This window comes from Bufo gargarizans, chromosome 6 (assembly GCF_014858855.1).
Source record: "Bufo gargarizans isolate SCDJY-AF-19 chromosome 6, ASM1485885v1, whole genome shotgun sequence".
In the NCBI taxonomy this organism is placed as follows: domain Eukaryota; kingdom Metazoa; phylum Chordata; class Amphibia; order Anura; family Bufonidae; genus Bufo; species Bufo gargarizans.
In genome coordinates, this window is record NC_058085.1 from 235,445,454 (window position 1) to 235,517,542 (window position 72,089).

Below are 72,089 nucleotides of genomic sequence, written 5' to 3' on the forward strand. Positions count from 1 at the left end.
GACCGGCTCCACAAAATTCGGCCCCTCATAGACCACCTTAACACCAAATTTGCAGATTTGTATACCCCTGAGCAAAACATCTGCATAGACGAGTCCCTTATACATTTTACCGGGCGCCTTGGCTTCAAACAATACATCCCAAGCAAGCACACTCGGTATGGGGTCAAATTGTATAAGCTCTGTGAAAGGGCCACAGGCTATGCGCACAAATTTTGTGTCTATGAGGGTAAAGATCAGACCCTGGAGCCAGTCGGTTGCCCTGACTACCTGGGGAGCAGTGGGAAGACAGTCTGGGACTTGGTGTCACCCTTATTTGGCAAGGGGTACCATCTTTATGTGGACAATTTCTACACAAGTGTGTCCCTCTTCAGGCATTTGTTTATAGAACAGATTGTCTCCCATGGCACCGCGCGACCTAGTCGCCGGGGCTTCCCCCAACGGCTCGTTACCACATGTCTTGCAAGGGGGGAGAGGGCTGCCGTGTGTAACGAAGAACTGCTCGCGGTGAAATGGAGAGGCAAGCGTGACGTTTACATGCTCTCCTCCATTCACGCAGACACGACAATACAAATTGAACGAGCAACCAGTTTTATTGAAAAGCCGCTCTCGGTCCACGACTATAATTTGCTCATGGGAGGGGTGGACGTCAATGACCAGATGTTGGCTCCTTATTTAGTGTCCCGCCGCATCAGACGCTGGTATAAGAAGGTGTCTGTATATTTAATTCAATTGGCACTGTACAATAGTTTTGTTCTCTACAGTAAGGCTGGGAGAACAGGATCTTTCCTCAAATTTCCGGAAGAGATCATCGAGAACCTCCTGTATCCAGGAGGTTCCGAGGCCCCATCCACCAGTGTAGTGAGCCGTCTACACGAGCGACATTTCCCCAATGTCGTTGCTGGTACCTCAACCCAAGCGCCACCCCGAAAAAGATGTCGTGTCTATAGCAGGAGTGGAATAAGGCGTGACACCCGCTATTTCTGTCCTGACTGCCCTGACCACCCTGCCCTATGCTTAGGGGAGTGTTTCCACACACAGGTACACTATTAGCATAGGGATTGCGTCACACAGGACAGGCACACAGGGCTCTTAGGGCCCTTTCACATAGAGCTGCTGCAAACCTCTCCTTTCACCTGGGACAAAGTGTATAATGTACTTCGCCACATCCCTCGGGGCGATTTGCGCTTTGCACAGTGTCCCATGGGGAAGGAGAGGTTTGTCCTATAAAGGTAAAAAAAAGCAAAAAAAATTAAAATAAAAAATCACCGGTAAGCAAAAAATGAATGTTCTGTTCCAAAAGTTCAATAAAGTTTATAAAAGTTAATGTTCTGTTTAAATGTTTTATAAAGTTAATGTTAATAAATTTATTGCGTTGCGGCCTGTTTTTGTTTTTTTGTTTTACCTTCTAGGTGGACCAACCGATGAACCAGCTGCAGCACTGATGTGCATTCTGACAGAAGCATTGCGCTGCTGTCAGATTACACAAAAGTCGGTGTATGCGGCGCTACAAGACGAGATTTCTCCTCTGCAGTAAAAAAAGATATGTTTGCCGAGGCTTATGAGCTGAGGGGCGGTGTTCATATGCTTTGGCAAACACTTTGTATATATAAAAAAAAAAAATATCAAGAAAAAAAATCCCGGCAATGATTTATTCATCCACATCGATTGATGTGAATGAAGAAATCAGGTTTGCCAGGGCATACGAGTTGAGTGGGTTTGGATGTTGGGCGGAGCGCCTATGTCCTGGCAGACGCCTTTCCCCTCCTTTTTTTGGGGGGGCAGAGATTTTTTCATCCAATATAAGGAGAATAGCAGAAACTCCTAATGCTGGCCATACATGTAATGATTGCGGAGACCCTCAAATGCCAGGGCAGTACAAACACCCCACAAATGACCCCATTTTGGAAAGAAGAAACCCCAATGTATTCGCTGATGGGCATATTGAGTCCATGAAAGATTGAAATTTTTGTCCCAAGTTAGCGGAAAGGTAGACTTTGTGAGAAAAAACAAAAAAATATAAATTTCCGCTAAGGCTACTTTCACACTTGCGCTTGATCGGATCGGATCCGTTTTGAACGGATCCGATCATATTAATGCAGACGGAGGCTCCGTTCAGTACGGATCCGTCTGCATTAATAACTTAGAAATGTTTCTAAGTCTGAAAGTAGCCTGAGCGGATCCGTTCAGACTTTCAATGTAAAGTCAATGGGGGACTGATCCGCTTGAAGATTGAGCCATATGGTGTCATCTTCAAGCGGATTCGTTCCCATTGACTTACATTGTAAGTCTGAACGGATCCGCTCGCCTCCGCTGAACGCCGCCAGACTGATGCAGTCTGAGCGGATCCGCTCCATTCAGACTGCATCAGGGCTGGACGGAGGCGTTCGGGTCCGCTCGTGAGCTCCTTCAAACGGAGCTCACGAGCGGACCGACAAACGCAAGTGTGAAAGTAGCCTTGATTGTGCCAAAAAATAAAAATCTTCTACGAACTCGCCATGCCCCTCATGGAATACCTTGGGGTGTCTTCTTTCCAAAATGGGGTCACATGTGGGGTATTTATACTGCCCTGGCTTTTCAAGGCCCCTAAAGCGTGAGAAGAAATGCCCTCCTAAAAGGAATTTGGGCCCATTTGCGCACCTAGGCTGCAAAAAAGTGTCACACATGTGGTATCGCCGTACTCAGGAGAAGTTGGGCAATGTGTTTAGGGGTGTCTTTGTACATATACCCATGCTGGGTGAGAGAAATATCTCTCTAAAATCAGAACCTTGTATTAAAAAAATGGGAAAAGTTGACATTTAGAGAGATATTTCTCTCACCCAGCATGGGTATATGTAAAAATACACCCCAAAACACATTGCCCTACTTCTTCTGAGTACGGCGATACCACATGTGTGACACTTTTTTGCAGCCTAGGTGGGCAAAGGGGCCCAAATTCCTTTTAGGAGGGCATTTCTTCTCACGCTTTAGGGGCCTTGAAAAGCCAGGGCAGTATAAATACCAATAAATATACACTCAACCAATAAATATACCAATAAATATAAACCAATAAATATACACTCATTGCTTTATTTTTAATCAAAGACATGTAGAACAATAAATTTAGAGAAACATTTATATAGAAATGTAGTTTTATTTGAAATATTTTACAACTGAAAGTGAAAAATTTAATTTTTGGGAAAAAAATAAATAAAATAAAAAAATCTGTAAAAATTTTGATTAATAACAAAAAATTTTAAAATGTCAGCAGCAATGAAATACCACGAAATGAAAGCTCTATTAGTGAGAAGAAAAGGAGGTAAAATTCATTTGGGTGGTAAGTTGTATGACCGAGCAATAAACCGTGAAAGTAATGTAGTGCAGAAGTGTAAAAAGTGGTCTGGTCATTAAGGGGGTTTAAGCTAGGGGAGCTGAGGTGGTTAAATAGTTTAGGAAAAGATATTGGGTATGAAGAAATACTCAAAGTACACATACTATAGTTCACCTACCTTGGAACATTGTAAAAGAGGGGGTGGAGGGGTGGGTGCTATTTAAACTCTCTCTGTGTGTTCCTGCCCCTACAGAGGTCAAGGGTCATCTCTCATTGTTGCCATCATGGTGGATTTAAGGAAACTGAATTACCGTTAAGACTAATTACGTTTTTTTCCCATCTCCCACCCAGAAAGAGTTAATACAATTTAGTTTCAAAGTATTTTATTAACAATACCATCACGTATATCATATAGCATACATAAAATGGCACTGAAATAATATGCACCATAGATCAAATAAGTTGAGTAAGTACCATTACATCCATACAGAATATGATAAAGTACAGATTATGGGAAAAACAAAAAATAAAAATAAAAGTAGATAAAATAAAATAACACAACATTAACATGCGGAGATCATACCTGGGGGTCAAAATAGACCAATTTAGTGCCGAAACATATAGAAAAATACACACTACCTTGCAGACAGGTACTATCAAGACATGTGCCCTGCGGTTTGTAATCAATAATGGGCCAGGTTGTGCTGCAGTGTCAATGAATATGAGGAGGACATCCAGGGCTCCCACAACTTCTCAAAGGCTTCATATGTATCTTGGCGAATGGCGTTTAGTCTCTCATAAAGCAATATCTTATTAATTCTATCAACTACTGCTTGAAAGCTAAGATCCGCTGACCGCCATTTATATGCATCCTGGCTGCCAATAACATATGCTGAGACAGTTTAAATTTGGAGTCCAGCACAGAGGAGATCAGGTCGCGTATCTTACTCCAAAAACTCTGCACCACTGGGCATGACCACCAAATGTGGTAGACCGTGCCATCCACTCCGCACCGCCTGAAACACAAAGGAGAGACCTCTGGGTAGATGCGGTGGAGTCTATAGGGAACTAAGTATGTCCTATGAAGAACCTTGATTGAGGTTTCCGCTAGAGTAATTTGCCAAGAGGTCTTAGTCAGGGTCTGTGAACATTGATGCCATTTTGTAATAGTAAGATCTTCCTGGATGTCCCCTTCCCACTCCAACATATATGGAAACTTAAGCCCCTCAGGTAAAGTGTTTAGTAAACCATAAATCCTAGACAGTATCCCCTGTTTATATAGCGAGCAATTGACAAATCTTTCAAAGGGAGTAAATTCCAATTTCGTGTCATTGATCTTCAGGGATTGAAGACATGAGAAGATTTGTAAGGCATTAAATGACTCACTTTCAGGTAGATCGTATTTGTTTTTAAAGTCGGTTATGGACATAAGTTTTCCCCTAACCAAGAACCTATAAAGGGAGGTAAAGTTATTCAAAGTCCACCACCGGAATGTCTCCGCCCGGAGTCCTGGAAGAAACAGTGGGTTACCAAATAAGTGGAAAAGCGGTGCAATTTTGGACTGAAAGCCTGCTTTGAATCTAACAGACCGCCATAAGATCAGTGAATGGTGCGACAATGGTGAGGCTGTACGTATAGTCGGAGGCAAGGGAGTGGTGTTCCAGAGCAAGGATCTCCAGGTCCAGGGAGCACAAAGTGTCTGTTCCAGCGATACCCACAGGGGGAAGACCTCCGGCTTTAAATGGGTCAAGAATAATTGAGCTAAGCCTGCCGATTTGTAATACTTAATGAAATCCGGAACAGAGAGACCTCCCTGAGATTTATGTCTACACGTCGTGGACCTGGAGATCCTGGCCCGCTTGCCAGCCCATATAAATTTCATGGTGTCTGCCTGTAAATTTCGGAGATCTTTAATGGGAACCTGAATCGGAAGGGTTCGAAATAAATAAAGGATGCGAGGTAGGACCACCATCCTGACAATATGTATTCTCCCTATCCATGAAACTGGTAGTGAGCTCCAAGTCTTGTAATCCTCTCTAAGTGGGATATAGTTGAGTTTGTAGGCTGAGGACAACTTCGCTGGTATTGAGGTTCCTAAATACTGAATATGAGTAGTTAGTTGGGGGAAGGGAAAATTTTGGGAAAATGAGGTTTGAAGGGATGGGGGAGAGTTACACAATAGAAGTTCAGACTTCTTCTGATTAATTTTGAGCCCAGAAGATAAGGAAAAGGTATTTAACAGTCGTAGGAGGTTTGGGAGTGGGATGAGAGGGTTAGTCAGGGTAAGCAGGAGGTCGTCAGCAAACAAACTCAATTTGTAGTCAGTGTTACCAATCTTAAGACCTGATAAGTTGGGGTCGTTCCTAATGGAGATAGCGAGGGGTTCCATGGCCAGGGCGAATAAGGCGGGAGAAAGGGGGCAACCTTGTCTAGTGCCTCTAAGAATTTGGATTGGGGAGGGGTGGGTCGTCGGGAGTTTAAGGTATGCAACAGGTGCTGAATATATGGCCTGTACCGCTTGCAAGAAAGGGCCTTTGATGCCCATATTGAGTAGCGAGGGGGGTCTTCTTAGTGTTGGCTACTTGAATGACATTAAGTACCTTTCTAATGTTATCTGGAGCTTCTCTGTCTGGAATGAATCCTACCTGGTCTTTATGTATGAGACCAGGGAGAAGAGTATTGAGGCGTCTTGCTAAAATCGATGTGAATAGTTTAGTGTCCAAGTTTAACAGGGATATCGGTCTGTAATTAGTAGGAGATAAGGGATCTTTTTTAGGTTTGGGCAATACGATGATGTTGGCATAGAGGAAATCAGGATGGGGGTATGGCCTGACAATAAATGGTTGCAGTATTGTACAATGTGTGGGGATAAGACTGGGGAATATTTTTTATAGTACAGAGCTGACAGTCCATCCGGACCCGGGGCCTTCCCCAATTTCAAGGATTTAATTGCGTAGGTTACCGCCTCGGAACTAACAGCTCTACTCAGATCATGTAGTGCTTCGGGGGTCACCTGGGGGAGTGGTATCGACGACAAGAAGTCATCTCTAGCTGGGACATGTCCATCATCTGAACCTTTATATAGCTGTTGGTAAAAAGCGTGAAACGTATCGTATATGGTTTTGGGGTTAGAGGTTATATGACCTGAGCGTGACCGGATTTGGAAAACCTGGTTGATCTTCTGTTTAGCCTTCAGTTGGCGAGCTAACATTTTAACGGGTTTGTTAGCGTATCTGTAAAAGTATGAAGCAGTCCATCGTAGGGCTTTTTCCGTGTCATTGGACAATATCAGGTTTATTTGCATTTTGGTGTCTTTGACTGCTTTAAGTAAGTATAGAGAGGGTGACCTCTGGTGCGCCTGTACTAGTCTGCTTAGCTTCGATTTGAGCGCCAGGAGGGCCGCCTGTCTCCCCCTCTTTAATTGAGAGGCTTCTTTAATTAGTTTACCCCGCATGTAAGCCTTATGGGCAAGCCATGTAATCATAGGGTCTACATCCGGGTGTATATTCTCCGTAAAAAAGCTTCTCATGTCCTCCTGAAGTCTATCACGAACAGCTGGTCTCGTCAACAGTGACTCGTTAAGTCTCCAAGAAAATAAGCGGCTCGTAGGTATTTTCGGAGTCAACTCAATCATCACCAGGAGGACACGATATGCCTGCTATATGCTAGAAAGGGAAGCATAGTGACAGATAGCAAAATAAGGTCAATACGGGAGTATATACCGTGGGCCGGGGAGTAATAAGTGTATCCCCTCTGTCCGCCGTTGTGCTCCCTCCATTAATCCGCTATTGAAAGAGACTCCAGAACTTTCCTGATAGTGACCTTGCACGAGGCCGTTCGTGATATGGTGGGAGGAGCAGAACGGTCCAACACAGGATCCATTGTGAAGTTAAAATCCCCGCACCAAATTATTTTGTCATAAGTAAGGGGCTCAAGCTTATGTCGCATATGGGAGAAAAACGCAATTGAATCAACATTAGGGGCATACATATTAACTAGGCACCACACCTCACCGCAAAAATCACCCAGTAGTATGACATAACACCCATCCTGGTCTACTATGGAGCGAGTAACCTGAAATGGGAAATTATTCCTGAGCAAGATCATGGTCCCTCTGCATTTGGATTGATAAGTGGACGAGTAAAATCTGGTGTATTGAGGATGGAAGTATTTAGGGTGGGAAGTTGCGGTGAAGTGGGTCTCCTGAAGGCATAAAACATCAGGTTTGTTTCTATAATAGGATGAAAATGCCGTTTTACGTTTTCTCGGGGAATTAAAACCCCGAACATTGTGTGTTAGTACCCTGCACATATCGAATTACACAACACAGAATGGTTAGCGTAAGTCACAGTGTGCATTATCGTAAATCTCACATGGCACAAAGTAAGATCTCCAATAAAAAATAAAAAAAGGTAACAGTTGAATGAACTAATGCACCATAAAGTGCGACATAACACAGTCTAGATGAGTGAATTGTGGTCATCAGGAGGAGAAAGAACAGTCCCGATTCCACAATAAACAATTGTCCCATAAGGACGGGCAACAAGTACGTCCAATCCACCGCGTCCCTTCATATAAACATGTGGGTCATGAAGGGGAGTAATAATGCACCAAGCATAGGCAGGAATAGAAGGAGAGGTCGTGAGTTACCCGAATTCAGTGAGTCTCTGTCAATCCGGCGCTACAGCGCCCAGCTAAGATGGGGCTATCAGGTCATCGGTGATCTGGCTCCTGCGGACGACCTTTGTCCATTCCCTCGCCGGACGTTGGGGCCTAGGGCGCGCAGAGGGGCCCTCCGGACGGTCTAATTCGATGCCGGCCTTCTGCAGGACCTCAATCCCTTCAGCCGGCGTGCGAATGGTATGGCTGCGTGTATTCAGCTGAAAGGAGAGGGCGAAAGGGAATCCCCATCTGTACTTCACCTGCGCTTGTTGAAGGGCCTGTGTCACAGGTCTTATCTCCCTTTGTTTCCTCAGTGTGGACGGAGCCAAGTCTGCGTAGAGATGTACCGAGAAGGGAAGTCCAGGTAAGTTGGACAGGTTCCGTGCAGCATTTAGGATTCTATCCCTCATTTCAGGGTGGTGCATACGAAGGATCACGTCTCTCGGCATGTCTGGTATTCTTGGTTTCCCCAAGGACCTGTGGACTCTGTCCATCTTAAGTTGGTCAGATTCAATGTCCAGCAGTAATTCCGCGATCAGGGATCCCATTGTTGCAGGCAAATCCTGAAAAAGTTCCGGTAGTCCTCAGACCCTGAGGTTACCTCTCCTGGACCTGTTTTCTAGGTCCTCGATTTTAAGTTTGAGTTCCTGCAGCTGAGCCGAATGCGAATCAATATCCGCTCTGTCCGCCCCAATGGCGTCTGCTAATTCATCGGCTCTAGACTCTATGTCCGACACCCGGTTGCCCAGGTCTTGTATTTGCCGAGTAAATTCAGCCACCGCTTGTGACAACCCGGTTCGGAATAGTGCTGCGATGTTGTTATAGAGGTCAGTCGGATCTGGCTGTACCTCTTCTGGAGCTGGTCGCTGTCCACTACCAGTGGAGGAAGCAGGGCTTGCCGGGAGCGCGGCCTGGTCCGCCATGATGGATTGGCGCGTAGACCTAAAAATCTCCGGTATTGTCTGGGATGGAGTGGGTGTAGTCGGCAATTTAGTCTTCCCTTTCCTCCGGGATGTTTTCTGCGTCCCCTGCATGAGAGCACTTTTGTAGTGGAGCCGCGATGACGGCGATTATGATGGGATTAAGACGGTGGTCGGTGCGGAGCTCACACAGGCATGTCCTCCCAGCGAGCCGCGCGCATGCGCCCTCCCTGAGTTAATACAATTTAATCAAAGTTATGTTTACTCCAAAAAGACACAATTAAACTGCAACTTTACACTGTCATGTAAAAAACAAGCCCTCATAAAGCTACACAGTTGAAAAAATAAAAAAGTTATAGTTCTTGGAAGGCGACAATGAAAAAAGGAAGAAAAATAAATTGTCTGTACTTGAACATAAGATATTGCTAGAAGCGAAAAGATGCATCTTGACATTGTGGTTGTCAGCAGGCATCCCCAGCTCTGAAATGCTGCTGGGTCGAATCAAGCATATATTTCAGCTAGAATGGCGTGATGCCATCACCAGAAAAGAAATACTGGGGAAAAAAATTATACAAAACATGGAGGGTATTTATCCTGCATTATGTTCCAAAATCAGAATATTCCACACTGATGGATCCCTTTAAACTCACAGCATGGTACCTACAAGAAGATTTCAAGGGCCAGTTGGGTGACCTAAAAGTTTGAATATGATGTCATACAAGGGAATATGAGTTGACTGGGATATCCCAGAGAAAGGGATAGTTCTGATATGGTGAGTGTCCGAGACGTTCAGAGAGGAGAAAAGAGGGAGGGGAATGGGGGGGAGTGAGTATGGAGGGGAGGGGGGCTGGGTAAGAAGGGGAGTAAAATGAAAAATTGTATGTTTGGCTATGAAAAGAATGAATCCAATGCAAATTGTGATTTGAACAAGTATATGATTTATTGGGTACATCGTCTACAATGCTAATGTATTATTGTATTGTCTTTTGTCATGGCAATAATAAAAATTTGGTTACAATTTTTTTTTAAAAAGGAAGAAAATTTGGTCATTAAGGCCCAAAACAGGCTGGTCACTAAGGGGTTAAAGGAGTTCTCTAGGATTTTCATATTGATGGCCTATCCTCACGAGAGGTCATCAATATTAGATCGGTGGGGGTCCGACTCCCAGCACCCCTGACGATCAGCTGTTTGAGCAAGCCATGGCATGACTTGGAAAGACACACCCCTGTCTATATAAGGTCTCACAGCTCACAATGCCAGTGCATGTCAGAGTAAAAACCATGTCATAAGAAGGAAAGAACTGCCTTTAGAGCTCAGAAACAAGATTGTGTGGAGGCACAGATCTGAAGAAGGGTACAAAAAAATTATTCTGAACTGAAAGCTCCAATAAACACAGTGGCCTCCATAACTGTTGAATGGAAGAAGTTTGGAACAACCAAAACTCTTCCTAGAGCTGGACACACCTCGAAACTAAGTAATGGAGGGGTCATAGTGTGTGTTTTTCAGTGTCTGGGACAGGAATAATGCTACATTCAGCTTTCTCTCAACCCCAACCAAAGTACATAGATATAATTGAAAATCTGATCCAGAGTGCTCTGGACCTCAAACTAGAATGATCTGCCAACAATGACCCTGAGCACACAGCCAATACAACACAGGAGTGGATTAGGGATAACTCTGTGAATGTCCTTGAGTGGTCCAGCCAGAGCCCTGACTTAATCCCAATCGAACATCTTTTGGGAGACCTGAAAATGGCTGTCCACTGACAATCCTCCTCCAACCTGAAAGAGCATAAAATCCTCAAGTCCAGGTATCCAAAACTACAGGCATCAAGCTGCAGAGCTGATCAGACGCAGCTTAGGAGAGCTCTGGAGAAAGAGTGACTATAAATCGCCATAACTCGGCAAAAACTGATTTAATCATTCCGAAAATCTCAGATCCTGACTCAGAACACTGCCTGGAACACCAGGATAAGGGCTCTTTCACACCTGCGTTCTTTTCTTCCGGCATAGAGAAGTTTTATCCTAATGCATTCTGAATGGAGCGAAATCCGTTCAGGATGCATCAGGATGTCTTCAGTTCCGGAACGGAACGTTTTTTGGCCGGAGAAAATACCGCAAGGCCGGATCCGGAATTAATGCCCATTGAAAGGCATTGATCCGGATCCGGCCTTAAGCTAAACGTCGTTTCGGCGCATTGCCGGATCCGACGTTTAGCTTTTTCTAAATGGTTACCATGGCTGCCGGGAAGCTAAAGTCCTGGCAGCCATGGTAAAGTGTAGAAGGGAGCGGGGGAGCAGCATACTTACCATCCGTGCAGCTCCCGGGGCGCTCCAGAGTGACGTCAGGGCGCCCCACGCGCATGGATGACGTGATCACATGGCACGTCATCCATGCGCATGGGGCGCTCTGACGTCACTTTGGAGCTCCCCGGGAGCTGCGCGGACTGTAAGTATACCGCTCCCCCACTCCTACTATGGCAACCAGGACATTAATAGCGTCCTGGGTGCCATAGTAACACTGAAAGCATTTTGAAGACGGATCCGTCTTCAAATGCTTTCAGTACACTTGCGTTTTTCCAGATCCGGTGTGTAATTCCGGCAAGTGGAGTACAGGCCGGATCCGGACAACGCAAGTGTGAAAGAGGCCTTACTTTATTTTTTAAAACTGAGACGGCGAGAAGTTGCGGCCTACGACGCCCTGGTAAGCACCGGACTTTATTAGAGCGCCCATCCGGGTCGCAGGAGCCGTGCCCCGCGGCTTGTGTGCCGTCTATTGCCGATTCCAACAGAGATCATCAGTACCCACTTGGATCATCTGAGGGAGCGAAGACTAAAGTCTGAAAAACTTGTGAATCAAAAGTGACTCCGACTTCGGGTTCAGCTGCACTAAAGACCGGCGAAAATAGATCCGGCCATGAATCGCAGCTGGCCTGAAAGAAATCGACCTGCAATATTCCACTCCCGATACCGCTCCTATGACCTAATGGAGAGTGGTAAGTGCCCTGGGCTGTTACCTCTGAAATCGGCAGCTAAATAAAAGGTCTCAGTGGGACTATTGTTTGCTCATTAAATGCCACCAGCATTGGGCAGACGGGACCTGGCAGCCACATTAACAAATAGATCAATCCGCCGGCCCAGAAATAGGAATTCAAAACTTACTGCATTGTTTGTACTCATAGCGAGGACTCAGCTGAGATATATCTAATCAAAGTGCATCAGAATAAACTGATAGTGTTGTCACTTTGATGTACATCAATTACTGTAGGTCTTTGCTGGGAGGCGCTATTGATAGAAGGACTGCCGGTCAGTGAAATAATTTAAAGGCGCAGCAGAACAACATTGACAGGGCACATAACCCTTTCTAAATGCTCAAAGAATAATATTTAAAAGAGGCGGTGGGTGCAGGGGCCAAGCCCGGTACCCAGTCCACTGAATAGCTATAAAACAGCCAGCAGTGAACCCTTACCGGTGCAGTGTTCTGCATCAGCATATTTTTATTTTTTTTAAAATTTAAAGGGGAAGTATCCTATTTTCTGAGACTAAATTTACAAGTCACTCTACAACCTATACTACTCAGAAATATCCCAGAAACCTTGCAGACCCTAATTTTCGAGATTAACTACTGACAACACAGGTCTAAGCAATCCCTCAAATTATTATAACAGATCTATTCAACATGTTTTAAGAGATCCATATGTGGGGGATCTCTCCCAGAGAACCGCTTACTTAAGAAACCTCCTATTAAAACGGTTAACACACGAAGTTGCTGCCAAAGTGTCAGAGATACATCTAGCAACGCATCCCCAGCCACTAATAGCCCATCCCAGTTATAGCATACTATTCCTCAGGAACAATGGGCAAGCCCAGAAACCTACTGGAAGGGGGCAAAGCCAATAGAACTCCAAAAAGATCTTTGAGCACTCCTAGAGCACAGAAACTCTGTCCGGATGCACCGGAATTTGTTCAAGGGAGGTCTTCTAAGACATCAAAGATATATCAACATGAAGCAAACTATGATTCTGAATCAGAAGAAGACTCTAATCAAGAGCAGGACGATCTTAAAAAACACATCAAAAGCCTTCCCACTATGGAAAATATGAAAGGCTTGTTCAAAGAGATGTTCACTTCCATAAAGAGTGACCTTTCAGAGATCGAACCTGAAACCGTTAAATGACAGAATTGATTCTGTTGAGGACTCTAATGCGAAGCTGTCTACACATGCAGTATACATGGAGGATGAAAATTCTGACACAACAGAATGAGATACATAGCCTGAAGATGCACCTTGACGATTTGGAAAATCGTTCAAGGAGGAACAACTTACGCATTAAAGGCATGCCAGAATCTGTGGAAGATAAAGACATTTCTTTTGATCTCACCCAAATATTCCTTGAGCTATTAGGGAAAGAGAAAGGATATAATCTCGGCCTAGAGAGGGCGCACAGAGTCTACCGCCCCAAATCCGCACCAGCTGATGCTCCAAGGGACATACTTTGCTATGTGCTCAGCTTTTCAATAAAAGAAGAAATACTCAAAAAAGCAAGGTATGCAAAAAAGATAGAGTACGAAGGTGGTGTGATTACTATATTTCAAGACCTATCAAGGCTCACGTTGGAAAAACGCAGACAGTTGATTCCTCTTACAAGACCCCTGAGAGATAAATATATAAAATACAGGTGGCTTTACCCCTTTGGTCTTCTGGTCAACAACAACGGAAGACAATTGACCATTCGCACTCCAGAAGACTTAGCCTTCTCTCTGGAAAAACTGGATCTTTCTCATCTCAATATCCCTGAATGGTTACCGGAGGAAGAAACGCCACCACCGCCAAACCTCTCGTCAATTGCCAAGCTGGACCAGATCACAACACCGCAATCAAGGAGAAGAGAGGAAGAGGACTTTCAACGCCCAAGAGCTCCCAGAAAGCAGGTCAGAGGATACACTCCTTCTTCACGCCAACACTCACCGGGTTGAAGTCATCTTTACATATCCTTTTTTTTTTCATATATGTATGGGTATACAGTTTTCTCACCGGGTTGAAGTCATCTTTACATATCCTTTTTTTTTCATATATGTATGGGTATACAGTTTTCTGAGAAATTAGATATAGCCGTACATTAATACATGTATGGTAGGGCTATGTTATGTTGCTCTGGATACTTGTTCACACTGAGCATCCAAACCTCTAACATGTATTCTATTGATAATGGCTTAAGGTTTTATATCCAACTTGAAAATGTTAACCGTAGTCAATTTCTAGTTAATTAATATGTTATTAACTACAATTACCTTACTTGTCTCTGGGAGCTCCCCCCAGTATTTATTATATTGTAGTATATAAACAAGTTTGTGTCATCCTTAGTGATTATCTGACCATTAATTAGGGCTGATCTCTTTTTTTTTTTTTCCTTCTTCTTTTTTGATGCTTTGAAAAGAAAGATTTTATAGTTACATTTCTCCACCCCCAATAGGTGGCGGTTCCACACTATTGTGTGGTAAAAACTCAGTCTTTCTTTTAAAGAAGGACTGACACTGCTGTTGTTATACTACTGGTACTATTCCTCTGAAATTTGGAGGAGTACCGCCTTTTTGTTATCGTGTAATCATACACAGGTATCTAACCTCTCCTAAGACTTTAGCTTACTACCCTACCTTACATTCCCTCCCCTAGCAGACCAGATTGGTCTTCTTTGTTTTGTCTCGTGAACAATGATGTCTGAAATGAAATGCGCTACATTTAACGCAAATGGTTTAAACATCCCAGCTAAAAGGAGTCAAGTACTTCACTTCTTTAAGAAAAAGCACATTGACGTGCTGTTTCTTCAAGAAACCCATTTAAAAAAAATCATACACCCCCATTACAAAGTGTAAACATTACAGAACTTGGTTTAATGCGAACACCCCACTCAAAAAGAAGAAACGTGTCTCAATTGCGTTAAGTAAAAATATTGACTTTAAAAAGCTTGATTATCTACCAGATCCAGAGGGTAGATATATTTTCTTGAAGGGACATATTGGAAACAATCTTTACACATTTGCTAATCTTTATGCCCCGAACCTAAAACAGGTGCTGTTTCTGAAGAATGTCCTTGAGTTATTAAGTTCATTCTCTGAAGGCCAATTAATCATAGGAGGAGATTTTAATATTGCTCCAGATCCTAAGTTAGATTCTACTTCAGAAACATCTACTAGTAGACGTTTGGAGGGTATTACACCCCGACTCCAAAGATTTTTCATTTTACTCTCACACTTTCAAAACCCATATGACAATAGACTTTTTCTTACTAGGCCAAAGAGATATTAGCTCGGGCCTTAAAATTGAATATGATGTACGATTACTTTCTGATCATGCTCCGGTTATTCTTCACCTTAAAACAGACCAGTCAGAGCACAAAATCAGTAACTAGGTTCTAAATGAGAGCTTATTGAACAATAATAAGAATGTGAAATTTATTACCTCTGAACTAGATTTCTTCTTCAGGGATAATAAAATAGAAGACACTCCCAGTTCTCTAATCTGGGAAACTCATAAGGCAGTGGTTAGAGGCCTTCTAATTCAGATTGGTGCTAAAGAAAAGAGAGAAAGAAGTAAAGAAGTAATTAGACAGAATTAGGAATTTAGAAAAATTCACCAGACTCCAAATTAGAAACAGAACTTAGGGACCTAAGAGTTAAGGTGAGGAATATACTGGACCATTCTTATCAAAAGTATATTTATATGTCTAAATATAGACAATATCTATTTGCGAACAAGTGCAGAAAGGAATTGGCCCGTTGTGTGCAAAAAGAACGGGTTAAAAATAATATAACTAAAATAAAAAACAATGCAAATAAAATGGTGCAGGATCCGAAAGTAATCGCTGACATATTTAAGGAATTTTATGGGAAACTATACAATATACACGCTACAGACTCGAATAATTCAATACGATCCACTCGAAACAAAATTAAAGAATATCTAGAGGAGGTCCAGATACCAAAATTGTCATTGTTACAAAGAGAGAATGTAAATACCCCCTTTTCATCTGATGAAGTCTCTAAAGCCATAAATAACCTCAAAATTGGCAAAAGTCCAGGCCCGGATGGGTTAACAGCCAGCTATTACAAAAAGTTTAAAGATACTCTGATTCCACATTTAGTAGAGTACTTTAATTTGATAGGTAGAATGGATAGCCTAAGGGAGGAATCTCTTCTCGCGCACATTGCAGTGCTGCCTAAAGAGGGGAAAGACGTAACAGATTGCTCCAATTATAGACCCATTTCGTTACTAAATGTGGACCTGAAGTTAAATGCAGCTCTCTTGGCGAACAGAATTAGTCCCTTAGTAGGCTCTTTAGTCGGGGGTGACCAGGTCGGCTTTGTCCCAGGCCGCGAGGCCAAAGATAACACAATCAGTCATACATCTAATGAAATATGCCAAAATGAAGAGGGTGCCAACAGTACTGGTCGCCTCTGACGCGGAAAAAGCCTTTGACCGCTTGAATTGGTTTTACTTAAGAGAGGTATTGCGGAAATTGCAGTTCACAGAAGAATTCAATAATACAATTATGGCCTTATATACAGTTACAAGCCCCAAAGTAAAAGGCACACTCTCAGAGGCATTTTGCATCAAAAATGGAACTAGACAGGGTTGCCCTCTTTCTCCGTTGCTATTCATTCTATCTCTCGAACCCTTTTTTGCTAAAATTAGGGCTAATAAAAACATCAGTGGGTTGTTTACAGGCACAGAGGTTCATAAAATAGCGGCATATGCGGATGATGCTCTGTTTATAATCACAAAGCCAGAATCCTCACTTCCACACAAGTTAGAGGAATTTGACAAATTCATTGCTGTCTCTGACTTCAAAATTAACCTCACCAAATCCAAAATATACAATATTAATGTGAACAATAGGTCTTGGAAGAAGGTTGTATCTATTAGATTCTTGAAACCCGCGAAAAATTGTTTCAAATATTTAGGGGTAAATGTGTTGCAATTCATCAGAGTATATAAATCCAACTTCCCTAGTATTTTAAAAACAATTGAAGGACAACTTAAGGAGTGGGAGGACTTATGGGTCTCCTGGTTTAGGAGAATCAACCTTGTCAAAATGTATATTGTGCCTAAAATCCTATATTGATTCAAACAATACCTATAAATATTCCCAAAGCCTTTTTTAATAAATACAGGAAGATAATTTTGAAATTCATATGGAAGGGCAAACAGAGCAGGCTCTCATATGATCTCCTAACCCGCCCCAAGGATCGTGGAGGTGTTAACCTTCCTGACATAGAAAAATACTACAAGGCATCATACCTGACCAGGGCCTTTGAATGGTTTATTCAGCCGATCAGGAAGAAATGGGTCATTGCTGAAAAAGATCTAGCTGACTTAACAGCCCTTCTATGGAAATCCACCTCCTGTCAAAATAGACTTAAAATAATTAAAAACCCACTAACTAAAGATACAATAAGAAAATGGCATGCTTTGAACGCATCTCTACATTTCCTCACAGAGATAATTAGAGAATCCCCAATTATATGCATAATTCCTGAGGATTGGCAATTTTGGATAGATAAGCTTAAAAATGACCCATCAGGAGATGACATCCCCTTAAAAGCTTTTTGGCACAAAGGTAGGCCCATCAACAGGAATGACCTTAGTAATCTAATTGCTACTAGTGATGAGCGGGAGGTGCCATATTCGATTTCGCGATATTTCGCGAATATTCAATTGAATATTCGTGTTATATTCGTCGCAATCGAATATTCGTAATTATTCCAATGATCGCGAATAATATGCGATTTAATTAATCGCATATTGCGATTTTTCCTTTGATAGTATAAGGCAACGTTCCTATGACTAATTGACTATGGCTAGGCTAATATGTGTATTTTACGAAATTTCGGAATATTGCTCTAACTTCGTCTTTTAGAATATTACGAATATTCTAAAAGACGAAGTTAGAGCAATATTACGAAATTTCGTAAAATACACATATAGATTGTAATTTAGCTAATATAGTGCTATAATCCTTTTTTTTTTCCTCAATTTTTTTTGCCTCTTCTGAACTTAAGTTTTGTAAAATATGTACACTATTAAAAAAATTACTATAGCAGTATATTAGCTAAATTACAATCTATATGGGTATTTTACAAAATTTCGCAATATTGCTCTAACTTCGTCTTTTAGAATATTCGTAATATTGCGCTAACTTCGTCTTTTAGAATATTCGTAATATTCTAAAAGACGAAGTTAGAGCAATATTAAGAATATACGTAAAAAGTTGAAATCGCGATGCGATTAATAAAACTCGAAGTAATCGCCTGGCGATTTCAACTTAACACTGCTATATTCCATATTAGGCTAGAATTAACGAATATAGAATATAGCAGTGTTAAGTTGAAATCGCAATACGATTATTATAACTTGAATTAATCGGATTGCGATTTCAACTTAACACTGCTATATTCCATATTCATTAATTCTAGCCTAATATGGAATATAGCAGTGCTAAGTTGAAATCGCCATGCGATTACTTCGAGTTATATTAATCGCATCGCGATTTCAACTTTTTACGTATATTCTTAATATTGCTCTAACTTCGTCTTTTAGAATATTACGAATATTCTAAAAGACGAAGTTAGCGCAATATTACGAATATTCTAAAAGACGAAGTTAGAGCAATATTACGAAATTTCGTAAAATACCCATATAGATTGTAATTTAGCTAATATGGAATATTAGCAGTGTTAAGTTGAAATCGCAATTCGATTATTATAACTTGAATTAATCAAATTGCGATTTCAACGTAATTCTCAAATCCGACAGTACATTCTAGTATATGGAGACGTTCCCATGGTGATGGGGATGCTCCATGAGCACGGAAGTCGGCAGAAGCGGCAACGGGCACTAACTGGAGCAGCCGGGAATCCAAAGGACAGGTAAGAACAACTTTAGGGAAGTGGGAAAGAAAAAAATATAACAATTTAAAAAAAAACAACGAATATTCGATTTCGCGAATATATAGAACGATATTCTAAATATTCGCGAAATCTCGAAATTGCGATATTCGAGAAACAAATTCGCAATTCGAATATTCGCGCTCAACACTGATTGCTACACTGCACATACCCGACATAGAATATGACAAACTGGCCAATTTGCTTAAAAACTTTGAAACCCCCATCATACCAACTTGCGAGAAGGCCGTGTCCCCTTGTCATTTGTGGGGATTTTAAATGGAACAGCTGATGATTTTGAAAGAAGGCTTAGATGACTTCTTAGAACTAAATAATATTAAATGGGTTGTCCGGGTTCGACCCATTTCATGCTCCAATGCTCTCCTTTGCCCTGTGCTGAATCGTGCAGGCCTGTAAAACTGCTAGGGTAGTGCTAAAGTCCACCCATCTCCTCCTATCAGTGTAAAAAACATAAACAAACGGCCCTTGCCCTGCGCGATCCAGTGCTGGGCAATGAAGAGCATCAGAGAGGTGAAAATGGGGATAAGTCTGGGTCCAGCTCTGAACCCGGACAACCCCTTTAATGCTGATAAAAATTGTTCGAATTTTAGTTCGCACCCCCTTCCATCCCCTGGTTGGGTTGAAATGGATGAACTTATGTCTTTTTTAAACCATACTAGCTATGTAATTATATAATAGCCACAACCCAAATGTAGTTCTTTAAAATGCTCAAGTTTTAGGCTGGGTAATATTGAAACTCTCCCAGTTCTTCTGCCAATCTCTGTCTGTGAGGGGGGCAGGAGTGACTGGGGGCAGATGAGTATGCAGATGGTTCATACCAAGATTCAGGAGGTGGGGCATGGGAGTAGGGACCTGGTGCTTGAGATGGTTGATGAGTTGTGGAAGAGGGAGCTACAAATCTAGCCATGACATCCATCATTGCTGTCCAACATTCCATTTTTCTAGGAGTTGGCATCTCTTTCATCAAAGGGAGGAGACTCTTGAGAAAAAGCATGTCACTATCCTCATCGTCCCGCAATTGCCTCATAATTATCTCCTGCTGAGACACCATCTCTTTTAAGTGGCGAGATCTTTCTTCATTCATCTCAGTGAGGCGATGCAACACAGATTCCATAAACTCAACCTCCTCCCTTCTCCTCTTCCTATTGCGTTTGGAGCCTCGCTCGGTCATCCTTCCTGTGTCATGTCTGGGTGATATCACAGGGAGCAGCTGTGAGGGGCCAGCCTGGGATAGCTCTGCCTCCTCAGAAGAAGATTCATAAGGCTCTGGTCCATGATGTGTTGACTCAGAGTCTGAGTCTCTGATATTTTTGGACATCCTAGATCCCCACTTTGTCTGCATCCATTTTTCTGAAACTAAGAATATTGTTATTATAAAATGTAATTTTAATAAAGAATACAAATACAGATTTGAAACTAGGGTAAAGCTCTAGGGAGCCAATACAGAACAAGAATTGAATGTATATGTTAGGCTACTTTCAGACTCGCGTTTTGTGTGGAACCGTCTTGTATATGCACAGACGGATCCGCACGAATAATGCAAACGCTTGTATCCGTTAATAACGGATCCGTTTGCATTATTCATTCAAAAAAAAGTCTAAGTCAAAACGAATCCGTTTTGACTTACATTGAAAGTCAATGGGGGACGGATCCCTTTTTTAATTGCACCATATTGTGTCAGTGAAAAACGGATCCTTCCCCATTGACATTTACATTTACATTGTAAGTCTAGACGGATCCGTTAGGCTCGGCATAGTCAGACAGTCACCAAAACGCTGCAAGCTACGTTTTAGTGACAGTCTAAAAAAATGTAACGGACACCAAATGCAGCCAAATTAATTCATTGTGAGAGCCCTAAAGCGGATCTCACAGGCGGACCCAGAAACGCCAGGGTGAAAGTAACATAAGATGTTTAAAGCTTTCCTTGAAAATTAGGCCTCTTGCACACAACCGTATGTCTTTTTCAGTATTTTGCAGTCCGCAAAAAAACGGATCCACAAAAATACAGATGACATCTGTGTGCATTCCGTTTTTTATTGAACATTACTGTCCTTATCAGACAATATCCATATGCGGACAATAATAGGACATGTTCTATCTTTGAACAGAAATATGGAAACGGAAGGCATACGGAGTACCTTCATTTTTTTTTTTGCAGATCCATTGAAATGAATGATTCCGTATACGGAATGCAAAAAACAGAATGTAAATGGCAAAAAAAAATGTGCAAGAGGCCTTAAGTGGTGCCTCACCAATCCCTATTTTTTTTTTTTTTTTTATCTGGGCTACGGGGTATGGATCTGCAACATTCTCTTGGCATTACAACATTTCTGTTGATATAGAAATATTTGTAGTTGAAATCCGCTCGCATCAAACTTTGTGTAAGGAAAGGCAAATCCCTCAACCACAGTCAGACAAAGGTGTTACCATCTTGAGTTCTTCTGAGCAACTGCCCCTCCTCCACAGTCTGCTCACCTTTTATTTAGTCACAGTAACAATAGAAAGGGGCTGGCCCTTCACCTGACCACTTACTTACATCTGCGAGACATTGCTATGGCTATTGTCAGTATACGGTACGAGTATACCGACAAGGCAGATATGCATGTCTTAAAAGCAGATATGTATCCAGAAAGGGATAGCAAAGAAGCCCAGTGCATTGCACTTAGTGCTCACAAACTAGCAAACGCCCCCTACACACTGAGAACACGTCTCCAAGCCTGTGAGAAGGTTTTCATACTGACGGTTTTACCACTGGTCCCGATTCAACCCAAGTACCCTCTGCTAGAGCGTTCTTCGGTTAAATCCGACACAGGGAGACAGATAACAATCTATAAAAACACACACACATCCTAAGATAAAATGTCCGCATAATAAAATTTCCACAACAATGTATTCCATAGGATCATTGATTTGAAAAAGATTCCCAGGAAATCATTCATAAATTACTAATATCCAAGGTATTTAAACATAGTCTAGGCAAATGTATACCTTGTTACTGCCTAGGCTGACAAAAACCTAGTTCCTGGGATTCACTCCTGCATACAACCTCTCTACTTTCTTGCATCAAGAGATGATGGCATGGAAAAGGGTCTCCTTAGCCTCCTTGTTATATGACCGAAATACACTTGGTGAACCTGGTCTCAAAATTTTGTTCACCAAAAATGTCATCTTTGGACACACTGTAAAATAGCACAGCACATCTAGACATGGCAGAGAGGCAGGCTTTCTCCCCAGGGCATGAATCTGACTGGACAGTGAGCACTATGGGCAGGAAGTTTCAGCATGTGTAGTGCTGGCAGACTTCAGTACTGTGGACCTGGCTGAACTGCAAGTGAGAATGCTGTGGGAACAGGGCTACCAGACATAAAATGGAAAAGGTATGAAGGCTAAAAGACTAAGCCCAGAGGACCATATATACTACAAGCCCAATGCCTTTATTTCACATTAATTTCCCCACTAAAATATTAAAATGTTAGAACATAACCTAATAACATGTCATATTATCAGCATAAATATATAGATAAATACAATGCGGCGCTCACGCATACATCTGTATAATAGGAGTACTCCAAATGAATGAGACCTCTTAGTTCGCTATATGGGCGTCTATTTGCAAAAAATCGTTCGATTATATCACTCGGATATTTCGTATGGTTAAATGCTGTTTTACCAGTTGTTGGAACCTGGATGGTTCAAAAGATGTCCTCTCCGTGGTCGATGGTATGAAAACCTTTACACTCAAACACTGCTTACTGATGATGGTTTAACCGCCTTCAACACCTGTTGATTTACTACCTCCTCTTGCGGAGTAGTCACTCGACTCATTCACCGTGGCGTCTCACGTGATCAGCCCGGAAGATGGTTGTTAGTTGGTGATGTCATCCACTTGGGTTAGTCGGGATGGCGGAAATTGATAAAGCAGAGTTCGGTCAATGTAAGATTTGGTTTTGCTTGACTGGATTATTGCACTATGTTGAACCAGTCACCATAGGTTGATCCGCTGTGATGTTGTTTTACCGCTAGCACCACTTTAGAGCTGGTATCAAACTCTCCCTTTTCGGAATAGATTCGATGTGGTAATCGGAAGAGTCGTTTTTTGCTAAATAGAAAATAACGCACCAATAGTTGGGTCAAGTTCACACTAGACGCGTTTCGGAAACACTGTTCCTTCTTCAGTAGACAAATTTGAAATGCTGGTCATGTCTTTATATACCCTTATTGGGCTTTGTGACGAAACCAACCTCGCCACGGTGTTTTGGAGGGGGCTGGTTGCTAGCCTCTTACCTCAGGATTATGGCCCATACTAACTTTAAAGAAAACAGGCCGGCCGCACAGCTTAAATCTGTCTTTGGAATTGTGTTTTATGTTATTATGCGTTCGGTTAAATTGTATGTTATGTGAGGGCACCCAGATAGCTAATATTATTGTATTCGTGTATTCCGAGTGCCATTCACCTAATGATATGCACTCAGACTTGAGCTATCTGGGGATATGTTAAATGTCTGTGTTTGCTGTGGGGGTGTGCCATTGTGTGTTTGGGTGGTGATTCCTGTCCTGTTGTCTCCACGTGTGTATTGGTGTTTTCCCTTTGTCCTGAGACATAATTGGATTGCTCCTCGGGTGTCGCCAGGCAGAGAGGAGGAAACCATGATGCATTGTGGGGATGTGTTGTGTCTGTGTATCCTGAATTTCTGCATATCTGTCCTGTGTCGCAGTCTCCATTCTGGTCCCCTAAGGGCGTGGCCACCAGATGGGGACCTGCATAAATACGGGCGGGTAGCCCTCAATAAAGTGTTCCTGTTTTATCCTTCATCATGCTGAGACTGGTGTTTGGATAACTGATCAAACTGGGGGATTGCTATACGCTGACGATTTGCTATAACTCCCCTGGCATAACTACTAGCTCTTGTAAGAGCTGTTCCTGCTCTCTGGCTGTAGGAGAGGTTCACCCACTGGAGCCTGGAGCCTTGTCGTAGGTCCAGCGTGGGTGGAGGACGGTGAGACCCCAACCAAGCTGCGGCGGTTCGTGGGGTCTGTAGGGCGTACGGTGTCAAGTGGAGTGCTTGGAGTCCTCGGAAAGCACTAGGAGCATCTATCGACGGAGGTACCCGGTCGGGGTGCTAGGAGATCCGTTACATTGGTGGCAAGCAGTGGGATGGCGTCCTAGTGTGAGGAGAAGCAGCTCGGAGACACCGTTCGTGGAGTATATCGAGGGCAACGCTAGTATCCGTACAGCGCCCCTGGCTACAGCAGGATGGAATCGGCTAGTCTTCGAACAGCGTTCCACTACGAGGAGGATGATGACCCGGACTGGAGGGATGCAGTCCGGAAAGGCGTCTGGCACGAGGCCCTGGAAGATGTACAGCGTCGGCGGGGCGAGTGTCTCCCCAGTGAGGAGCAGCAGTTGCGGATGCGAGTGGCCCTGCGAATGCCCCTTCTGGGAGAGGAGCCCCTGAATGAGTGGGTGACAGAACTGGAGAGCCTGGTATGGAAGGAGCTTTGGCTAGATGACGCCTACCAGGCACTCTGGTGGTATGTGATTCGGCACTCTCCCTGGATGGCTGAGCACGACAGACCCGAGGGTGAGGATTATGATGGCCCTGGCCTGTTGTTTGAGGCCTTCGCAGAACCGGAGTTCGGAGATGCTGGAGGGTCCCGGTTCTGGGATATCTATGACTACAGAGAGGCTATGCATGATTGGGCTACAGCGAGAGAGGTGAGACAAGACCTGGCATCTCTAGTCACAAAGGAGTGGGAGCTGGAGCAGGACTACCAATACTTCTTCAGCTCAATTCGGTCCCAATATACACTGCCAGAGAGCTGGGTGGCAGTCCCAGACCTACAACCCTACAGCTGGGAAGACCCGACTGAAGTATCCCCTGCTTCAGTACCAGCTACAGAGGTAGGGGTCCTCATAGACTGGTCCTGTGAGGAACCACAACAGGCAGGTGGAGAAGGGACCGAGGGCTCTCCACCGGGATGCTGGGATGCTGGCCCAGACCCTCAGCGGCAGCCGGAGTTGCCAGGTGTGGACGCAGGTGATCCTGACTCGCAAATGTTGAGGGACCTCACAGACTGGTCCTGGGAGGACCCACAGATGGCAGCTGGAGATGGGACCAAGGTCTCTCTACTGGCCCTACAGGGATGCTGGGCCGCCTGCCCAGATCTCCAGCGGCAGTGCATATCACAGGGAGAGGAGACAACCGGTCTCTCTCCCCAGCGGCAACCTGAGTTCCAGGGGGAGGAGATGCGGGGTCCCTCTGCCTTACAGCAACCAGAGTCCTGGGGAGGAGAGGCAACCGGCCTCACCTTCCACCAGCAGCCGGAGATACTGGGAAAAGGGGAACACAAGCCCCTCTGCATGGGCGCAGATGAGACCGAGGGCTCGGTGCCAGTCCTACAGGGATGCTGGACAGTCGGTCCAGATCCCCATCCATCTCCGCAGGGATACCAGGAGGAGGAGGTAAGCGAGCCCTCCCCTTCCCAGCTACTTCCCAACAGAGTTCTGGGGGCAGGGGATGAGCCTGCGCTACCCACTGATTTCTCCCCAGCGGAAGAGCTGGCCTCTGGGCAGAGCGCAGTCGGCCTCTGCCCTCCCCTATCCTCTTCTTCAGAGCCGGACTCCCCACAAGCGACCCCAGCGGAAGAGCTGGCATCTGGGCAGAGCGCAGTCGGCCTCTGCCCACCAAGTACCTACAGCTCCAAGCTGGAGAACCACAAGGCAGCAAGGAGTCGCAGATGCCCACTCAACAGCTGGGGACATACGGAACAGAGCCAGGCCCCAAAATTCAACAGGTCCAGTATGGGGTTGTGGTTGGACTGCCAGACTAACTCAGGTACTGACCGTGAGGTCAGGTATCTGGTTAGTCTTCCCTGGAAGGGGGAGATGTGTGACGAAACCAACCTAGCCACGGTGTTTTGGAGGGGGCTGGTTGCTAGCCTCTTGCCTCAGGATTATGGCCCATACTAACTTTAAAGAAAACAGGCCGGCCGCACAGCTTAAATCTGTCTTTGGAATTGTGTTTTATGTTATTATGCGTTCGGTTAAATTGTATGTTATGTGAGGGCACCCAGATAGCTAATATTATTGTATTTGTGTATTCTGAGTGCCATTCACCTAATGATATGCACTCAGACTTGAGCTATCTGGGGATATGTTAAATGTCTGTGTTTTCTGTGGGGGTGTGCCATTGTGTGTTTGGGTGGTGATTCCTGTCCTGTTGTCTCCACGTGTGTATTGGTGTTTTCCCTTTGTCCTGAGACATAATTGGATTGCTCCTCGGGTGTCGCCAGGCAGAGAGGAGGAAACCATGATGCATTGTGGGGATGTGTTGTGTCTGTGTATCCTGAATTTCTGCATATCTGTCCTGTGTCGCAGTCTCCATTCTGGTCCCCTAAGGGCGTGGCCACCAGATGGGGACCTGCATAAATACAGGCGGGTAGCCCTCAATAAAGTGTTCCTGTTTTATCCTTCATCATGCTGAGACTGGTGTTTGGATAACTGATCAAACTGGGGGATTGCTATACGCTGACGATTTGCTATACTCCCCTGGCATAACTACTAGCTCTTGTAAGAGCTGTTCCTGCTCTCTGGCTGTAGGAGAGGTTCACCCACTGGAGCCTGGAGCCTTGTCGTAGGTCCAGCGTGGGTGGAGGACGGTGAGACCCCAACCAAGCTGCGGTGGTTCGTGGTGTCTGTAGGGCGTACGGTGTCAAGTGGAGTGCTTGGAGTCCTCGGATAGCACTAGGAGCATCTATCGACGGAGGTACCCGGTCGGGGGGCTAGGAGATCCGTTACAGGCTTGATATAATGTCTGGTCTGGATTCTGGATCGTGCATCCGCAAATAATTTGCAGATTGCACTCACCCACCTAATCTGTTTCCCTAAACATAAAAATACTTCACATATATAATGATGATAGTTCATAGATCATGAGTTTAGAAAGTGACAATATAAAAAATAACAATATAAAAATACAAAATGTATAAATATAAAATACAAAATCACAGAAATAGTGATACGGATATTGTGATTGCAGAGCACATTAATAATATTAGGAAACACATCCTCTATCAAAGCATTTTAGATACATCGAGCAGGTGATCCCAGTCAAATGAGATTTCTAGCCATACAATCAGTCAAGCAAGACTGGAGAGGGGGTGACTTTGTAGCCAAAATGTCCAGACAAGAATCAAAAAAGATTTTTGAGTTTGGATCTCTGATGCCTCTAGGACTAAATTCGGAGAAGGAAATCTTCGGCTTTCTGTAGGGGAGGTGGGTTGGGTTACATGGTTACATGGGTAGTCAATGCCAGGCTGTTTAGCAGCGCATTGACTTCCCCTGCATCCTTCTCCCCTCCGCTAAAGTCCGACAGCCTTTGAACTTGTGATCTAATCACAATATCCGTATCACTATTTCTGTAATTTTGTATTTTATATTTATACATTTTGTATTTTTATAGTTATTTTTTATGTTGTCACTTTTTAAACTCATGATCTATGAACTATCATCATTATATATGTGAAGTATTTTTATGTTTAGGGAAACAGATTAGGTGGGTGAGTGCAATCTGCAAATTATTTGCGGCTGCACGGTCCGGAATCCAGACCAGACATTATATCAAGCCCAATAAGGGTATATAAAGACATGACCAGCAGGTCAGTATTCAGCATTTCACATTTGTCTACTGAGGAAGGAACAGTGGTTCCGAAACGCGTCTAGTGTGAACTTGACCCAACTATTGGTGACGTTATCTTCCGATTACCGCATCGAATCTATTCCGAAAAGGGAGAGTTTGATACCAGCTCTAAAGTGGTGCTAGCGGTAAAACAACATCACAGCGGATCAACCTATGGTGACTGGTTCAACAGCATTTAACCATACGAAACATCCGAGTGATATAATCGAATGATTATTTGCAAATAGACGCCCATATAGCGAACTAAGAGGTCTCATTCATTTGGAGTACTCCTATTATATAGATGTATGCGTGAGCTCCGCATTGTATTTATCTATATATTTATGCTGATAATATGACATGTTATTAGGTTATGTCCTAACATTTTAATATTTTAGTGGGGAAATAAATTACATGTATACAAAAATACTGTGAGCCAGCCTGACTGATTCATTAACAATGTATTCGTTGTTCAGCTGGTAACTGAAAGGCTGGGCTCCAGTAGTTTGCTGGTGGAGCTTCTCTAAATATTTATTTTCTATTTCACATTCTGCAGAAAGTACAGGTACTTTAAGGAATAATGAAGGCCACTGGTGAGATGGTGCATACCCACTGTAGAATGGTACTGTTAGAAGGCATTGTTTTTGTATATACAGTTTAATCATCAGTAACAGTACTCCTAGATTTACAACTCTGTGAATACATGTGAAATTGAAGCCTCCTGTATTTATGTGTGTAAGAACATAAGACACAGTCACAACTATGAGAGCACAGAGGAAATATAACGGGGACTGATGGCCAAACATATGCATGAAAGGCATAGAACAAGAATAACTGAACATCTCCCGTATTTAGTACATACTTGTCAACTTTCATAAGTTATCCTTAATCATGCCATGCATGACCACACCCACTTACAACTAACCACACCCTGTTTCATTGTACAGCACTGTGACCCTACAATGCACTTTTGGGCACCAGGGCTGAGTCTGATGATGCTGAATCCCAGCACCACATACAGTTCGGCTACCGCAAAGTACCGCAAAGTGTATGAGATTACACTAATCCCATGTGCACTTTGCAGATTGTTTCTGTGCAGAAATTGACCTGCTGTGTGGATTTCCAATCCTGCAGCATGTCAATTATGTTTACAGTTTTAGATGTGAATTTCACCCTTTTCCAATGAAGGGCGAGATTTACAGCAAAGCTGCATTAAAATCTGCACCAAAACCGGTGTTAGACATTGCGGGAACTCGTGCGGATCTGACATGCATTCACCCGCACTTGCGTGCACGTGCCCTTAAAGTTCAAGGGGGGCTTTCCATAGAAAGCAAGATTTGCTAACTCTTCTGTCGTGGAATTTGAGAGGTCTCTCCTTTTTTGGTATATGGTCCCTACTCACCTGGACTGACATCTGTAGGAATCTCTTCTTCCTTGATCTTCACGCATATCACTTCCTCCTCAAATTTAACATTTCTAGGAACATCACCCTGAATAGAGTGTAAAAAAATATCCATTAAAGGGTGGTCTCACTTAAGCAAATTGGTATTCAATACCAGGCATTTACTAATGTATTGTGATTGTCCACTGTTGCCTCCTTTGCTGGCTGGATTCATTTTTTTATTTATCACATTATACACTGCTCATATCCAGGGGTTACGACCACCCTGCAATCCATGAGTGCATGCACACTGTAGGAAAAAGTACTGGCGAGCACTGGCCACCACCGCTGGATTTCAGGGTGGTTGTGACCATGGAAATGAGCAGTGCATAATGTGATCACAATACATTAGTAAGAGCCTTGTATTAACTTTCTCTACATGATAAATGACATGTGCTGAAGTGAGACAATCCCTTTAACATTACTCGATAAAAACAAAACAAAAACAAAGTCTACAGATGTCACATCGATATGGTTCCATCTACCTGAAGATCTTGTGTTGGGTCATTGTGAAGTTCCGGCGTACACTGAATGTGGTCCATTTGTGGGGCTCTGGATGAAAAGTAAGAAAATACACATATATTGCTTGTAGGTTCCTTGATTGTTAGGGCTCATGCACACAAGAGCAATGCCTGTGCTGCAGACTACAAATTGCAGTTCGCAATGTACAGGCACTGGCCATGTGCGAATGTGGACCCATTGACTTGAATGGGTCCGCGATCCGCATAATACGACAAAAGATAGGACATATCTTTTGTTGTGCGGAGGCATGGACCTGAAATCCCATGGAAGCGCTTCGTATTATCTCTGTGAGCTTCCAATCTGTGCCTCCGCTCCGCCAAAGATAGGTGAGGTCTTAGAAACACTCAAAAATAACACTGCTATAAACTGCTTGTGTGATTTCAGCCTCATTGCAGCAGGCACTATCATCCAGCTTTCCCAGTGGCCTGCTTCTGCATGGCTAGATAGATTTTTAGTTATGGAAGGCATAATGGCTTCCAGAAACTGATATAACTAAGAAATGGCTGAATCCGTTCCCTGACGGAAGAGGACAGCCGAGTGTAGTCCTCTCTAGCCTGCATGGGAATCACAGGATGGAAATGGGAGGCTGCTATTACCTGGACATCAGGGAGTGATAACCTCTACAGAGGCATCTAGAGCGGAGCAGGTCTGATGACGTCAGAGTCACGTGAGGCAGCCCACATGACGGTGTACGGTGTCCTTCCCACCCAATACAAGCCTGGGCTGTAATGTAAACCTCAGCACATGGTGGGGAGGGAACATGTCTGCCTCCTCCCAGCAGGTCAGATCCTCACTGAGGGATACAAGTGTCACCACCACATCCACCTTCTTCTCCATATGGACCTGGTCCTCCTAGATCAAGATTATTATTTTTTATTTTTACGTATTTTATGTTATTTTAAGTCATTTCCCTATCCTGTTTGCAGAGCACTTGCCATGCTCTTAACCACGTGTTGACGCCATTTGCAGCCCTCTAGCCCTTTCCATGACATTTTTACAGCCATTTTAGTGCTCAAAAGTTCAGGTCCCCATTGACTTCGATGGGGTTTGGGTTCGGTGTCAAGTTCGGGGTTCCGAACTTAAACTTTTTTCCGAAGTTCGGCCGAACCCGGACATCCAGGTGTCCGCTCAACTCTATCTATGGGCATTCTCTTCCCCTGTCAAAGTCTATGGGCATTCCATTCTGTCATTCCTTTTAGTATGCCCCTGTTTTATTGTATGGAAAGCTCTGAGTGAACCAGAAGTTCCAGCATCTGAGCTCGGTGTGCACATGTATGGCAAATCCAGGGGCACAGCACTAAATAAAGGCCCTTCATTCTCTGGATGGGTGAGAGTTTCTCTGGGCACTGTCCTACTATGGATACACACTTCCCTGCAGAGCATTGCATTCTCAAGGCAGTGGAAAGTCCATACAAAGCACTGAATCCAAGTGCAACCAGTCCCCAGTCCATTGTACAACTCTGCAGCCGATACAGAGCATTGCATGTCATATACCACACAGTCCCCAGTCCATACAGAGCATTGCATCGCCAGGACAGGACATTCAGAGCACCAGTGCATGCAGAGCATTGCATCCCAGTGCAACGAGGCTCTCCAGTCTATGCAACCCAGAGCTGCCAGTCCCTGCATAGCACTGGTCTACTAGACTCTGATCCTACAGAGCACGGCACCCTAGAGCCCAAAATCACTGCAGCGCATTGCATCCACACAGGTGCAGATCGTTGCATCCTAGTTCTCCTACACTCTCCAGGTTCTGCAGAGCATTGCATATCTGCACCTGAAATCAGTCATTACAGAGCATTGCATCCCCACAAGCACAGCTCACCCCCAGTCCATGCAGATCATCGCATCCGAGTCCTCCTAGACTCTCCGGTTCTTGCAGAGAATTGCATCCCCACAAGGACAGGGCTGCCACAATCCTCAGTTGCTGCAGAGCATTTCAGCGGAGGCTCACTTCTCAGTATACAGTGTGGACGTCTCCTGCTCAGAACGCCCTTCTAGCAAACGTCAGAACTCCTCCCACAGGCAGTGCTGGTTACGCGGCATGACGTCATCACAGGTCCTTTAGCTTGCTAAGAAACCACATCTACCCAGCCATAACACAGAGGTATTGAGCACCGTGCCTCTGTACGGCCAGGCCAGGCACTGCTTCACTTATAAGGGAGGTGAGGAATTAGTACCACGGGCGGATTGGAAAAAAATCTAAAAGAGAAGATGGCGCATAGGGAAGGGATGCTGGGCAAAGTGCGAAGAAGAGGCAGGTGGTTATAGCGGGAAGAGGCTGGTACATGGTAGAGGTGTAGTGCACCCTGCAACGTGCTGAGGACAGGCTGGTGGCTGTATGCTAGGATGCCAGTGGAGGGAGCCCTGGGCACAGTGCTGAGAAGAGGTGGTTACCTGATAGGACTGCTAGGCACACAATACTGAGAAGAGGTGGGTACTGATAGTACTGCTAGGCACACAGTGCTGAGAAGATGTCGGTGGTTACCTGAAAGGACTGCTAGGCACACAGTACTGAGAAGAGGTGGGTACTGATAGGACTTCTAGGCACACAGTACTGCGAAGAGGTGGGTACTGATAGGACTGCTAGGCACACAGTACTGAGAAGAGGTGGGTACTGATAGGACTTCTAGGCACACAGTACTGCGAAGAGGTGGGTACTGATAGAACTGCTAGACACACAGTGCTGAGAAGAGGTGGCTACTGATAGAACTGCTAGACACACAGTACTGAGAGGAGGTGAGTGGTTACCTGATAGGACTGCTAGGCACACAATACTGAGAAGAGGTGGGTACTGATAGGACTGCTAGGCACACAGTGCTGAGAAGATGTGGGTGGTTACCTGAAAGGACTGCTAGGCACACAGTACTGAGAAGAGGTGGGTACTGACAGGACTGCTAGGCACACAGTGCTGAGAAGATGTGGGTGGTTACCTGAAAGGACTGCTAGGCACACAGTACTGAGAAAAGGTGGGTACTGATAGGACTGCTAGACACACAGTACTGCAAGAGGTGGGTACTGATAGGACTGCTAGACACACAGTGCTGAGAAGAGGTGGGTGGTTACCTGATAGGGCTGCTAGGCACACAGTACTGAGAAGAGATGAGTACTCATAGGACTGCTAGACACACAGGTGGGTGGTTACCTGAAAGGACTGCTAGGCACACAGAACTGAGAAGAGGTGGGTACTGATAGGACTGCTAGGCACACAGTGCTGAGAAGAGGTGGGTACTTATAGGACTGCTAGGCACACAGTGCTGAGAAGAGATGGGTACTTATAGGACTGCTAGGCACACAGTGCTGAGAAGAGATGGGTACTTATAGGACTGCTAGGCACACAGTGCTGAGAAGAGGTGGGTACTGATAGGACTGCTAGACACACAGTGCGGAGAAGAGGTGGGTGGTTACCTGAAAGGACTACTAGGCAATCTGCGCTGAGAAGAGGTGGGTGGTTACCTGATAGGACTGCTAGGCACACAGTACTGAGAAGAGGTGGGTGGTTACCTGAAAGGACTGCTAGGCACACAGTGCGGAGAAGAGGTGGGTGGTTACCTGAAAGGACTACTAGGCACAGTGCTGAGAAGAGGTGGGTGGTTACCTGATAGGACTGCTAGGCACACAGTACAGAGAAGAGGTGGGTGGTTACCTGATAGGACTACTAGGCACACAGTGCTGAGAAGAGGTGGGTACTGATAGGACTGATAGGCACACAGTGCTGAGAAGAGGTGGATGGTTACCTAAAAGACTACTAGGCACAAAGTGCTGAGAAGAGGTGGGTGGTTACCTGATTGGACTGCTAGGCACACAGTACTGAGAAGAGGTGGGTACTCATAGGACTGCTAGACACACAGGTGGGTTGTTACCTGAAAGGACTGCTAGGCACACAGAACTGAGAAGAGGTGGGTACTGATAGGACTGCTAGGCACACAGTGCTTAGAAGAGGTGGGTACTGATAGGACTGCTAGGCACATAGTGCTGAGAAGAGGTGGGTACTTATAGGACTGCTAGGCACACAGTACTGAGAGGAGGATGAGTGGTTACCTGATAGGACTGCTAGACACACAGTGCTGAGAAGAGGTGGCTACTGATAGAACTGCTAGACACACAGTGCTGAGAAGAGGTGGGTACTCATAGGACTGCTAGACACACAATACTGAGAAGAGGTGGGTACTGATAGAACTGCTAGACACACAGTACTGATAAGAGGTGGGTACTGATAGAACTGCTAGACACACAATACTGAGAAGAGGTGGGTACTGATAGGACTGCTAGGCACACAATACTGAGAAGAGGTGGGTACTGATAGGACTGCTAGGCACACAGAACTGAGAAGAGGTGGGTACTGATAGGACTGCTAGGCACATAGTGCTGAGAAGAGGTGGGTACTGATAGGACTGCTAGGCACACAGTGCTGAGAAGAGGTGGGTACTTATAGGACTGCTAGGCACACAGTGCTGAGAAGAGGTGGGTACTGATAGAACTGCTAGACACACAGTACTGATAAGAGGTGGGTACTGATAGAACTGCTAGACACACAGTACTGATAAGAGGTGGGTACTGATAGAACTGCTAGACACACAATACTGAGAAGAGGTGGGTACTGATAGGACTGCTAGGCACACAATACTGAGAAGAGGTGGGTACTGATAGGACTGCTAGGCACACAATACTGAGAAGAGGTGGGTACTGATAGGACTGCTAGGCACACAGTGCTGAGAAGATGTGGGTGGTTACCTGAAAGGACTGCTAGGCACACAGTACTGAGAAGAGGTGGGTACTGATAGGACTTCTAGGCACACAGTACTGCGAAGAGGTGGGTACTGATAGGACTGCTAGACACACAGTGCTGAGAAGAGGTGGGTGGTTACCTGAAAGGACTGCTAGGTACGCAGTACTGCGAAGAGGTGGGTACTGATAGGACTGCTAGACACACAGTACTGCGAAGAGGTGGGTACTGATAGGACTGCTAGACACACAGTGCTGAGAAGAGGTGGGTGGTTACCTGATAGGACTGCTAGGCACACAGTACTGAGAAGAGATGGGTACTCATAGGACTGCTAGACACACAGGTGGGTGGTTACCTGAAAGGACTGCTAGGCACACAGACTGAGAAGAGGTGGGTACGGATAGGACTACTAGGCACACAGTGCTGAGAAAAGGTGGGTGGTTACCTGATAGGACTGCTAGGCACACAGTGCTGAGAAGAGGTGGGTGGTTACCTGACAGGACTACTAGGCAAACTGCGCTGAGAAGAGGTGGGTGGTTACCTGATAGGACTGCTAGGCACACAGTACTGAGAAGAGGTGGGTGGTTACCTGAAACGACTGCTAGGCACACAGTGCGGAGAAGAGGTGGGTGGTTACCTGAAAGGACTACTAGGCACACAGTGCTGAGAAAAGGTGGGTACTGATAGGACCGCTGGGCACACAGTGCTGAGAAGAGGTGGGTACTGATAGGACTACTAGGCACACAGTGCTGAGAAAAGGTGGGTGGTTACCTGATAGGACTACTAGGCACAAAGTGCTGAGAAGAGGTGGGTGGTTACCTGATTGGACTGCTAGGCACACAGTACTGAGAAGAGGCGGGTGCATGCGGAAGGATTTCTGGGGTAAAGAAGGAGATTTTACAGGGAAGGAGGTTCATATTACTGGGCAGATCCCGAGGAAGGATGAGAGTGGGTTCACACACAGCTTTTTGATAGTGTCTTTCTGGGTTCTTCTAAAAAAAAAAAAAAAAATGCACATGCTGGAGTTCTTGGCATTTGTTCATGAATTGCCTTCTCTATAGGGGGAAAATGCTAATGGTAAGACACTGGGGGTCATTTATGAACATTTGAACATTTTACGCCAGGATTTGGTGTAAAAACAGTTGCAAGACTAACTTTTACGCCTGGAGTGCAGTCAGGTGTTGGGGTAGTGTTCACTCCAGGTGCATGGACTGTAAGAGGTGGTCTAATTTATGACGAGACGCACCTCCTCCAGGAGCACGGAGAGGAAACAAAGACCTGCCTAAAACTTCAATCTTTGTAAATGACCCCCACTGTTTCCAAAAAGTGCCACAAACAACAGAGCAAGAAAACACGTGGTTATTCTGGTGTTTTTGTTTTAGGATAGAAGTACTTTACCTGCTTGGCAAGTGGTTATGAGGAAGTAATACCCAGTTGGTATGAGTGTGCTGTCAGATGTCACTGCCAGGGTTGGAGTGGCCTACCAGAGGATCCTCTGGTAGGCCCAAGCTCTAACATAATAATGAGCCCCTTATATTGCAGGGACCCTAAGATCTAGCAGAAGATAATTTGGAACTGACATTGGAATCAATAACCACTAAATCCTATTAAACCCTATAGCTCATAAGTCCTGAAGTTGGGCCTCAGAATGATCTCTGGTGAGCCCAAGGAACACAAGTCATACAACTGAGTCATGGGACTGTGCGGCTTAATGATGAAATAAGTGTTATTTGCTGGATGTTTACAGCCACATGGTTGGCCTAAAACCATAAGTACACATTCCATTATTAAGTCACATAGACCTGCAGGCTGCAGCTTGGCCATGTGGCAGCCACATCTGATAGCACCCTCAGTGTAAGTATTGGTCACAGCGCTGAAGGAAGGTGTAGTCGGCAGAGGTAGTAATGAGCACAGAGGAAGGAGGTGGGCACAGGCAACAGTAATAATTCTTTTTAGCAATATATACATACTTTTCTTGTACTAGATATTATACGTTTGCTCAACACAACCCTGGCTTACACCTATAAATAATACACAGTGCACAATTTAGGAGACCATTGTCAGGAAGGAAACATTCCTTCCCGACAAGAGTCTGCTTGTCAGTGGAGGAGACCGCTGTATTTACATGCAGCGTTCTCCTCCACAGTATAGGAAGGAGTGACTGCTAATACCAACGCTCGTCCCCATACTGAATCATTGTTTGCTGGAAGCAGAGGCTGATTAGACAGCACAACCTGCTGCCAGCAAATGGTGATTTAGGTGACCGCATCAAATATGTGATTGCCCGATTAAAGAGTTTTTCGCTTGTTCATCAAGTAATCAGTGGCACCTTTACACCGACAGATCATCTAATGAGTGTTCCTACTCTCGACCAGTGTAAACGGGCCTCAACTCCATACTTCTCTTATCAAGATCTTCCTAGATGGTAATCTCCCATTGAACCTGTGTCATTCTTCAGGATGGAAAAAGACAGGAGTCACATGACTGAGAGCATATTGAATGTTATTCTGGAGATCATCTACCTACTGACTGGAGAGGTGAGAGATCCTGGGAGTCATGTCCCATTCCACCTTCCATATTCAGCAGTATGTATATTATTTTATATATCTATCATTCTGCATCTCATTACTAAGGTTTATGTTCCTGTAAAGAATTCTAATAATGAGAATATGGCCAGCAGTCCTGTATCAGGAGGCAGGATCCAGACCACTGTCATGGAGCCTACACCTTCATCTCTGTTGCATGACAGAAGCTATGAGCAGAAGATCCTGGACCTCACCAATATGATCATTGAACTGCTGACTAGAGAGGTGAGCACTGCTGTGAATGCTGGGACATTATAAAGTAACATCATGAGAAGTATTTGTATGACCATTGCATCAATGTATATGTCAGGTTCCTATAAGGCATCAGGATGTCACTGTTCATTTCTCCATGAAGGAGTGGGAATTTATAGAAGGTCACAAGGATCTGTACAAGGATATCCTGATGGAGATGGATCACCAGCCTCTCAACTCACCTGGTAAGAGGAAACTGGGAATTCTCACTAAATGTAAATGGGTAAGAGGTTTGTGTGTCGCCTAGAAACCTTAATCGTATTATCACACACAACCAATATATTCTCCTACAGATGGGTCCACTAAGAAAAATGCACTAGAGAGATGTCCTGTTTATTATCCAAAGAAGTCTATAGAGGAACATTCCAATATTCTACAGGATCATCCAGAAGATGAAGCTGAAGGTTCTCATTACAACAGCGTCATTGAGGTGAGAGGCAACATGAGTAATATAATAGTTTATATTGAAGAATACGTTTTGTAGAATTGAAGACCACAATCCACTTTTTTAACCAGAAAGATACAACTTTGAGAAATGGTTTAGTGTGGGCCTTGTGGATCAGCAGTGATCTCCTCTGGTAACAAAAACCTGACACAGCTATGCATCTGCATCCAAAAAACAAGCTGTGAGCTAGCCTACAGTTTGAGGTAGAGTGGGTTACACATTCAGTTGTCAACAAGGCCTTGTGTATAGGGGCAGCAAAAGGGGCAATGTCTATTTGAGTTTGAATAGATTTTTAAGTTACTAAAAAAAAAAAGGGAGCCCCAACAACACTGACCCATTCCTGGAGTCACTACCACTGGTCATTTGTGTTCTGTTTATATATGTCACAATCTGTTCCAGGCTGATGGTATAAACATAATCAGTGTGAAGATCAAAGAGGAAGATACCCTGACAGATTTCAGTCCAGGTAAATGACAATGACCAAGCTAGAAATGATTCCTATTTGCTCTTGAAAAAATGTCTTGTATCATATACCCTGCTCTCAAAAATGTAAGTGGGATCGAATCCAATGTGGCGCCTTCACAGTAGTTGGAGAAGGCCTGGCAAGTACACATCTGTAAATTCTGCCATATTGAAACTGGCAAAAGTGCATAGGGAGAAGCTGGGGGAATGGTCAGGAGTGACTATGAAATTATTTAGGGCAGTCTGGAAATCATCTGTGTAGGACTTTGGTTATTCTTAAAAAATGTCCAAGAGTCTTCCAAGTCAACTATTTATACCTGTGCTACAGATAGTAGGCTAACACAATATTTCAGTACTAGGTGGTCATTGAGTGTCTACTACTCCTGAAGTTAGACTAGTGAATGAAAATGGTCCCAAAATTATTCTACTCACTAATGAACTATTACAGTGCCATACCCAAAACTCTTTGAGGTATGTGTTATATATGCTTATTTATGTCTGTAACGTCCTTTAGAATGTATGATAATCTAACACTTACATTAAATTCAGATTGCAAACTGGACCACCATGAAGTGATCAAAGATTTTCAAGAAGAAAATTCCATTACTTTTCATGTTCCACAAAGCACAGATGTGAAATCAACTTACCAGGAGTCCGATCACTCTTTAATAGATATTGTCTCAGATTCTTCGGTTTATGGAGACAGTGAAGTATATGCATCTTCTGCTGGAGATATTGCTCAAAGTCAAAGTTCAGATCTGAGAAGTTACTCAGACCTAAAGCCATGTTCTGAATATGGCAAATGTTTCAAAGACAAGTTCAGTCTAGAAACCCACCAGAGAAGCCACTTAGTAAAAAAGCCTTTTATGTGCTCCCAGTGTGGCAAAGGTTTTGCACGTAAAGTGACACTTTCTGAGCATCAGAAAATTCACACAGATGAGTCATTTTCATGCAGCATTTGTGGCAGACGCTTCATACACAAATCAAAGTTCATTGAGCATCAAAGGATTCACACTGGAGAGAAGCCTTTTTCGTGTATCTATTGTGGTAAAGGATTTGCTCAGAAGACAAACCTTATCCAACATCAGAGACTTCACACTGGGGAGAAGCCATTTGCATGTCCCGAATGTGGCAAATGTTTTACCCAGAAATCTGCATTAGTTGGTCACCAAAGAATTCACACTGGGGAGAAGCCATTCTCATGCTCTCACTGTGGGAAGTGCTTTGCTCACCGATCCAACTTTGTTGAGCATCAGAGGAGTCATTCCGGGAAGAAGCCATTTTCATGTTCTGAGTGTGGAAAATGTTTTACGCAAAAATCTAGTTTAGATAAACACCAAAGAACTCATTCTAGATCTAGTCTCTTCAGAAGGGAAGAACATCATTCCATCTCACAGGCACTGAGTTGATCCCTGAACCTTTTTTATTATTTTGTTAATAAAAGGGGATATGTTAAAGGCATTGTCTCATGTCAGCAAATGGCATTTATCATGTAGAGAAAGTTAATACAAGGCACTTACTAATGTATTGTGATTGTCCATATTGGCTTCTTTGCTGGCTTCATTCTTTTTTCCGTCACATTATACACTTCTCGTTTCCATGAATATGACCACCCTGCATTTCAGCAGGGATGGTCGTGCTTGCACATTGTTGGAAAAAGAGCTGGCCTTCTCTGAAGGCCAGAAGTGTGATTTGTTAAGCAGCAGCCAAAGGTTTAACTCTAAGGAAGGCAATAGATTCTTTAGGTCAGTGATCAGCAGCAGCTGCTGTGGAACTACAACTCCCAGCATGCACATGTACTTGGCTGTTCTTGTAACTCCCATAGAAGTGAAAAGATGATTCTGGGAATTGTAGTTTCAGAACAGCTGGAGTGCCGAGGGTTGCTGATCGCTGCTTTGGAGCATACAAAGAACAAACATATTCGTTTTGTCTTTCATTCTCAAAGTACAATTCCCAAAAAATTTGAAAACTATGGAGAAACAACAGAAAGACCTAAACACTATTTTTGGAGTCTGTTCTGTAAGTAAGATAATGAAGCGGAAAAAGCAATAAGTATGTAAAGGTATTGACTGGTCAAGAATTTAAAAATAAAAATATATGTCAGAATGGCATAACAAAATAAAAAAAGGGATACACCCTTTACCAATCCCCCATTTCTCAGGTTCAGCCAATCACTGTCCTCAGAGGTGACCCATGTCAGCCAGTGATTGGCTGAGTGGGCATTTTATGGATTTCAAAAGAAACTAGGAAGCAGCGACCAACAGTGACTTGGTAAGCATCTGAATGGGAGCTGGTTGAGGTGACTATCCCTTCTTTTACTTTGCCATTCTGACCCTTTTAAAGGAAAAAAAAAATCAGCTGGACAATCCATTCAATAGGCAATTATCACTTTAACACCCTCACTAAAGGATGAGGAGATGGGAATCGGCCTATAATTCGAACTCAGCAAAAAACAGACAGGTAACAAATGTGATGCTATGTCTTCTCCACATGACAGCCCCTAAGCTCTCCTCACTACTACGAACCATAGGTGAGGCCTATTTAAAGGGAGTCTGTCACCACATTTGAGCATATTAGACTGATCAAATAGCGTTATATGTGCCACCAAGAACTTAAAAACGGTACCTTTGTTGTATCTAATGGAGTTTTCTTTCAGCTAAAAATGAACTTTTAAGATTCTGTAAATGCGCCCTCTCAAGTGCCCAGGGTGGTGTCTCAATCATCCGAGCCCCAAGCATCACCTCCTCATCGGCTCATAACCCCGCCCTCCGTGTGCCTCTGCCCGCCCATTTACTCTCCTCCTCTTTCCTTTTCCACTGCGGCTGCGCGGTCAAATTCGTAGCGGGCGCAGTGGAAAAGGAGAGAGGAGGAGAGTAAACGGGCAGGCAGAGGCACACGGAGGGCGGGGTTATGAGCCGTTGAGGAGCTGCTGCCTGGGGCTCGGACGATTGAGACGCCGCCCTGGGCACTTGAGAGGGCGCATTTACAGAATCTTAAAAGTTCATATTTGGCTGAAAGAAAACTCCATTAGATACAACAAAGGTACAGTTTTTAAGTTCTCGGTGGCACATATAACGCTATTTGATCAGTCTAATATGCTCAAATGTGGTGACAGTCTCCCTTTAAAGTTGGGTTTGTTTGAAAACAACCTGCAGAACTGTAGGGAAATTCAGGGGAATATTTCCATTGCCTCACGTGTGTAATTTGTTATAACTTCTGACTGGCAGAACTCATGATTGGTTACTATTGTATATCAGCAAAGCAAAGATGTTTGGTAGGACCACCTGTTGTGAAGATTATTCGTACTTCCTTGGTCAGCCGGTGGCTTTGCATATCTAATATTTCAGTTTTAGTTTCATAGTGTTATAAAGGCAGACTCCACACTCAAAAGAGATTCCAGCTTTTGAAGACCCTTCGAGCACCACATTCATCAGCTTCACCTTTTAGTATTTTCGGTAACATCATGGCTTTTTATAGACTTGGCATCTTTTGTTTCAAAACCACAAAGCTGGTGGGTGGCATCACTAGGTAAGAAACAACTTGAGATCAGAAAAAATCTGAGCACCACAATAATCCAACAATCTGCTGTTTTGAAGCAAGAAATAATTTAAATTTGCTGACCCCAAATTCTCTTTTCCTGTAGTCTGAAGGCAGCACATGAAGGTTTAAAGGCTATGTACACCTTTGGGGGATTTTTTTAAATTCGTGTATTAAAAATGTAGAGCCCTTTTGTCTGTACAGGACTTATCTCTTATATGTGACCTTATAAACACTTAGAAGTTAATTAGCAATACAAGTAACCAGCAATAATAGTGACGATGCCCCCATAAAACCCCACAATGAGAGCAGTGATATTCAGCAATAAATTTAATAAAGGGAGGAATATTGTGCTGCCTACGGACTACAAGAAAATAAGATTTCAGTTGAGGAAATTAAAATCTTCCTGGCTGTTCTGAGGCAGCACACATATTTTAAATGGAAGATTCACTTATTGGACATTTTTCCTGTTGGATTTGTTTCATAAGCACAGAAAGGGATAAACACGATTACGTGGAGAAACAGATACTGCTTTTTTCTGCAGTTGTTTGCCGTTGGCCAATTCCTGTTCTGCCGTGACGTCCAGCCTATAATGCTTCACAAAAGTAGACTGCTAGGACCACATTGCAACTCTACAGATTTGATCCAGCAAAATGTAATCTGCTTAACCCAAGACATGGAAGTAGACCTTGTGGAATATGCCTTTAGTCGATCAGCAGAGTAGGAGTGCACAACCGGGGGCCACATGCAGCCTGTGATACCATTCTGTGCGGCCCCCAAGCATCTGGTGACAGACATGTATGTATATGTCTTGTGGCTGCTCACATGTATCTTTCATGAATTCTTCCATTAGATGGGAGCCCGTAAAGTGTAACTATACATTTATGGTATATACTGTATGTTCAATATGCCATAAATACAGAATTTTAGTCTGTAATACCCCTTGTCGTTGGTTCAGTCTGACAATGTGGCCCCTAACCTGAAAATGTTGTGCACCCCTGCTCTAGAGTATAGCAATTGGGTACTGAGTGATTTGATCCATCTTCCCTGAGTTGCTTTACTTGCTTTCTTCCCTTTGCTTATCCCTTGAAACTGTAAGAATAGAGACTCTTCCTGTCTGAAGGATTACACTTTTTCAAGACTTTGATGATTCAGAAGAGGCTACTTTCACATCTGCAGCCAGGTGTACTGGCAAACAATGCTGGAATCAACAGGACAAAAACCACTGTGATTCTCTGCAAATTTGCCGGGTAGTGCCCACATTTCTGGCAGACCCCATTATAATCAATGAGGTGCGGCGGGGAAGAGGCAGTATTGCTGCATTGTGCAGGATAACTGAGCCTTGAACCAGGCAAGAAAAATTAGCTTCTGAAAGACCTGCAGAGGGCTCCACTGAAGCACAGTAGTTACACACAGAGAAGAGTCGTCAGGTAAAGGCTGGTGACATTTTAAACAAATCCGATGACAAGATTTCCTTGAACTCTTTTTCACTCAGATGAACATGGAGACATCTGCAAAATACATACCTGTATTTTTCGGCCTATAAGATGCACCCAGGATTTCGGAAAGAAAAATAACAAAATATTTTTCATCAGACCCCAAAATCATCCCCAACCTCCATCAGCCTCAGATCAGACATTAAAAAAAATAAACTTACCTTGTTTTCTCTAAATGGCACTGCCACACTGCAGATCCATTCACCATTCCCTGGTCTTCTTCCAGCCCGTGCACTACATCCTGACACTGTATGCAGTCAGGACGCAGAGCCCGGAAGAACACTAGGGAGGGTGAGTACAGCAACGCAGCGCTTCTGTCACTGCTCCCTGCGCCTCCTGCATTCATAATGGAAGCAAGCAATCATTAGCATTTGGACTATATTACGCACTGGCATTTTCCCCTCACTGAGGGGGGGGGGGGGGTGCGTCTTATATTAGTAATTTTGCCAAATACTGTAAGTACAAAAGGGCAAGAAGAATAAAGTAATACATCTTACTGACAGAAAGGTATTACTGCCTAGCTGTGCGTACCAAACTTACTGTGCTCCGAATTTAAATAGGAACGGGAGGCACAAAGTTCCCCTTCCCTACGTAATGACATAGGAGCCCCGACATGGGGTGAAACTAAAGTGCGTGCATATGACAAAAGCACACAGCTGACCCCTGGCCTATCCTGTGCAACAGACAGAACAGGCGGAGCATGCACAGCAAACATGCCAGCGCAGGTGCACACCAGCTGAACCCATCTAACCACACTGCAGGATAAAAGTAGAAGGCAAGGATCGGCATCCCTCAAATACCATAAAAAAATAAAAACTGCTCCAATACGTACTGTATGGTTAGGTTATACATTGGAGGGTCAGAGACCACGTTCTGTTTTCACATGAGTTAATAATAGATGGTGTCTTAGCAGAGTTCTTGAAAGGATGTTTTCAAGAGTGCTGACTTTACAAATGTAGGTGTAATCAAAAATTAAAAGGGTATTCCCATATCGGCCTCTCATGGTCAAGACTGGACTACCGGTCATATGAGGCTCTCAGGGTTACAGAGGCAGCTCTGCTATTTATATAACTTCCATTCACTTCTATAAGAGTTATGGAAGCCGAGTAGCCTAGCCTAGTCATCTATTTCTGTGACCCTGGCCATCTCTGGCTGATGCATACAAAGGATATTCCGATCTCAGTCTGTGAATAAGGGGATAGGATGAAAACTTGGCACAACCCCATAAAGTAGGGAAATGTAGGTATGATGCAGTTTACTCAATGTCACACGGGTCCAGGAAGCTAAGATATGGAGGTTGTTGTGTAGGAATCTGAAAATTATTCAGAGAAAAAGATTATTCTGGATCACCAGATCTCCACTTTGAGGGCCCAATGAAAAGTATTCTCGTGTCTGTGTGAACCACAGACTTTGTCTTTGGATGCATGAATTTTACAAATTATAAAAAGAAATCAAAGCACCAAACTTTCCAGTCCAGACACATTTATTAGGCATTCTTTAAAAAAATTGACGCCATATCAATACCATAATTTGACTATGTTATACAGAATACAGACCAAGACCCACAAAAGATAATCCTTGTCCTCCATTTTTACATCTTGTGCACCCAGGGAAATCAAGACCAATATTTTATAAACCTGTCTTAATTTGAAGTGCGCTCGAGTAAAATATGCCTCTTCATAAATTTAGCACGTCTCTAAGATGTCAGTGTGCCAGTAATGCAAATCTCTGTAATCAAAGAGGGTTTAGCTTCGAGACAGCAACCTTCCTCACTTACCTGGTTTGAGAAGCTGCTAACTCAACCAGATACTCCTGTTAAGCTTCTTTCTAATATAAACCACAATCTACAAACTGTAGAACTTCTTGCATCTCTTTACTCTATTAGAGAGTGGGAGAGAGACTTTAGGCTTGAAATTGTCAACCAAAGATCTAAAGACCATTTTATTGGTACCTAAAATTAAATCCAGATGTATCACAATCCAAGAAAATGCCTATAAGATTCTCACCAAATGGTATCTGACTCTGTCTAGACAGGGAAGAATGTATAGCTGTATATCTGATATGTGTTATAGATGCCATGCCCATGTGGGTAATTTTCTTCATATTTGATGGTCATGCTCCAGATTTGCCGTTTTTTGGACAAAAAAGTTTGAAAATAACACCGCTATTTTTAAGATGACTGTTACTCAACTCCCATACCACCCAGAAATTGCCCTTTTATCAATTATACCTGAGGGGTTCCCTGAAAAAACTAAAGATTTAGTCAGAATACTAGTAGCTGCTACCTGTTTGCTCATAGCCTCCGGCTGGAAGTCTGAGATTGCTCCCACTACCCCACAATGGCAAAATAAAGTGGATGCCTTAGCCAGACTTGAGGAACTTTCCCATTGGGAACTCAGATCACATCACAAACATACTAAATTATGGTCCCCTTGGCTAGACAGGTCAATGAGGCAAACATGATAAGCCAGTGATGGTAGAGCAACCCCCAGTCTTATTTTGTTATCCTACTTTTACCAACCTCTTTTTACAATGGAGGATGATGGATCCCCCAGACTTCTTATTGTAGTCCCACTTGGGCCCATCAGGACTGGCGTCAAACTAAAACTTTGTATAACTCTTCCCCGGGACCTCCTCATATTCCCCCTCCCCATACCTTTTTTCTTTTCTTTGATACCTTGCTATGTTTATGTCCATTTCAGTTGGGTTTGTTTTTCTTGTATATGATTCAGCTGCATTTTCTGTTTAGGCACCATTTTCGACCTTTTCCCCAGAAAGTCGCATTTATGTTCAATTTGGAAGATGCCAATTACTTCCTAGTCATACTTGCCTTATAGCTAATCTGTAGTATTCAGGTGGATATATCTTGTTTTTTCTAACTGGATTATTGCCTGGACAAAAGCTATCTTTTGCTACACATACTATTGTACTTAAAAGGGTTCTCCCGGAATTAAGAAAATGAAAATACTTAAATATTACTTTAAATTAAATATATTCTCAAATACTTTTCATTATTTATAATGGCTTGTTTTGTCTGAGGAGCAATCATTAGGAGAAACAAAATGGCCACTGTCCCATTAGTTCACACAAAACCTGTCCTAATCACACAGGAGGACAAGTTACTGAGGTAAAGAGCTGCCCCATCCTCCTACTCTCTACTTTTCAGGGATTATTATAATGAATACAGATGATAAGAACTTTAGCTGAATCTCTGCGGAATTTAGTTCATGAGGAGACATGAAGTACAGAGAGGACGGACAGGACAGACTGTGGTAATGGAGACTGCATACAAGTGCTGCTGCTCATTACCCACACCTCACCCTCCTCTCATGTCTTCTCATCTTCTCCATTCCCACAGAGATTCACCTGTATTCAGGATCATAACCCCTGACGAGCAGAGAGGATGGGGCAGCTCTATAGCTCAGTGTTGTGAAGTAACTTGTACTCCTGTGTGATTAGGACAGGTTTTGTGTGCACTAATAGGATGGCGGACATTTTATTTCTCCTAATGATTGCTCCCTAGACAAAACGAGCTATCATAACTAATAAAAGGTATCTGTGAATATATTTATTATAAAATAATATTTAAGTATTTACATTTTCTTAAATCCTGAAGATCCCCTTTAAGGATTGTGTTGTAATTATGTTCTTTGTGGCTCTCTGAACTTTTGTTCTAGTTGTTCGTTAACATAACTTTGAAAATTAATAAAAGACAAAAAAAAGAAAGAAATGCAAATCTATGCCTGCTGTGAGATGGTATTTATGATAAATTTGTTGAGCCCTCCTCCTCTATGCCTTGCCCGCCTTTTTGGGTACTTTTAAAAAGTACCCCAAAAAAATCACAAGACACAAATGTTTGCAGAAAATGGTGCGGGCACAAAAAATTCAAGAGGTAGAGGGAGGTCCAGAGGTAAGTATAGCAACATGTTTAATTTTACTCCATTTGGGGACTTGTCTGAGATTATGTCGGACAACCCCTTTAACTTTGCAATGAATAATGTCAAACAATTTAACAATCCTAAAGAGTTAACACAATCACCAGTAGATGTTCTTTAGGAATGTTTTGAGGTATGTTCACAAGTGTGCTTCGGGTTTCTGCTGTGGGTTCTGGCATGGGTCTGCAAGCTGTAAATAACAATGACAGAAAAGGGAGCTCACTGAAATATAACATGGCCTGCTATACCACCTAGCCTCTCAATGTAATTAGTAATAAATGGCTGGTTTTCATTGAAAATATATCCACAATTTATTTATTACCTAAAAATACATATACAATACCTTATTTAATATATGCATATAATACTAATAAAAAAATACATCAAATATAAACAATAAAATAAAAAATAAAAATGTTCAAAATTATGCAGTCTCTGTAAGTATCTCATGAGGAGCTCTCGCACTAATTAAAAATCTAAATGTTCCACAGCAGCATAAAAGAAGTTGATACAGTGTCTTAGGCTACTTTCATACTTGCGGCAGTGTGATCCGGCGGGCAGTTCCATCGTCGGAACTGCCCGCCGGATCCGTAGATCTGCATGTGACTGAAAGCATTTGTGAGACACATCCGTCTGACAAATGCATTGCAAGAACGGATCCGTCTCTCCGCTTGTCATGCGGACAGACGGATCCGTCTTGTATCTTTTTTCACATTATTACCGGAAGGACGGATCCGGCATTCCGGTATTTTGAATGCCGGATCTGGCACTAATACATTCCTATGGGGAAAAATGCCAGATCCAGCATTCCGGCAAGTTTTCAGTTTTTTTTCGCCGGAGATAAAACCGTAGCATGCTACGGTTTTCTCTTTTGCCTGATCAGTCAAAATGACTGAACTGAAGACATCCTGATGCATCCTGAACGGATTACTCTCCATTCAGAATGCATGGGGATATGCCTGATCAGTTCTTTTCCGGTATAGAGCCCCTGTGACGGAACTCTATGCCGGAAAAGAAAACCACTAGTGTGAAAGTACCCTTAATAATGAATGTCTTCTTATTACGGTGTTCCTGGATGGTTTCAAATTGCCACTTCTTAAACTATTATATTGGATATATATTCAATATAGTATGCAGCGGTTTGGTCGGCTGTATTGTTGTTATACAAAGTATTAGAGCAGTGCGTCCTTATGTGACTAGCTACTCCATACAAGGTGCATATTAGTCAAGGAGTGATTGCGCCACCACTGCCGACTCGTTCAACCAATCTTATCGTTGATACAGGAGATAGATTAGTAGAGTATGTTATTACCTGCTTACTAGATCCGTCACTGCCCGCACTGTTAGGTGGTACGTACGTGGCTCTGTTGAGCTCGGGTCTCTTGTGGATCACGTTGGTTTTCTTGCACATGTGCTAGTGCCGGCACTTTCTTACAACGTACGCTGTAGCTGCGGCTCGGATCTTTGATTGTGAAATCCTTGCTTCAAAGAATCACACTCTGTATGAACTGCTGTCCTTTCAATCACCAGACGCGTTTCGAAATCGCTTGGGTTTCTTCCTCAGTGGTTACAAATATAATGAGAATGAGGGACATAAAGATTGTTACCTACATAGGAGTCATGTGACTTATAAAATCCGGACCAGACTACCAGTATCTAAACACTGGACTATATTTCGTCTTAGTATTCATTTTCCATTCAGACACTGCGGTTATGTGCATACACCTTTTTAAATAACACCTTTTACATGAACCACATTTCCAATCTCCATCATTCCCTCCATATATCTTATGTAGTACTTCAGAATAAGCACTCCATAAGAGATTAACTAAATACACGTAAATCCATAGATATATCACATATAGTATATTACCATCTTACTTTAAATTGTACCTAGATATTTGTTCCGACCTTATGCTATGTTATTACCACCTTATTGTTCCCCAATATACAGATACAGACATAAAATACAAAATGTAGAAAAATGCAAAAAAATATAAAAAATTGAATAATGAATAAATACATAAAAAAAGAAAAAGAGATGAAAAAAAAGGGTGAGGGTCACTCCTTGGCGTCGTGGGGTCGGTGGGAGAATGCAGGGCACGTCGCTGCGCTGGTAAACAGCCTAGCAACGACATGTTTGCAAACCTGCCACTGACCCTAATCTAAGAAACCAAAGATCTCCATTTCCGAATTGAGTCCCCAAGGTGCCAGCGATCCAAATTCGAATATCATTCTCGATTCATGTCTAGACATTTTAAGCCCGCTGGATTTCTGGCATGATATAAGTTGATGTGCTGTGAGAGGGTGTGTTTCTCATATCCTTTTTTTATGTTATTAATATGTTCCGCGATTCTGGTCTTTAGTAATCTTCCCGTACGTCCTACATATTGTTTAGCGCACGGGCACTCCATAATATAGATCACTGCCTCACTATTACACGTTAGTGTCTCTTTGATTTCCCACTTAAACATGTTGACCTTGGATACAATAATGGTAGTCTTTCTATCAAATTTGGTCCACACCTATAGAACCCTTTCAGGTTCTCCTAGGATGTGGTTATGGATCTTTCTTTTTGTCTCCTAACGGTAAGGGCTATTTGTAGATCCAGATTTGGTGCTCTGGTAAATACAATCGTGGTCTACTTGGTAGAGTAGTCGTCAACACCTTATCCTTTTTTAATAGATGCCAGTGTTTATTTATGATGTTAGATATCTTTTTATGCTCCACATTAAATGGTAATATTAATTTAGAGGACTGTTCATCTTCCTTCTTTAGTTTTTTAGTCTCTTGGAAGAATGTTTGTCTTTTTAGTTTTCTGACTTTATTCAACGAATCCTCCACAAGGGATAGGGGATATTTGTTTCTTCAGAAATTGAGCTTTCATAGATTCTGCTTCCCTTTCGAACTGTTCTTCCTGTGTGCAGTTCCTCTTAAGGCATCGGAACTGGCTAAAAGGTACATTTAATAACCACCGTGGTAGGTGACAGCTGGTGTTTAATATGATGCTGGTTTTAACAACCTGTTTTTGATATATATTACATATAAACTTTGACCCTTTGATTTCTATATTTAAATCCAAAAACTATATTGATTGTTTGCTTATGTTTGATGTAAATCTAAGATTATATTGGTTACTATTTAAATATTCTATGAACTCAATTAGCTTCTCATAAGTGCCCCTGCCAGATTAGATTCACGTCATCAATATAGCGATGCCATAGGACCAGATCCGCTCCCAGCTTAGGTTGAGGTTTGCTCCCATTCAGCCATAAATAATTTAGCATAGCTGGGGGCGAAACTGTAGGTAGTAGTTGCAAAAAAACAACAACAACGTATTTACTGCAGCACTCACCTCCAGTTTTTTAAAGGAGTCACGGACTGTACTGGTCTAGACGCAGCCAGGTGAGCAATCCAGGAATAGCAAAAAAACTTACAGCTCCTTTTCCTTAAAAACCAATGCTTTATTCTTTCACGTATTCAATTAAAATCCATGTGTACAAACGGAGAAACTGTAGCACAATGTAGTAGTTGGACTTAAAATAAAAATCGTTATGCGTGAGGACATATTTGAGACTATCCAAAATAAACTGTACTCGTTCTGACCTGAGGTCATTTTTTGTAGTTAATATCTTTGATACTGCCTGTATGCCCTGGATATGATTAATACTGGTATATAACGAACTCACGTCCAGTGTTGCTAGAATCCAGTCGGGTTTACATGTGAGGTTTTCAAATCAATTCACTACCTTTGTGGTGTCTTTAGGGTACAATGGGATGTCCCTAACATATGGTTGTAAATGATTGTCTAAATAGCATGACAGATTGCATGTTAGGGAGCCGATGTTTGATACTATCGGCCTACCCGCTGGATTCGTTAGATCTTTATTCACCTTGGGAATGCAATAGAAAATTGGTAACCTCTTAGGGGTGCCCAATATAAAATCATATTCCGTTTTGTTAAGAATACCTGTTTCCTTGGCTATTTTACACGTCTTTCAATTCCTCCTCATATTTTATTAATGGATCTGCATCCAGAGTTGCATACATGCTGGTATCAGACAACTTAAACATTCATCTTCATAATTTTTTGTATTTAAAATCACGATTGCTCCACCCTTATCGGCGGGGCAAATGGTGATTTGATGATTCTTCTGAAGTCCTTTTAGTGCTTGTATTGCCTAATTCCTTTCCTAACTCCTGTCTTGGATACATTTTAGATTTTACTTTCAAATCCACATGCTCATATGTAGATGTTACTGTATCGTGTTTTACAATAGGATTTTTAGGGAAAAAAATTCAACGCTTTTGTTTGAATCTACCCCTTCGTATTCTCTCTAGTCAAGCTGACTAGGTGATCAGTGTCTGTCCTGAGCAGAAATGGTAGGAAGCTTCCTTTTTCCAGCATTGAAAATAATGGGAGGCAGATTTGAAGCATTTTTCCACTGATCCTAAAGCAGTTTCCTTTTTGGAATCTACGTTAAAAATAAAAAAAGTATGAGCGACGCCTACACTACTATAAATGCCTATACCTGCAGCAACAGAACAAGTTTCCCCATCATCCTTTGTTGTGTTATGCTCCCAAGGGGTAGAATGCCATCCTCCACATGTTGGAAGAGAGGCCAATGGTACCTACATGCAGAATCTCTTTTTTACTCCGGGTTTCCATAACAACCCAGCCATTTATCTTCACTGCTGTAGGAGAGCTTTAAAGGAAATCTGTCATCAGGATAATTGCTATTGAAGTAAAGCCATGGCCCAATAGCACTTAGTACCTTATTTCCAGATGTGCCTTTGTTCCAGCAATAGATTTTTAGTTTTTATCCTCTGAAAATCCAGTTTATTTGGTATGCAAATGAGCCAGTAAGGTGCCCAGAGGGGCGTCACTCTTGCAGGAATGAGCCTAGACATCCCCCTGCCACAATGTGTCCACCCTCAAAAGACTTAAAACCCAGCCCCCAGGTCTCGCTAAGCCACGTCCTGATCTGGTTAGGACACCCCCCCACCACTCCTGAGCGGAATAAAGGTAAAAATCAACTTCTATCAGCTGCAGGGGTGGAGGTCCAATTTTAAGGGACGGGGCACTATGGGGGGGTCACTTTTTTGGGAGCGGGGTGCTGTAGATGTCACTGTTGGGGTCCATTCACACATCTGTGTTTTTCGGATCCGCACATCACAGACACTATAATAGAACATGCCTTTTCTGTTCTGTAATTGTGGACAAGAATAGGACATGTTCTTTTTTTTCAGCAACAGAATTGCGGATCCTGAAAAAACGGATGTGGATCCCGAAAATGCGGATTCGCATCCGTTCCAGCCCCATTGAAAGTGAATGGGTCTGCAAATTGTGGAACGAATGCGGACCCAAAATACGGACGTGTGAATGGACCCTTATAGTGGATAGTGTTGATATCTTTTAACGACACACACAAACATTAAATGAAATAGATTAAATATACTCGAGCGAAGCCGGGTCCTTCAGCTAGCATATATTTATATATTCTGACACAAATATTTTATTAGTCTGCTTCTATTAGGCTGCATTACAGCACTTCTATGTATAATTTTAGCCCTTCTAGAACCCTACTCTATTGCAAAGCATGTTAACCCTTCAAACTAAGTCCTTATGTCTGGACTAGAGATGAGCGAATGTCATATTTTGAAATTCGTTCACGCTTCGTTTAGGCTACTTTCACACTAGCGTTTTTACTGGATCCGGTTGTATCTGTAACAGTGATGCCCAACCTGCGGCCTGCGAAGCTGTCATGCAGCCCATGCAGTGCCCGAAGGCGGAGCTTGCGCACAATTGCAGAAGAGACGCGTCTGCACCGCCATTCCTAATTATACTGTGTGGCAATACTATTATTAGTTTTGCGGCATCTGAAGACCCCATGTCTTCACACCCGCTCATACAGACCCCCTCTGGACTCTCAGCCAGGCATCAGAGCACGTCAAAGGAGAAGGTGAGAAAGAATCAGATGGGAGCAGGAGGTCTACCGAGGATGTGACTGGCGAGGTGTGGTAGTGGTGGAAGTGATTGGACCCACCTGAGCCTATGTCTGGTGGCCGTGGGCTGCTCCTCAGAATGCGCTTAGCAATATTAATGAGGGAGAGAGAACTCATAATATTTCACCACAAGGCATTTCTAGAGAGTTTCCTGCAATTCACTCCTTAGTCTTGCAATGTCCAGACATGTGTCACCTTCACAGTAGTAATGCCCGGAGATGTGCTTCCTTCACAGTAAGGCTCCTTTCACACGAACGATCCGGATTAGGTCCGGATGCGATCAGGAAAACTCGCACCATTTCGCAAGCAAATGCAGTCAGTTTTGTCTGCGCTTGCGTTCAGTTATTTCCGCGCGAGTGCAATGTGCGTTGATGCGTTTTTCACGCACGTGATAAAAAACGGAATGTTTACAAACAACATCTCTTAGCAACCATCAGTGAAAAACGCATCGCATCTGCACTTGCTTGCGAATGCAATGCGTTTTTCACGCAGCCCAATTCACTTCTATGGGGCCAGCGTTGCGTGAAAAACTCAGAATATAGAACATGCTGCGATTTTCACGCAATGCAGCAAGTGATGCGTGAAAAACAACGCTCATACACACAGACCCATTGAAGTACATGTTCGCATCACGCATTGCACCTGCGCGGAAATCACGCTCGTGTGAAAGGGGCCTATTGCTCACATGCTCCCTTCACAGTGGTAATGCCTAGATGTGCCCCCTTCACAGTGGTAATGCCCAGATGTGCCCCCTTCACAGTGGTCATGCCCAGATGTGCCCCCCTTCACAGTGGTAATGCTCACATGCCCCCTTCACAGTGATAACGCCTAGATGTGCCCTCTTCACAGGGGTAATGCCCAGATGTGCTCCCTTCACAGTAGTAATGCTCACATGTGCCCCTTTCACGGTACAAATGCCCAGATGCGCCCCTTTACAGAAAGAAAATGCCCAGATATTTGCCCCTTCACACATAGTAATGCTCACACGTGCCCCCTCACAGTGTTTGCATTACTTTCTGGCAAAGCTACCTGGTTCTGGCCTGCAATATTTATACCATGTCTAGTGCGGCCATCAGACGGATCCGTTTTCAATTGTGGCATCCCAGGATGGAAAGCAAACTACAACATGTTGCGGTTTAATGTCCGGTATGGGAACGCAACTAAATGGAACGGAATGCATTTTGGAGCATTCCGTTCTGTTCAATTCAGTTTTGTCCCCATTGACAATGAATAGGGACAAAACTGAAACTTTTTTTCCGGTATTGAGCCCATATGACGGATCCCAATACTGGAAAACTAAAACGCTAGTGTGAAAGTAGTCTTATTGGTAAAAGGTGAATTGCGTTATGGATTCCGTTACCACGAACCATAATGCAATTCTATGATAGAATGCATAACGGAATGTCTTTAGAGGCATTCCGCTATTCATTCCATCATAATAGAAGTCTATGGGCTGCAAAACGGATCCTGTCCTGTTTCCCTTATGCAGGGGAGTCCTCTCGTCACTAGTCTGGACATTAACCTATTCAGCACCAGAGCTTCCCCTTTACTGCACATAACCCCCTTTATAATGGTCATGTCTGGAGTGCCCCAGACCTGATGTACTGCGCATTGCCCTTTCTTATGTTATATTACTGATATGTGTTTCGGAAAGATGATCTTTGTCCAATGCAGGGGCGTAACTAGAAGTGACTGGGCCCCACAGCAAATATTTGTAAGAGCCCCCCAGCGCGCTTCGCACCTCCCTCCTCCTGTGTAAACCCCACTCCTTTGGCACAGTTTAGTGGTATACTGTATATTGTGTGGCACAGTGTAGCGGTATACTGTATATTGTGTGGCACAGTGTATGCTATATGTGTATAATATAAACATATTTCATATGAAAACTTACAGTTACTTGGCTTGACCCTTGGGGATCTCGGACACCACTTCAGCACTTTGGCTGGGGGACTTGGTGGAGCCGATGTTGTGCTTTATCCTAATGAGAAAGATTTCATAATAAGGATTTGGAGAAGGGGCAGAAGGATAGCAGAGCAGGGAGAGGCTGGTGCTGCTACTAGGGGGTCATACCATGGGGGAGTAATAAAGCCCACCATAATGCCCCCCTCCAGTAGAAATAATTCTCCTTATAATGTGAAAGTGCAAAAATATCCCTTTGTAATGCCCCCAGTTGAGATAATGTCCCCATAGTGCCCCCATAATGTCCCAGTATAAAATACGCCTATATAGTGCCCCCAGTAAATTCCCCCATATTGCTCCTCTCCCCCCTTCCTGCTAGTGCCCCCCATAATGTACCAGTATAAAATGCCCCATATATAGTGCCCCAGTAGATGCCCCTCAGTGTCCGGCCTCTGATAGGCTGCCGGCCTAGTGTCCCCCATAATGCCCCCCAATAATGTGCCAGTAAGTGTCCCCATAGATGCCCCCCCCATCATGTGCCAGTATCAAGTGCCTCTCTCCTCCCCCCATGTGCCAGTATCAAGTGCCAACCCCCCCACATGCCAGTATCAAGTGCCTCTCTCTCCCCCCATGTACCAGTATCATAGTGCCAAACCCACCCATGTCCCAGTATCAAGAGCCATTCCCCCCCCCCCACATGCCAGTATCAAGTGCCTCTCTCTCCCCCCATGTGCCCGTATCATAGTGCCAAACCCACCCATGTCCCAGTATCAAGTGCCAACCCCCCCCCACATGCCAGTATCAAGTGCCTCTCTCTCCCCCCCCCATGTGCCAGTATCATAGTGCCAAACCCACCCATGTCCCATTATCAAGTGCCAACCCCCCCCCACATGCCAGTATCAAGTGCCTCTCTCTCCCCCCATGTGCCAGTATCATAGTGCCAAACCCACCCATGTCCCAGTATCAAGTGCCAACCCCCCCCCCACATGCCAGTATCAAGTGCCTCTCTCTCCCCCCATGTGCCCGTATCATAGTGCTAACCCCCCCACATGCCAGTATCAAGTGCCTCTCTCTCCCCCCCCCATGTGCCAGTATCATAGTGCCAAACCCACCCATGTCCCATTATCAAGTGCCAACCCCCCCACATGCCAGTATCAAGTGCCTCTCTCCCCCCCATGTGCCAGTATCATAGTGCCAAACCCACCCATGTCCCAGTATCAAGTGCCAACCCCCCCCACATGCCAGTATCAAGTGCCTCCCCCCCACATGCCAGTATCAAGTGCCTCTCTCTCCTCCTCCATGTGCCAGTATCATAGTGCCATCCCCCCCCCCAAAAAAAGTGCCAGTATCAAGTGCCTCTCTCCCCCCCATGTGCCAGTATTATAGAGTGCCATCTCCCCCCCCATAAAAAAGTGCCAGTATCAAGTGCCTCTCCCCCCCATGTGCCAGTATCAGATGCCAACCCCTCCTCTCCCCTCATGTGCCAGTATCAAGTGCCTCCCGCTCTCCCCATGGCAGTAACAGTCGGGTATTAAAAAAATAATAATAAACACTTCTACTTACCTCCATGTCAGCGATGCGATGCAGCCTCTTCCTGTGTCCCACCCTGTATGTCTATATATGGAGTCAGTGCTTGTATTTCAGAAAAGTTTCTGCTGGGATTCAAATCCACGACCTTCTGTATCAGAGACAAAGCACTTAACCACAAAACCATAAGAGCAGCCTTGCTGCTGACTGAAAAAATATGAGACTTCTACTGTTATAGCTGGCTAAGTGTACATCTATACACATGACAGCTGCCCTAACACACCCAGCACTGCTATATCTCTATATGACAGCTGTCCCAGCACACTCAGCTCTCCTATATCTCTATATATGACAGCTGCTCCAGCAAACCCAGCTCTGCTACATCTATGCACATGACAGCTGCCCAAACACATCCAGCTCTGCTACATCTATGTACATGACAGCTGCCCAAACACACTCAGCTCTGCTATATCTCTATATATGAAAGCTGCTCCAGCACAGCCAGCTCTGCTACATCTATATATCTCTAAGTATTGCTATACAGTAGATAGATATATAGAGATATAGCAGAGCTGAGTGTGCTGAGGCAGCTGTCATGTGTATAGATGTAGCAGAGCTGGCTGTGTTTGGGCAGCTGTCATGTGTATAGATGTAGTAGAGCTGGGTTTGCTGGGGCAGCTGCATATATAGAGATATAGCAGAGCTGAGTGTGCTGGGACAGCTGGCATATAGAGATATAGCAGTGCTGGGTGTGTTAGGACAGCTGTCATGTGTATAGATGTACACTTAGCCAGCTATAACAGTAGAAGTCTCTTATTTTTTCAGTCAGCAGCAATGCTGCTCTTATGGTTTTATGGTTAAGTGCTTTGCCTCTGATACAGAAGGTCGTGGGTTCGAATCCCAGCAGAAACTTTTCTGAAATACAAGCACTGACTCCATATATGGACATAGAGGGCGGGATACAGGAAGAGGCTGCATTATTTTTTTTAATACCCGACTGTTACTGCCATGGGGGGAGCGGCAGGCACTTGATACTGGCAAATGGGGGGGAGGGGGGAAGGGGTTGGCACCTGATACTGGCACATGGGGGGATTGGCACTTGATACTGGCACTTTTTTTTTTTGGAGATGGCACTATGATACTGGCACATGGGGGGGAGAGAGAGGCACTTGATACTGGCATGTGGGGGGGAGGGGTTTGGCACTTGACTACTGGGACATGGGTGGGTTTGGCACTATGATACTGGCACATGGGGGGGGAGGCACTTGATACTGGCATGTGGGGGGTTAGCACTTGATACTGGGACATGGGTGGGTTTGGCACTATGATACTGGCACATGGGGGGAGGAGAGAGGCACTTGATACTGGCATGTGGGGGGGGGTGGCACTTGATACTGGGACATGGGTGGGTTTGGCACTATGATACTGGCACATGGGGGGGAGAGGCACTTGATACTGGCATGTGGGGGAGGGGGTTGGCACTTGATATTGGTGCATGGGTGGGTTTGGCACTATGATACTGGCACATGGGGGGGAGAGAGGCACTTGATACTGGCATGTGGGGGGGGGGGGTTGGCACTTGATACTGGGACATGGGTGGGTTTGGCACTATGATACTGGCACATGGGGGGGAGAGAGAGGCACTTGATACTGGCATGTGGGGGGGAGGGGTTTGGCACTTGATACTGGCACATGGGGGGGAGGAGAGAGGCACTTGATACTGGCACATGATGGGGGGGCATCTATGGGGACACTTACTGGCACATTATTGGGGGGCATTATGGGGGACACTAGGCCGGCAGCCTATCAGAGGCCGGACACTGAGGGGCATCTACTGGGGCACTATATATGGGGCATTTTATGGGGGCACTAGCAGGAAGGGGGGAGAGGAGCACTATGGGGGAATTTACTGGGGGCACTATATAGAGGTATTTTATACTGGGACTTATGGGGGCACTATGGGGACATTATCTCAACTGGGGGCATTAAAAAGGGGTATTTTTGCACTGTCACATTATAAGGAGAATTATTTCTACTGGGGGGGGGGGGCATTATGGTGGGCTTTATTACTCCCCCATGGTATGACGCCCTAGTAGCAGCACCTGCCTCTCCCTACTCTGCTATCCCTCTGCCCCTTCTCCAAATCCTTATTATGAAATCTTTCTCATTAGGATAAAGCACAACATCAGCTCCGCAGAGCCCCCGGCCAAGTGTGGAAGTGTTGTCCGAGATCCCCAAGGGTCAAGCCAAGTAACTGTAAGTTTTCATATGAAATATGTTTATGTTATACACATATAGCATACACTGTGCCACACAATATACAGTATACCGCTACACTGTGCCACAGAATATACAGTATACCGCTACATTGTGCCACACAATATACAGTATACATCTACACTGTGCCACACAATATACAGTATACCGCTACACTGTGCCACACAATATACAGTATGCCACTAAACTGTGCCAAAGGAGTGGGGTTTACACAGGAGGAGGGAGGTGCGAAGCGCGCTGGTGGGGCCCTTACAAATATTTGCTGTGGGGCCCAGTCACTTCTAGTTACGCCCCTGCTCTGCAGGGAAGTGTGTATCCATAGTAGGACAGTGCCCAGAGAAACTCTCACCCATCCAGAGAATAAAGGGCCTTTATTTAGTGCTGTGCCTTTGGATTTGCCATACATGTGCACACCGAGCTCAGATGCTGGAACTTCTGGTTCACTCTGAGCTTTCCATACAATAAAACAGGGGCATACTAAAAGGAATGACAGAATGGAATGCCCATAGACTTTGACAGGGGAAGAGAATCACCATAGATAGAGTTGAGCGGACACCTGGATGTTCGGGTTCGGCGGGTTTGGCCGAACTTCGGAAAAAAGTTTACGTTCGGAACCCCAACTTGACACCGACCCCAAACCCCATTGAAGTCAATGGGGTCCTGAACTTTTGAGCACTAAAATGGCTGTAAAAATGTCATGGAAAGGGCTAGAGGGCTGCAAATGGCGTGAACACGTGGTTAAGAGCATGGCAAGTGCTCTGCAAACAAATGTGGATAGGGAAATGACTTAAAATAACATAAAATACGTAAAAATAATAATCTTGATCTAGGAGGATCAGTTCCATATGGCGAAGGAGGTTAAGGAGGCGGTGGATGTGGCGGTGTAGGTGGAAGCGGCGGTGGAGGAGGTAGCCTACACTGCTTTTTGTTTTTAAATTTATTTTTATTTTTTTAAATTAGGGTACACCCCAAAACATTGAGAAATATAACCCGCCAGTCATGCTAAACACACGTTCAGACAGTACGCCGGCTGCAGGGCAGGCCAGCACCTCCAAGGAGTCTGGGTGCCACCCTGCTGTGAACATGGTTCCTCCTCATCCTCCAGAACTGTGCCCTGGCTGGACAATTGTGTACCTGGCGTTTGTCGGTGCAGGTACCCACCCTCTGAGCCACTTGGGAATGACTGGCCGGAAACCCTACGAAATGATCCCTATTCTTCCTGTGCCACATCCTCTTCCATCATTGCCAGGAGCGTTTTTTCAAGGAGGCATAGAAGTGGGATAGTAGCGCGTTATAGGCACTGGCCATGTTGGTGAAGTACTCTAAACAGTGCAACAAGGAACACAGGTCTCGCATGGAGACCCAGTCATTGGTACTGAAGTGGTGCTGTTCCGCCGAGCGACTCACCCGTGCGTGCTGTAGCTGAAACTCCACTATCGCCTGCTGCTGCTCGCACAGTCTGGCCAGCATGTGCAAGGTGGAGTTCCACCTTGTGGGCACGTCGCAATGAGGAGGTGAGCGGGAAGGCCGAAGTTACTCTGCAGCGCTGACAGGTGAGCAGCAGCAGGGTGAGAACGCCTAAAGCGCACACAGACGGCCCGTATTTTGTACAGCAGCTCTGACATGTCGGGGGCATTTTTAAGGAATCTCTGCACCACCAAATTCAACACATGCGCCAGGCAAGGGATGTGCGTCAAACCGGCTAGTCCCAGAGCTGCTACGAGATTTCCCCCATTATCGCACACCACCAGGCCAGGCTTGAGGCTGACTGGCACAAACCACTCATCGGTCTGTTGTTCAAGGCCCATCCACAGCTCCTGCGCGGTGTGTGGTTTGTCCCCCAAACAGATACGTTTTAAAACTGCCTGCTGTCATTTACCCCTGGCTGTGCTGATGTTGGTGGTGAAGGTGTTACGCTGACTGGATGAGGAGCTGGTAGAGGATGAGGAAGCAGAGTAGGAGAAGGAAGCAACAGAAGGCAAACTGAAGCGCCCTGCAATCCTCGGTGGTCGAAGGACATGCGCCAAACTGCTATCCGCCTCAGGCCCAGCCGCCACTGCATTTACCCAGTGTGCTGTCATGGAGATATAACGGCCCTGACCGTGCTTACTGGTCCGCGTATCCGTTGTCAAGTGCACCTTGCCACAGATGGCGTTGCGTAGTGCACACCTGATTTTGTCCCATACTTGGTTGTGCAGGGAAGGGATGGCTGGCCTTGAATAGTAGTGGCAGCTGGGCACGACGTACTGTGGGACAGCCACTGCCATAAGGCCTTTAAAACTATCCTTTTCCACTAGACGGAATGACAGCATTTCAAATGCCAGTAATTTAGAAATGCTGGCATTCAGGGCTAGGGATCGTGGGTGGGTAGGGGGGTACTTCCTCTTCCTCTCCAGCGTTTGGGATATGGAGAGCTGAACGCTTGCGTGGGACATTGTGGAGATGCTTGGTGACCCAGGTGTTGGTGTTGCTGGCAGATCCTCTGTTTGCGGGGTGGCAGGTGGCACTGTCACTCGAGAGGTGGATGAAGAGGCCGCGACTGCAGCAGAAGAGGAAGCAGGAGGAGCCAGAGACCTTTCTTGGCTTTTGAGGTGTCTACTCCACTGCAGCTCATGCTTTGCACTTAAATGCCTAGTTATGCAGGTTGTGCTCAGGTTGAGAACGTTTATGCCTCGCTTCAGGCTCTGATTGCACAGCGTGCAAACCACTCGTGTTTTGTCGTCAGCACATTGTCTGAAGAACTGCCATGCCAGGGAACTCCTTGGAGCTGGCTTTGGTGTGCTCGGTCCCTTGTTGCAGTGGGATGTAGGAGGCGTACTGTGTAGAGGATGGCCGCTCCGCATTTGCACCCTGCTCCCTCTTCTGCTGTGCTGGTGGCTCTGTGCGACCACCGCCTCTTTCTCCGAACTACATAGGTTACTCACATGACCTTGATTCCATTCCTTCCTTGTCGGTCTGCACACTTTCGAAAGCCCCAGCAGTTGGCACCTGTGTTTCGTCATCATCCGAGACGTGCTGCGATGGTCCTCCCATGTACTCATCTTGAAAGATAAGTGGTTGGTCATCGGTGCACTCAATTTCTTCCACTTCTGGGGCAGGGCTAGGTGGATTTCGCTGGGAAACCCTGTTAACAGAGTCATCAAAAAGCAGAAGAGACTGCTGCATGACTTGGGGCTCAGACTGCTTGGCTGATTTGCAAGGGGGTGAGGTAAAAGACTGATGGACATCGGCTGCAGGTGCCAACTGTGGTCTTTCAGCAGGAGACTGGGTGGGAGACAATGTGAAGGAACTGGATCCACTGTCAGCAACCCAATCTACTATCGCCTGTACTTGTTCTGGCCTCACCATTATTCGTAGAGCAGCATTAGGCCCGACCAAATACCGCTGTAGGTTTTGTCGCCTACTCGCACCTGAGGAAGGGGTTTCACTTGTGCGTGTAGCTGGCACAGATCGACCACGTCCTCTCCCTGCAACAGGAGGTCCACCAGCAGCACCATGACCTGGGCCACGTCCCTTATTTGACGCTCTCCTCATTTGGGATCTCCTAATTTAGGATCTTGCCCTAAATGGGTGTTTAATTGTAGAATAGAACGACAGTATGTAAAGGGTGTATCTCACACGGCCTGAATTAGGCCTCAATAAAATATTTTTGGGCCCAAAATGGCTGTATTTCAAATGCCTAATTCAAACCCCCGTATGTAGAGGTGGTATCTCAGAGGGCCTGAACCTCTGTAGGCCTGCAGTAAATATATATTTGCACAAAATGGCTGTATTTCAAATGCCTAATTCAAACCCCTGTATGTAGAGGGGGTATCTCACAGGGCCTGAACCAGTATTTAAAATCTCTGAATGTAACCCAAATGTATTAAGGGTGTATCTCACGATGACATCTGCATCAAAGGCTGCCAACTAATTTTTTTGTGCCCAAAAGAGTGTTTATTTAAAAACTGAATTTGACAGCAGTATATAAGCCTGTAATATTACACGTGCTGATGCTGCAAGGCCTGAAAATAGTGTTTTTTGTCAAAAGAGTGTGTTTTTCAAACCCCAGAAAATGATGGGTGTATTTCTACCCTAAATTGCACACTGACTAATACGGATGTTGTAGATTGCCCAAAAAGTCTTTTTTTGCTAACAGAATATGAAAGCTGTATATATTAAACTTGAATTTATCACTTGCAGATCTGTAAAAGACTGTTTTTTTAAAACAAAGTGTGTTTTTAAAACCCCAGAAAATGATGGGTGTATTTCTACCTTAAATTGCACACTGACTAATCCAGATGTTGTAGTTTGCCCCCCAAAAAATGGTGATTTGCAATGTCCCAAAAGCTCAGATGCAGTGCTGGTGCACTGAGCATGCATAAAATGGCCGCCGCCGCCACCCACCTAACAGAATTCTAAAAGTTAGTATTTTTGGTCAATGAGCTCAGGGCAGGGTAAAACGATAGTGCCCTGCACCCACACAACTATACAGGTCCTTCTAAAAAAATTAGCATATTGTGATAAAGTTCATTATTTTCTGTAATGTACTGATAAACATTAGACTTTTATATATTTTCGATTCATTACACACAACTGAAGTAGTTCAAGCCTTTTATTGTTTTAATATTGATGATTTTGGCATACAGCTCATGAAAACCCAAAATTCCTATCTCAACAAATTAGCATATTTCATCCGACCAATAAAAGAAAAGTGTTTTTAATACAAAAAAAGTCAACCTTCAATTAATTATGTTCAGTTATGCACTCAATACTTGGTCGGGAATCCTTTTGCAGAGATGATTGCTTCAATGCGGCGTGGCATGGAGGCAATCAGCCTGTGGCACTGCTGAGGTGTTATGAAGGCCCAGGAAGCTTCGATAGCGGCCTTAAGCTCATCCAGAGTGTTGGGTCTTGCGTCTCTCAACTTTCTCTTCCCAATATCCCACAGATTCTCTATGGGGTTCAGGTCAGGAGAGTTGACAGGCCAATTGAGCACAGTAATACCATGGTCAGTAAACCATTTACCAGTGGTTTTGGCACTGTGAGCAGGTGCCAGGTCGTGCTGAAAAATGAAATCTTCATCTCCATAAAGCTTTCAGCAGATGGAAGCATGAAGTGCTCCAAAATCTCGTGATAGCTAGCTGCATTGACCCTGCCCTTGATAAAACACAGTGGACCAACACCAGCTGCTGAGATGGCACCCCAGACCATCACTGACTGTGGGTACTTGACACTGGACTTCAGGCATTTTGGCATTTCCCTCTCCCCAGTCTTCCTCCAGACTCTTTCACCTTGTTTTCCGAATGACATGCAAAATTTGCTTTCATCCGAAAAAAGTACTTTGGGCCACTGAGCAACAGTCCAGTGCTGCTTCTCTGTAGCCCAGGTCAGGCGCTTCTGCCGCTGTTTCTGGTTCAAAAGTGGCTTGACCTGGGGAATGCTGCACCTGTAGCCCATTTCCTGCACACGCCTGTACACGGTGGCTCTGGATGTTTCTACTCCAGACTCAGTCCACTGCTTCCGCAGGTCCCCCAAGGCCTGGAATCGGTCCTTCTCCACAATCTTCCTCAGGGTCCGGTCACCTCTTCTCGTTGTGCAGCGTTTTCTGACACACTTTTTCCTTCCCACAGACTTCCCACTGAGGTGCCTTGATACAGCACTCTGGGAACAGCCTATTCGTTCAGAAATTTCTTTCTGTGTCTTACCCTCTTGCTTGAGGGTGTCAATGATGGCCTTCTGGACAGCAGTCAGGTCGGCAGTCTTACCCATGATTGCGGTTTTGAGTAATGAACCAGGCTGGGAGTTTTTAAAAGCCTCAGGAATCTTTTGCAGGTGTTTAGAGTTAATTAGTTGATTCAGATGATTAGGTTAATAGCTCGTTTAGAGAACCTTTTCATGATATGCAAATTTTTTGAGATAGGAATTTTGGGTTTTTATGAGCTGTATGCCAAAATCATCAATATTAAAACAATAAAAGGCTTGAACTACTTCAGTTGGTGTGTAATGAATCTAAAATATATGAAAGTCTAATGTTTATCAGTACATTACAGAAAATAATGAACTTTATCACAATATGCTAATTTTTTTAGAAGGACCTGTATGTCTGTAGATCTCTGAGTTAATATTCTGTCCTATTCTCTCCCTGAAATCACCAGTCCAACAGCATCCTCTCCTTACACTTGTAACAGCAGAGTGACGTGCAGCGCTACGTGACTCAAGCTTATATAGAGCCTGGGTCACATGCTGCTCTGGCCAATCACAGCCATGCCATTAGTAGGCATGGCTGTGATGGCCTCTTGGGGAAAGTAGTATGACGCTTGTTGATTGGCTGCTGGCCAAGAAACCACCGAACCCGAACTTTTACGGAAATGTTCGGGTCCGGGGTCCAAAAATCCTAAAGTTACGGTACGAACCCGAACTTTAAATGTTTGGGTTCGCTCAACCCTATCCATAGACTATAATGAAGCCAAACGGAATGCCCATAGAGTATAATGGGAAGCAAAGTATCAGATAATTTGTAGGCAAATCCTCAAAAAATATCAATTTATCCTTTACCACAGATCTTCCCCGTAAATAGTAACCTCTTTTACAATTGAAATAACTTTGGATTTTTCCTGTTTTCTATGGAATGACAGATGAATAGCACAATGGAATGCCTATAGAGTATAATGGGAAGAAAGATGGGCCATGGAATCGAGAACCATATGACACATCAAATAAATCTTTAGCAGGCATACTATCCGAACACAGTAGCATTGATCTAAATTGAGATTAGGTGGGATTATCATTATTTTCTATGGAATGACAAGTGTGAATGACACCAAGAATGCCCATAGACTATAATGGGAAGTAAAATATGATTTTATTTGTAGGTTAATCTGTTATTTAGCAATGTTATGCCCAAAGACTATAACGGGAAGTAAACTATGAGCTCATTTGCAGGTAAATCAGCGTTTTTAGGAAATTAACCTTTACCGCAAATGTTCCATGGGTAGGGTAGCATATTTTAAAATGAAAATTACCTTGGATTATAACTGTTTTCTAATGAAAGCAAAGGTGAGTGACATGATGGAATGCCCAGAGACTATAATGGGTAGTAAAACGTGACTTGGTGTCTGAACCATTTAACATATCAAGTAAATCTTTAGCAGACATACTCTTCAAATTCAGTGGGATTATTAAAATTGCGATTAAGTGGGATTATCATTGGTTTCTATGAAATGACAAGGGGAATGACACAATGGAAAGCCCATAGACTATAATGGGAAGTAAACTATGAGCTCATTTGCAGGTAAATCTGTGTTATGTAGGACATTAACCTTTACCCCAAGTGTTCCCTGGGTAGAGTAGCACATTGTAAATTTAAAACTATCTGAGATTAAAGCTGCTTTTTATGGAATAGAAAGTAAAACTTGCTGCAGCGCTGGCCAATCGTAGCGCATAGCTCATAGCCTGGGAGTCCCAGGCTATGAGCTGTGCGCTACGGTTGGCCAGCGCTGCAGCAAGGGACAACCCTAATACAAAAACTCCACCCAGTACAACAGAGGGAGCTGCAGACACCGGAGCCTATATCGGGCGAACGGAGCGGCGCCCAGACATACTAGTAAGTGAAGGGGGACCCCTGGGCGCCGCTCTGCCCACTGATATAGTTAGGTTTTAGTTTTTAAACTAGTGAAAGGTCCTCTTTAATTTCAATTTAAAATAATCTCACTGAACTTGAAGAGTAAGCCTGCTAATGATTTACTTGATACAGTCCTGATCAAAAGTTTAAGACCACTTGAAAAATGGCAAAAAATAATATTTAGCATGGCTGGATCTTAACAAGGTTCCAAGTAGAGCTTCAACATGCAACAAGAAGAAATGGGAGTGAGACAAAACATTTTTTGAGCATTCAATTTAACCAATTAAGGACCACAGGTTTATACCCCCCTAGTGACCAGGCCCTGTTTTACAAATCGGCACTCCACAACTTTAGCGGTTTATTGCTCGGTCATGCAACCCAAATGAATTTTACCTCCTTTTCTTCTCACTAATAGAGCTTTCATTTGGTGGTATTTCATTGCTGCTGACATTTTAACTTTTTTTGTTATTAATCAAAATTTAACGATTTCTTTGCAAAATAATGACATTTTTCACTTTCAGTTATAAAATTTTGCAAAAAAAACGACATCCATATATAAATTTTTCCCTAAATTTATTGTTCTACATGTCTTTGATTAAAAAAAAATGTTTGGGTAAAAAAAAAAATGGTTTGGGTAAAAGTTATAGCGTTTACAAACTATGGTCCAAAAATGTGAATTTCTGCTTTTTGAAGCAGCTCTGACTTTCTGAGCACCTGTCATGTTTCCTGAGGTTCTACAACGCCCAGACAGTAGAAAAACCCCACAAATGACCCCATTTCGGAAAGTAGACACTCTAAGGTATTCACTGATGGGCATAGTGAGTTCATAGAACTTTTTATTTTTTGTCACACGTTAGCGAAAAATTATGATTTTTTATTTTTTTAATTTATTTTCTTCCAAAGTCTCATATTCCACTAACTTGTGACAAAAAATAAAAACTTCCATGAACTCACTATGCCCATCACGAAATACCTTGGGGTGTCTTTTTTCCAAAATGGGGTCACTTGTGGGGTAGTTATACTGCCCTGGCATTCTAGGGGCCCTAATGTGTGAGAAGTAGTTTGAAATCAAAATGTGTAAAAAATGGCCTGTGAAATCCGAAAGGTGCTCTTTGGAATGTGTGCCCCTTTGCCCACCTAGGCGGCAAAAAAGTGACACACATCTGGTTTCGCCGTACTCAGGAGAAGTTGGGGAATGTGTTTTGGGGTGTCATTTTACATATACCCATGCTGGGTGAGAGAAATATCTTGACAAAAGACAACTTTTCCATTTTTTTTTATACAAAGTTGGCATTTGACCAAGATATTTCTCTCACCCAGCATGGGTATATGTAAAATGACACGCCAAAACACATTCCCCAACTTCTCCTGAGTACGGCAATACCAGATGTGTGACACTTTTTTGCATCCTAGGTGGGCAAAGGGGCCCACATTCCAAAGAGCACCTTTCGGATTTCACCGGCCATTTTTTACAGATTTTGATTTCAAACTACTTCGCACACATTAGGGCCCCTAAATTGCCAGGGCAGTATAACTACCCCACAAGTGACCCCATTTTGGAAAGAAGACACCCCAAGGTATTCCGTGAGGGGCATGGCGAGTTCCTGGAATTTTTTATTTTTTGTCACAAGTAAGTGGAATATGAGACTTTGTAAGAAAAAAAAAATCATCATTTTCCGCTAACTTGTGACAAAAAATAAAAAATTCTAGGAACTCGCCATGCCCCTCACGGAATACCTTGGGGTGTCTTCTTTCCAAAATGGGGTCACTTGTGGGGTAGTTATACTGCCCTGGCATTCTAGGGGCCCTAATGTGTGGTAAGTAGTTTGACATCAAAATGTGTAAAAAATTACCTGTGAAATCCGAAAGGTGCTCTTTGGAATGTGTGCCCCTTTGCCCACCTAGGCGGCAAAAAAGTGACACACATCTGGTGTCGCCGTACTCAGGAGAAGTTGGGGAATGTGTTTTGGGGTGTCATTTTACATATACCCATGCTGGGTGAGAGAAATATCTCTGCAAAAGACAACGTTTCCCATTTTCTTTATACAAAGTTGGCATTTGACCAAGATATTTATCTCACCCAGCATGGGTATATGTAAAATGACACCCCAAAACACATTGCCCAACTTCTCCTGAGTACGGCGATACCACATGTGTGACACTTTTTTGCAGCCTAGATGCGCAAAGGGGCCCAAATTCCATTTAGGGGGGCATTTTTAGACATTTGGATCCCAGACTTCTTCTCACGCTTTCGGGCCCCTAAAATGCCAGGGCAGTATAAATACCCCACATGTGACCCCATTTTGGAAAGAAGACACCCCAAGGTATTCAATGAGGGGCATGGCGAGTTCATAGAATTTTTTTTTTCGGCACAAGTTAGCGGAAATTTTTTATTTTTTTTGGTTTTTCTCACAAAGTCTCCCTTTCCGCTAACTTGGGACAAAAATTTCAATCTTTCATGGACTCAATATGCCCCTCACGGAATACCTTGGGGTGTCTTCTTTCCGAAATGGGGTCACATGTGGGGTATTTATACTGTCCTGGCATTTTAGGGGCCCTAAAGAGTGAGAAGAAGTCTGGAATATAAATGTCTAAAAAATGTTACGCATTTGGATTCCGTGAGGGGTATGGTGAGTTCATGTGAGATTTTATTTTTTGACACAAGTTAGTGGAATATGAGACTTTGTAAGAAAAAATAAAAATAAAAAATATTTCCGCTAACTTGGGCCAAAAAAAATTCTGAATGGAGCCTTACAGGGGGGTGATCAGGGAGTGTATATGGGGTGATCACCCCCCTGTCGCTGATCACCCCTCTGTCATTGATCACCCCTCTGAAAGGCTCCATTCAGACGTCCATATGTTTTTTACGGATCCACGGATCGGAACCGCAAAACACATACGGACGTCTGAATGGAGCCTTACAGGGGGGGTGATCAATGACAGGGGGGTGATCAGGGAGTGTATATGGGGTGATCACCCCCCTGTCACTGATCACCCCCCTGTAAGGCTCCATTCAGACGTCCGTATGCGTTTTGCGGATCCGATCCATGGATGCGTGGATCCGTAAAACACATGCAGACGTCTGAATGGAGCCTTACAGGGGGGTGATCATCCCATATAGACTCCCTGATCACCCCCCTGTAAGGCTCCATTCAGACGTCCGTATGCGTTTTACGGATCCGATCCATGGATGCGTGGATCCGTAAAACACATACGGGCGTCTGAATGGAGCCTTACAGGGGGGTGATCAATGACAGGGGGATGATCAATGACAGGGGGTGATCAGGGAGCGTATATGGGGTGATCACCCCCCTGTCACTGATCACCCCCTGTAAGGCTCCATTCAGACGTCCGTATGTGTTTTGTGGATCCAATCCATAGATGCGTGGATCCGTAAAACACATACGGACATCTGAATGGAGCCTTACAGGGGGGTGATCAATGACAGGGGGGTGATCAATGACAGGGGGTGATCAGGGAGTGTATATGGGGTGATCACCCCCCTGTCACTGATCACCCCCCTGTAAGGCTCCATTCAGACGTCCGTATGTGTTTTGCGGATCTGATCCATGTATCCGTGGATCCATAAAAATCATACGGACGTCTGAATGGAGCCTTACAGGGGGGTGATCAATGACAGAGGGGTGATCAGGGAGTGTATATGAGGTGATCACCCCCCTGTAAGGCTCCATTCAGACGTCCGTATGTGTTTTGCGGATCCGATCCATATATCCGTGGATCCGTAAAAATCATACGGACGTCTGAATGGAGCCTTACAGGGGGATGATCAATGACAGGAGGTGATCAGGGAGTGTATATGAGGTGATCACCCCCTAGTCATTGATCACCCCCCTGTAAGGCTCCATTCAGACGTCTGTATGTGTTTTGCGGATCCGATCCATATATATATCCGTGGATCCGTAAAAATCATACGGACGTCTGAATGGAGCCTTACAGGGGGGTGATCAATGACAGGGGGTGATCAGGGAGTGTATATGAGGTGATCACCCCCCAGTCATTGATCACCCCCCTGTAAGGCTCCATTCAGACGTCCGTATGTGTTTTGCGGATCTGATCCATGTATCCGTAGATCCGTAAAAATCATACGGACGTCTGAATGGAGCCTTACAGGGGGGTGATCAATGACTGGGGGGTGATCAATTACAGGGGCTGATCAGGGAGTCTGTATGGGGTGATCAGTGGTTCATGAAGGGTTAATAAGTAACAGGGGGGGGGTGTAGTGTAGTGTAGTGTTTTGTGGTACTTTATTGAGCTACCTGTGTCCTCTGGTGGTCGATCCAAACAAAAGGGACCACCAGAGGACCAGGTAGCAGGTATATTAGACGCTGTTATCAAAACAGCGTCTAATATACCTGTTAGGGATTAAAAAAATCACATCTCCAGCCTGCCAGCGAGCGATCGCCACTTGCAGGCGGGAGATCCACTCGCTTACCTTTCGCTCCTGTGAACGCGCGCGCCTGTGTGCGCGCGTTCACAGGAAATCTCGGCTCACGCGAGATGACGCCTATTGGCGGTAGTGTGACCTGGGAGAGCCGCCGCGATGACGCCTTTCGGCGTTAGCGTGGTGGCAAGCGCTTAATGAAAACAACGAATAAACTGAAACAGGCTGTTTTTCAGCTGATCAAAAGTTTAGGACCACATGCCTTTAAAAGGCCAAATCTGTGCAAAGATGTGGATTCATTGTCATTTTCTGTCAAGTAGTCAGACGTTGTGATGGCAAAGGCAAAAAAACTCTCCCTTTTTGAACGTGGTCGGGTTGTTGAACTGCATAAGCAGGGTTTCTCACAGGGTTTCTTAAATTCTTAAATGAACCTGAGGGTTATGGAACAAAAAAGTAAAGTGGAAGGCAACAAAAAATTTCATCAGCACTAAGCCGGAGGATCCAATTGGCTGTCCGTCAAGACACTGGATGATCCTCAACCTAAATTAAGGCCCTTACTAGTGCTGACTGCAGCCCCATAACCATCAGACAGCATCTGAGACTAAAGGGCTTCAAGAACAAAAAACATCTTCAAAGACCTCGTCTCCTTGAACGCCACAGAACTGCTCGTTTGGACTTTGCAAGAGAGCACCAAACATGGGACATTCAAAGGTGGAAGAAAGTTTTATTCTCTGATGAGAAAAAATGTAACCTTGATTGCCCTGATGGTTTCAAACGTTACTGGCATGACAAGCAGATCCCACCTGAGATGTTTTCTACGTGCCACAGTGGAGGGGGCTCCATAATGGTCTGGGGTGCTTTTTCCTTCAGTGGAACAGAGGAGCTTCAGGAAGTGCAGGGGCGTCAAACGGCCGTTGGCTATGTCCAGATGTTGCAGAGAGCATTCCTCATGACTGAGGGCCCTCGTCTGTGTGGTAACGACTGGGTTTTTCAACAGGACAACGCTACAGTACACAATGCCCGCAGGACAAGGGACTTCTTCCAGAAGAATAACATCACTCTTTTGGCCCATCCTGCGTGTTCCCCTGATCTAAATCCAATTAAGAACCTTTGGGGATGGATGGCAAGGGAAGTTTACAAAAATTGACAACAGTTCCAGACAGTAGATGGCCTTTGTGCGGCCGTCTTCACCACTTGGAGAAATGTTCCCACTCACCTCATGGAAACGCTTGCATCAAGCATGCCTGCCTGAATTCTACACAAGCGATTAGGATGTAAGGTAGTAATAGGACTGAGGGGGCATGTTTAATAAGTATTACTTGAATATGACATCTTATTTTAGTATACTGGCGGCGGCGATCTGTGGATGGCACAGTTATGGGCTAGGGGGGTCTGTGGATGGCACTGTTATGGGCTGGGGGGGGTCTGTGGATGGCACTGTTA

General features: G+C 44.2%; 2 protein-coding genes across 4 annotated transcripts; one reads left to right on the top strand and one right to left on the bottom strand.

Annotated features, from left to right (window-relative positions):
- Positions 1-18,870: 18,870 nt before the first annotated feature.
- On the bottom strand, positions 18,871-31,455 carry LOC122939814. 2 transcript variants are annotated; one of them, XM_044295985.1, is made up of 4 exons: positions 31,320-31,455; positions 29,458-29,524; positions 28,934-29,021; positions 18,871-20,209 (listed from the first exon to the last, which is right to left on the bottom strand). In XM_044295985.1, exons 1-4 carry the CDS (start codon positions 31,337-31,339, stop codon positions 19,569-19,571), a joined length of 816 nt encoding a protein of 271 aa, XP_044151920.1. In that variant the 5' UTR covers positions 31,340-31,455; the 3' UTR covers positions 18,871-19,568. The 2 variants fall into 2 exon arrangements, with proteins under 2 accessions (XP_044151920.1, XP_044151921.1); XM_044295986.1 differs by lacking the exon at positions 31,320-31,455 and adding an exon at positions 30,091-30,147.
- Positions 31,456-31,532: 77 nt separating this feature from the next.
- On the top strand, positions 31,533-39,459 carry LOC122939803 (oocyte zinc finger protein XlCOF7.1-like). Of its 2 annotated transcripts, none has more exons than XM_044295960.1 (7): positions 31,533-31,601; positions 36,564-36,757; positions 36,854-37,030; positions 37,116-37,242; positions 37,351-37,487; positions 37,902-37,968; positions 38,514-39,459. In XM_044295960.1, exons 2-7 carry the CDS (start codon positions 36,680-36,682, stop codon positions 39,371-39,373), a joined length of 1,446 nt encoding a protein of 481 aa, XP_044151895.1. In that variant the 5' UTR covers positions 31,533-31,601; positions 36,564-36,679; the 3' UTR covers positions 39,374-39,459. The 2 variants fall into 2 exon arrangements, with proteins under 2 accessions (XP_044151895.1, XP_044151894.1); XM_044295959.1 differs by having other exon boundaries at positions 31,561-31,659.
- The last annotated feature ends 32,630 nt before the right edge of the window (positions 39,460-72,089 follow it).

Bases quoted from the DNA above. Each gene is read 5' to 3' on its own strand.
- LOC122939814 (XM_044295985.1), bottom strand. From the start codon at position 31,339: ATGATCTGCATGGACTGGGG. The intron at 29,525-31,319 runs GTGAGCTGTGCT...CTTTTCATCCAG, and splicing joins ATGATCTGCATGGACTGGGG to AGCCCCACAAATGGACCACA. The intron at 20,210-28,933 runs GTGAGTAGGGAC...CAATATTCTTAG, and splicing joins TCCTACAGATGTCAGTCCAG to TTTCAGAAAAATGGATGCAG.
- LOC122939803 (XM_044295960.1), top strand. From the start codon at position 36,680: ATGGAAAAAGACAGGAGTCACATGACTGAGAGCATATTGAATGTTATT. The intron at 37,488-37,901 runs GTGAGAGGCAAC...AATCTGTTCCAG, and splicing joins ATTACAACAGCGTCATTGAG to GCTGATGGTATAAACATAAT. The intron at 37,969-38,513 runs GTAAATGACAAT...CATTAAATTCAG, and splicing joins CCTGACAGATTTCAGTCCAG to ATTGCAAACTGGACCACCAT.